This window comes from Chinchilla lanigera, unplaced genomic scaffold, assembly GCF_000276665.1.
Source record: "Chinchilla lanigera isolate Chin_1 unplaced genomic scaffold, ChiLan1.0 scaffold00115, whole genome shotgun sequence".
Classification (NCBI taxonomy): Eukaryota; Metazoa; Chordata; class Mammalia; order Rodentia; family Chinchillidae; genus Chinchilla; species Chinchilla lanigera.
The window spans coordinates 1132932-1199530 of NW_004955516.1; the positions used below are offsets into that span (position 1 = coordinate 1132932).

The following is a 66599-nucleotide window of genomic DNA, read 5'->3' on the forward strand; positions in this document are numbered from 1 at the left end:
CCCGACTGGCTCCCCGCCGTCTGCCCGCCGCGCGCTCTTCGGGCGGGCTGGGCGCAGTCTCTAAAAGCCACGGGCTCCGAAGCTCCGCCCCCAGAGCTCCCGCACCCGTGGCGCTCGTGCTCCAGGTGGGTTTCCGCCCCTCCTCCCCGGCGCGCTGCCTCTCCGGGAGCGGCGGCTCCGCTAGGCGTCCCAGGCGAGGTGAGATGCTTCGCAGAAGCTTCTCTTGGCCCCTTTGAATTCTAAAGTTTTGTGAGTGGGACTGCGTACATGAACTCGGCGGACAGGAGTGATTTACATCGTTTGTGTTTGAAATACCTTTGATAATAAATCCAAGGTGGCTCTTAGTAAAACTTTGATCCAGTTGCAAGCACAAATGGTTTAGGATATTTGCGTGGCTTTTTTGCCGTCAACTTGGGTAGCCTACAGCTCCCAGTTATTCGATCAAATACTGATAGAGGTGTTGCTGTGCAGCGATTTTAGTGACATAATTAAAACTCCTAATCGGTTGCTTTAAAGTAAGGGAGATTATCCAGGATAATCTCAGTGAGACTGACTGAATCAATTGGAAAACTTTTAAACCAGAGTTGAGGTGTGGGAGAATGCGCGCGCGCGCGCGCGCGCGCGCGCGCGCGTGTGTGTGTGTGTGTGTGTGTGTGTGTGTGTAGACAGACTGGATTACGATAGTTTTGGCCTATGCTTCTTGGTGCTAGCCTCCTGACTTTTCTCTTCCTGTAGATTTTGTAATAGTTTTGAATGAATGAATGAATTTACTGTTTTTTCTGGTCCCTTGGTTGAGTTCTGACTGATATAGAGGCTTCCCAACAATCCTTTTTCTCTTTGGGTATGGAAATGTGCCATATACAGTTATGATGAACTCATATAGTCATTTTCATTTACATTTCTGTGATAAACAGAAAAAAACAGGCTTTTTGTCTATTGGCTATTTTCCATATTAAAGATGTAGTTCTATTTCATAATAAACACATGTGAGTTCTAAAATATTCCCACTCCTTCAGACTTATGTTACTGTATTATGTTTAATTTACTCTGAAATAATTACAGATTCACAGAGAGTTGTAAAAATTATTATGGAAGAGTCCATGTATGGGAACCCAGTTTCTCTCAGTGGTAGTAACTTACATAACTACAGTACAGTATCAAAACCAAGATATGAACAGAGATACTATCCATATAGCTTATTCAGATTTCACCAATTTTATGTGCTCTTATTTCTGAATCTATAGCTATCATTCTGTACCGTTTTATCACATATGTAGATTCATGTGACCACCATAGTCAATTGTTCCTTCATCACAAAGATTCCTCCTGCTACCTTTAGAGTCACAGTCACCTCCTTCCTGTACTCTAATCCCCGGCAAGTGCTAGCATGTTCATCATCTCTATAATTTTGTCATTTCAAGAATATCACACCGGAGGCTGAGACAGGAGGATCGCTGCAAATTTGAGGCCAGCCTAAACTATAGAATAAGATCCTGTCTCAAAAAACCCAAAACAAAACAAAAAAAAATCACATAAATGGAATCATACATTTGAATATGCTATTTCCACTCAGCGTAATTTCCTTGAGATTCACCCAAATTGTATGCCTTAATAGTTCATTCCTTTTTATTGCTGAGTGGCGTTCTGTGGTATGGATGTACCACAGTATTCACCCACTGAAGGATATTTTGCTTATTTCCACTTTTTCCTCATTAAGAATAAACTACTGTGAAAATTCGTGTAGAGGTTTTTGTGTAAACATATGTTTTCATTCCCCTGTGAAAAATGCCCAAGAGTACAGTTGCTATGTCAGATGTTAAGTGCATGTTTTAATGTTATCTATGTTGGATGATAAAGTATATTTAGTGTTATAAGAAACTTTCAACCTTTCCCAGACTGGGCTGTACCATTTTCTATTCTCACCAGCAAAGTATGAAAGATCAGTTTCTTCATATATTTGTCAGCTTTTGGTATTGGCACTATATTTTTTCTTTTAGCCAGTCTGATGGATATATGGTTATAACTCATTTTAAATTGCTTTTTCTTAACGGCTAAATGATGTCAAACATCTTTGCCATCTGTATATCCTCCTTGGTGAAATAACTGTTGGTGTCTTTTGTCAATTTCCCAATTGGATTGTTTCTCACTTTTTTTCTTTGTTTGTTTTGAGATAAGGTCTCTGTAATCCAGGGTAGTTCAGGGTAGTCTCAAAGTTGAGACTTCTGCCTCAGCCTATATAGTAGTGGGAATACAGGTATCTGCCACTACACTGGGCTTCTTGCTGTTAAATTTTGAGGATTCTCTATATGTTCTTATTACAAATCCTGTGAGATATGAGATCTGAAAATATTTCTCCATCTACAGCTGGTCTTTTTATTTCCTTAACAAGATACTTTGCAGACTCAAAATTTTAACTTTGAGTACATCTAATTTATTAAATTCTGCACTTATGTACTGTGGTTTGGTGTCATAGCTAACAAATATTCACCTAGCCCTGTGTGCTGAAAACTCCCCCCTCCCCCTCTTTCATTTATTCAGTACTAAAAACTAGGGATTGAAACCAGGGCCTTTACACTGAGCTACATCCTCAGCCCATTTTTGAGACAAGGTCTTACTAAGCTGCTAAATTCCCCATGCTGGGCTTAAATTTGAGATTCTCCTGCTTCGGCCCCTCAGAGCACTGGAATTACAGCCCTGAGCCAACAGGTTCAGCTTGGAAACATTCTCTTTTTTCCTTTTTAATGTGTTATAGCTTTATATTTTACATTTAAGTCCATGATTTAGTTTGAATTAATTTTTTGTATAACATATGAACCTAAGATGGAGGTTCATATTCTTGCCTATAAACATTTGATGGCTTAAATAAAATGATTTTCCTCCACTGAATTGCTTTTGTACCTTTGTTAAAATCATTTGATCCTATTCATATTGGACTAATTTATGTGGGGATATTTCTGGGCTCTCTAATCTGTTTTATTAATCTATGTGTCTATACCTCTGTGAATACCAGTCTTGATTGCTATAGCTATATAATAAGCCTGAACTTAGGGCACAGTGATTTCTCCAGCTTTATTCTTCTCTTTCAGAAATGTTTTAGCCATTTAAGGTAATTTGCCCTTCCATATAAATTTTGGAATGAGCTTATTTTGTATCTACAAAAAACCTTGCCAGGATCATAAGAGAAAGAGAAATTGTATTAAATCTGTAGATCAATCTGGGGGAGAACTGACATCTTCACTATACTGTCTTCTAGTACATGAACATGATATGTCCTTCTCTGCATTTATTTAAAACTTCTTTGACTTCTCAATCAGCATTTTGGAATTTTCAGCATACAGATCCTGTACATGTTTTGTTAAAAGTATACTTTAGTATTTCATTTTCCTCAGCATGATTGTAATGGTAGTAGGTTTTAAATTTTCACTTCTATATTTATTGTTTGTATATAGAAATGCAGTTAATTTTTGTGTTACTCTTGTATCTTGTGACTTGCTGAACTCAATTAGTTTTAGGAGTCCTTTGGTAGGTTCTGTAGAATTTTCTAAACAGAAAATCATGTTGTCTGTGAATGGGGACCATTCTATTTCATCCTTTCCAATCTTATTTCTTGTATTTCTTTTTCTTACCTTATTGTTCTGAAATATCCAAATTATATTGAGTGAGAGTAGTAAAAGTGGATGTCCTTTCTTTCTCAGGAAAAAATATTCCATGTTTCATCACTAAGTATGATGTTAGCCGCGAGTTTTTTGTAGATGCTCTTAATTGAGTTGAGAAGGCATCTGTGTATTGATATTATGATGAGAGCTTTTTTTAATCATGAATGAATGCTGAGTTTTGTCAAATGCTTTTTCTGCATCACGTGATATGATTATATGATTTTCCTTTTTTTAGCCTGTGGATATGATAGATTACATGGATTGAATATTGAGAGTTTTGGTGTGTGTAGGGGGATACTGGGGATTGCACCCAGGGTCTTCACACTGAGTTACATAATGGGCTCTTTTTCCTACTTTTTGAGGCAGGGTCTTTTTCTGCTTTGAGACAGGGTCTCGATAAGTCCCTAAGTTGCATAGGCAAGCTCTAACTTGTGATCCTCTTGCCTCAGCTTCCCAGAGTGCTGAAATTATAGCCTGGCTGAATTTTGACTTTTCAACCAACCTTGCATACTAGAATAAAACGTACTCCACCCATGGTAAAAATTATTTTTCTACCTGGTTTGATTCCATATTACTAATATTTTCTTGCAGATTTTTGTGTTAAAGTTTATGAGAGACAAATTACGTAATTCGGTAGTTTTTTGCTGTATTCTTTGTCTGCCTGTGGTATTAGGATAATACCGGCCTCATAAAGTGACTTGGGAAGTTATGCAAAAGAAAAAAAAGCTAAGATAGCAGGCTCTTTGGAGTCTGGGAACTTGGGTTTTAGGAGAGTTCTCACCATTCCCAGAACTGATAAGAGTGGCTCAGTGTACTTAATCTGTACAAATGTGGTTTATCCTGGGACTAGAGCTCTGGTCTCTTGATCTCCAAGCTGTGCGGGAAATAGTTTAATGTAGCAGGCTTGACTATAAGGCTTTGACAGGCTTGCTTGAAAGGCGGATCCTTGAATGCATCTGGAACTTGGACTTGAGGAGAGTTCCCTCCATTTCCAGGACTGATAAGACTGTTCACTGTACCTAACTGTTTGAACAAACAATATGGTTTATGCTGAACACCTACTTTCTTTCCTTCTGGGAGTCTGGAATTTTGATAAGTATTAGGCAGAAGGTGCCTACGTGAGCAATTCCCAATGAATGCCTCGGGAAACGAGTTTCTAAGGAGCTTCCCTGATAGACAACATTTCACTACATTGTTGCTACTTGTTTCTGAAGGAATTAGTACAATTTGTTTCTTACGGAGTCCTGACAGAGGACTTTTGAAAGCTTGTACCTGGTTTTCTGTGGACTTCACCCCATGTTTGTTCTTCCTTTGCTGATTTTGCTGTGTATGTAGTAAATCATAGCCACAAGTATGACTATATGGTGTATTCTATGAATCCTTGGCCACTGTAAAATTATTTTTTATAACTTGTTGAATTCCATAATGCTAATATTTTCTTGCAGATTTTTGTGATTCATCAAGCCTGGGAATGGCTTAGGGGACCCTTGGCATAAGACTGTTCCTCTTTGGTACTTTAGAGTAGGTTATGTAAAATTCAATTTAATTCTTTAAATATTTGGTAGAATTCTCCAGTGAAACCATTTGGACCTGGAGCTTTCTTTCTCCAAGACCTTTTATATTTTGAATCCACTTGCTTATTTTTTTTAAGCTTTCAGATTTTATTTTATTTTTTCTTTGTTTTTATTGCTTAACTGATTTTAATAATATGACATAAAGCCCCTAGACTTGACATAATCATTATGCAAAATACATAGATGAATACTGGCTTCTTTTAAAAATATAAAATAAGCAAAGACGTGAAAATAGGCAAGTTTCCATTAAATAAATGAAAATTTTTAAAAAAGAAACTTTTCGAAAGATAAGAAAGAGAGAGTGAACAATAAACCTTTCATGTGACAGACTTTTTAAAAAGGGCTTAGGGAAGAAAAAAAAAAAAGAAACTTTTCCTTTCCATTGTCATTTGAAGAAGGGAAATTATCATTTTAAACAATATTCAAGTTCATTAAACAAATTAAAAAATGAGTCATAAAATGTTTAACTTTCATCAGCTTCAAGGTTTATGTTGCTGCCAAATTTTGCATATAATTGAACTTTCAAATCTGCTAACACCCACTGAATTGTTTCTACTCTGGATTCTAAGGCGTCAGTTTCTTCTTGCAAATTTTTCTTTGCTTCTAACATTTCTTGTGTTTCTTCTTGAGAATGGCTAATGAAAACAATATCAATTTGTTTGTTTGTTTGTTTGTCTGTCTTTTTGAGACAGGGTCTTGCTATGCAGTTCAGGCCGGCCCTGAGCTCACTTTGCAGCCCAGGCTAGTCTCCAACTCACAATGATCCTCCTGCCTCAGCCTTCCACGTGCTGCTGGGACCACAGGCATGGGTCACTATGCCCAGCTGTTTTGCTTTGCTTTGGTTTTCGTTACTGAATTTGCAGAGTTCCTTATTTGATAAAGTATTATTAAGGAGTCATCATCTGTGAGCATGAGGTCATCACAAGCATCTTCTAAATTCTGGAGTTGTTTCTTTTTTACTTCTATTTCTTTCTTTCAGCCCTCATAATCTGCGCAAATTTGTTTATCTTTTGTTGATCTTTGAAAGTGACATTGATGTCTTCGGCAGCTGCCTTCTTCATGGTGGCCACCATCTTGGGACTTCAGATTTTAAACAAAATGCACCCCAGCCTGCGTGCTTCTCACAAGTGTGGTGGCGCACGCCTGTAATCCCAGCACTCGGGAGGCTGAGGCGGGAGGACTGTTGTGAGTTTGAGACCAGCCCGAACCACAAAGCAAGCCCAAGACCAGCCTGAACTGAATAGTGAGACCCCATATACTTCCCCTAGGGATGAACAGCAGTGATTCATATTCTTTTTTTTGTCTTTTTGAGACAAGGTCTCACTATTCAGTTCAGGCTGGCCTCAAGCTTGCTCTGCAGCCCAGGCCAGTCTCGAACTCGCAAGGATCCTCCTGAATCCACTTTCTTTAACAGTTTTTGGATTATTTGATGGTAAATAGCACATCGGTTGAATTTTGGTAGTTTGTGTTTTACAAGGAATCAATCCATTTCACTTAAGTTATATGCATAGAGTTCTTTATAGAATCCCCTTATTTTCCCTTCAATAGTTGAAGGATCTGTGATAAAATTTCCTGTCTCATTTATGCTTTTAGGAACTTGTGTCTTTTCTCTTCAATCTTAGTCAATCTTGCTATAGGTCTATCACTTGTATTGATCTTTTCAGAGAAACCGCTTCCTGCTTCACTGATTTTATCTGTTGTTTTTTTCTATTTTCAGTTTCAGTGATTTCTTTCTTTCCTTTTTTTTTTTTTTTCTTTTCTGGTACCAGGAATTGCACTCAGGACCTTGCACTTGCCAGGCAGGTGCTGTACCGCTGAACTATATCCCAGTTCCAGTTTCAATGATTTCTGCTCTTTTATTATTTTCTTCCTTCTGCTTGCTTTGAATTTATTTTGCTTTTCTTTTTTTAATTAGGAGCTTACCTGACTGATCTTTTCTCTTTTACTAATGTAAGCACTTAGTGTTATAAATTCTTCTGTCAGCATAGCAACATTCCACAAATTTAATGTTGTATTTTCATTTTCATTCAGTTCACTGTTTTTAAAAAATTTGCCCTTAACACATCTGGAGAGGCGGGACGATGGCTACCTTGTCCTCCCGGGGGCAGAGCCAGGCTTCCCACTGAATGGAATGAGCCTCTCCTTGTTCATCTGAAAGCATTCCTCAAGGATGTGGGGTGGGGGTGGGGGGACAAACAAAACGAAAGTGGCAGAGGCAGAGCAGCTGCAGAGCCCAATAGACACAGCCTGGCTTGCTTCCTCCAAGAAGCCTTGCTTGGGACCACCCTTAACCCTGGGCTCCCAGTGCAACATCTATTTCTGTCAGAGAGCCCAAAGGACCGCTCTGCCGGCTAGGGTCAGAGTTTTTTGACCAGCCAGCAGTCCCTCTGGGATAGGTCCTTGTCCTGGCAACTTGGTGATGGCACAGAGCTCCATAGCTGCATTGTGGAGACTGAGGCATACTTGGGACTGGAGGATAAAGCAGCCCATTCAAGAGGTGGATGGCAGGCCTCCCCGCTCCCCGCAATTACAGCATGTTCATGAAGCCTGGGATTCTGTATGTGTACCTCATCTATGGCATGTACTTCTTCATGAATGTCTCTAGCCAAAGGGGTGGGGCTTGTGTCCTGCTTCAGCCTCCGGGGGGCCTGGAGAGCATGTGGCAGTTTCATAGCACCCTGTGGAAGGGCACCATCAGCTGTGCTTCAGGACCAGGAGCTCTGCAGTAGCCCTTCTAAGCTGTGCCAGGCCCTGGCCATTGACAAGAGCTTTGACCCTGGGACCTGACCTAGGATGAGCCTGTGTGACTGTGACATGGCTCCCTGGAGCTCAGTGCACCAGCTGTAGCGGCAGCATCCTGCTGTGCAGGAAAGTGGGCCCAGAAGCCCCTGCGTTTGTACCTCTGGGGCAACCCCTGGGTGTGTGTGGTAGATAAAGTTGCTGAGCAGGACACACAGGCCTGAGCAAAGAGCCTGCTTAGACAGGCTTTTTAATTGTTTAAAAGCCAAATAAATACTTTTTTTCTAGGAAAAAAATTTCCCTCAAGAATTTTTTTTTGACCTATGTATTAATGAAAAATGTGTTGTCTGGTTTCCAAATGTTTAGAGATTTTCTGTGTTAACTTTATTATTTATTTCTTATTTGATTCTGTTATGGTCAGAGAACATTCTCTGTGTGATTTCAATTCTTTTGCATTCACTGATGTTTGTCTTATGACCCTGAATATGAGCTATATTGGTGAATGTTTCATGGATATTTGAAAAGAATGTGAGTTATGCTATTGTTGGGTAGACTGTCCTATAAATTAGTTCCTGTTGCTTTATAGTGTTTTTGATTCCATAATCTTGCTGATTTTCTGTATAGTAGTTCTGTTGCTTACAGGAAGGTATTGAAGTCTTTAGTTATAATAGTGCATTTGTCTTTCTTTTTCACTTCTGTCAGATTTTACTTCATGTCTTTCAAATCTATATTTATTGCTGCATTCACATTTTGGATTTCTATGTATTCTTGGTGAATTAGCCCATTTATCATTATATAATATCTCTCTTTGTCCTTGAAAAGTTCAAAGTCTATTTTTTCTGATATTAATTCATAGGTACTCCTGATATTAACAATGGTTGTGTACTATATCTTTTTCTATACTTTTACTCTTTACCTACCTGTGTTGTTATATTTGAAGGGAGTTTCTTACAGATAGCATGTAGTGAGTTTTAAAAAATCTATTTTTTGTTGAGGGTGATGAAGCATACCTGTAATCCCAGCACTCAAATGCTGAGCTACGAGGATCACTGCAAGTTGCAAGTCTGAGGTCATCCTGGAATACATAGTGAATTGAAGCCAGCCTGAACTATATAGTGAGACCCTGTCTCAAAAACAAGCACACAAACAAAACAATTTTGTGACTCTCTGCCTTTTAATTCATTTATTTAGACCATTTAACCTGGACATAATTATTGCTACTGTAAGGCTTAAGTCTAACATTTAATACTATATTTCTCATTCCTCTGTTTTCCTTTTCCTTCCTTACTGTGGATTATTTGAATTGTTTTGACTTATTTGAACTGTTTTGACTTATTTAGTGTTTTTGGGTCTATAACTTTGCAAAAACTGTAACTTTGCATAGCTTTATTAGTATTTGTTTTAGGTATTGAAATATGTGTGTGATTTATAACAGTCTGCTCTTATCAACATTTTACCACTTCTAAGTGTAGGGATCTTATTTTCATATATGTCCTTTTACCCCTCCCTAGTACCCCCCTTGAAATATACTTTCCTTACCTATTTTTTCTACATACATTGACTCCATCATCAAATGGTATATTATGATTGCTTCAACAATCCAACATGATTGAAAAAAATGCATGAAGAAAAAAGCCTATAATATTTATGCTGATTTTTACATATGTCATTGTTTTCCTTTTCTAAAGTTCCAAGCTTCCTCTGGTATCATTTCCTTGTTTGCAGACCTTCCTTTAGCCATTCATTAATGGTACATCTGCCAGTAAAACTTTTATAAATTTTCTTGTCATCTCAGAATGTCTTTAGTTTCCCTTCATTCTTGAAGGATTTTTACAGTGGGCATGGAATTCAGAGCTGACAGTTCTTTTCTTTTATCATTTGAAAAATGTATCACTTGCTTCCGGCCTTAATGGCTTCAGATGAGAAATCTGCTATCATTTAAACCAGTGTTCCTCTATAGGTAATGTATATTTTTCTCTCTAGCTGCTTTCAAGACTTTTTCTTTATCTTTAGTTTTCAAAAGTTGGTTATGATGTGTCTTGGTGTGGATATTTTTGGGTTTTCCTGTCCTATTTTTTCCAAAGACAGTTTAGTTTTTAGGACCTGTGTGGCACTATTTCGATCTGCTTTGTTTATGTGTTCCTCAGAGACCACCTCAAAAACCTGAGTGGGATGCCACACCACAGTTCAGTTCTCAGACTTGCAGGCATGGTCTAGTAAGTTTCACGTTTGGATTAGACAGGTGTCTTTCCAGGACTTCCCACGCAGATTTGAAGAATCCCTTTCTCCAATTCCCTGCCCTCTGAGATGCTTCCCTCCCTCTAATTGAGAGGGTGAGGGGCACCAGCTGCTGCTAGCCATCCGGGCTTTTCACTCAGTCTTCACCGGCATAGCAGAGAGGAGTGGAAGCACCTGTCTGCATCCTCGTTTGATACCAGTGGTGGCCTGGTAGGTGCTAGCACCACTAGCCTTGGTGGGAGTCAAGACATCTGAGGTTCACTTGGTCCAGTCGGTGCTAGTGGGGAATAGAAAGTGTTTCCTCAAGTTTTCTGGTGCCACGGAGTAGGAGCAAGCTTAAAGTCTTAACTGGCTACCTGCTGCTGCGTGGGAGACAGCAGTCTGAGGCTGCCAGCTGGTGGAGAGCACTTTTTCCAGCTGGTTGGCGCGATCCATACTACTCTGGCTGTAGGCGGATGCTGCCAGCAGGGGAGGAAAGTGCTTCCCCAGGCCTCCTGGGGTAGACAAGACTCTAGCTCAATGGCAGCTGGTGCTCCTCAAGAACTTGTTCCCCCAGCTACCTTGGACCACGGAGTAGGGGTCAAAGTCTCTAATCCCTGTTTAGTCGCTGCTGACACCACGGTGTACAGTTGGGTAGGGCTGGTGTTGTCTAAAAGGTTTCTCTTTTGTGGGGCTGGGTTTCTCTCCTTTCCCAGACCTTTGGGCACAAAGAACAGGTTTTTCTTTGATTTTCGTTTGTTGTCTGCTTTGACAGAAGATTCTGAGGTAGGTTGCAGGCCTCTCCAGAATCCAATCTCGAACTTGTAGAAGATAAAAAGAAAAACCAGAGAGCTCACCTAGTGTCATTCTTCAAGTGCTGAGGTCTCTGTTGATTCCGCTTACCTCTTTCCACCTTCCAGAGTCCTCTTATGATGACTCTTGTATTATTTTTAGGAATTTTAGTTGTTCTTAGCAGGGAAGGACAAGGAAAAATGAGTCTATGCCATCTTCCCTTAAACTTGAATTTACCTCGTATTTTAAAATAATGAAACAATGGAGAAAGAGATTTTTCTGTATTAATTAGGAAACAGTTGACTTTGGCCATCATGATTTCAATTTGCACTTTAAAGACAACTATTTTTCTTTTTCATTTATAAAGTGGGACTGGTAATGCTTGGCCTTTAGTGGAGAGAGAGTTAGAGAATGCATAAGGGACTGTTTATCTGTCTCTTTTGAGGCATTGGTTGGTGAAACTGGAATCAAGATCTGTAAACTGTATGTGCTATCATAAGCACACTATGGTGGTGTAACTTGCTGAAAACCGGCTCTGGAAACCAATAATAAGAGACCAAAGAAATATAGAGACATTTAAATGATCACTCTTTGCAAGACTTCCTTTCCTTTTTCTCCTTTCTCCTCTTTCTTTCTTGACCATCACATCACAAATTTCACAAGATAAAAATGAATAACAGGTCCCATTTTCCTTAGGCAAGTAAAATACCTACTTTCCACATGAGTTCATCTTATATGTGCACTGTAATATGTATGTAAATTCATGGACAAATGGTCTAGAAGGATACAGACCAAAGCAATAATGGTAGTTACTGATGGAGAGTAGGTATTAAAGAGGTTTTAGATTTATCTCCAATTTTTTCTCAGGGGAAAATAAAACTCTACATTATTTATATAGTTAACAATAATAAAACAAAAACAACTTATGCATGTGCTAAGCCATATGACTCTGATACTGAAAAAAATTTAATATATGCTCTCTTTTCCTCAGTCAAAAATTATTTCACACACATGAGAGCTGGTAACACCTAACATTTATTCAGAACTTCACCACCATGTCTCATAAGAACATTTTCAGATAAAATTAGAGAATTGTTCATTCTTAAAATAAAAAAGCAGTTGTAAACACACATCAATTTTATCTACACTTACCATTCAAAAGATAACATTTAAAATGTGATGATAACATACCAAAGTGGGTTTATGCCAAGTGTGGTGGTTCATGTCTGTAATCCCAGCATTCCAAGAGGCTGAGGTGGGAGGATAATAAATTCTAGCCCAGCCTGAGCACCTTAGGGAGACTCTCAAAATAAAATGTAAAGAAGAGCTATGGATGTAGCTCAGTGCAAAGCCTTGGTCTCAATCCCTAGTACTGCAAAAAAAGTTTTTATATGCACATAAGTATATACAAAGGAACTTGCAAGGAGAGCATATAGTAAATGTGAGAACTTTCTCACTAGAACCTTCATTTGATTCTTTGCTTCCTATTGATAACCAAAATAATGCTACCAGATAGGGACAATCTACAAAAAATTGGAGAGAACTTTTAACTCATATGATTTCACCTGTGAACACAAAAAGAAAAAAATCAGTATTTATAGAGTATCTACTGTATTCCAAGAATTTAACATATTTCCTCATCTGATCTTCCCCAAGCTCTTAAGATAGTAATCATTATTCACACTTTCCAGGTCAGCAAATGAGGCTTAAAAAGAAAATAACTTGCCCACATCATTAGTGACTAGTAGGTACATTTCAAAATGAAAATGCTTTCTATTCTTTTGTAGGTGTGAGTATTTTAAAAGCTCCCACCATTTGTATCCCAAGGGAAAGTGGAAAGAGCAAGTAACATAGCCTGATACTCTTTAAACATCTGTGCCATGAGAAAAATAATTTACAAATGAAATATATACTTATCCTTTAAATCCTTCCTTTTTTAGGTGTTAATTTCAATTGGAGAACTAATTTTCTCACTGATTAACTGAAAATAGTTTAGTGGAATCAAACAATAGCATACACGCAATGAATGCCAGGTAGTTAATGACCTTTATAGAAAAATACATGTTAAAACTGATGCTATATATCAGTAACACTGACTTTCTTGCTTCTTGGAGCCTGTCTCAAGTCAGGTTGAGATTTATTAATTTATTTTCACAAAGAACAAAATACTCACTAATAGAAATGAAAAACAAAATTAACATCAAACATCACTATAATGGTCAGTTTTATATGTCAACACATAAATTACACACTAATCTAGGTGGTACTGTGAAGGTGTTGTGTAGATATGCTTCAAGTCTATAATCAGTAAAGATTTGAATTAAGAAAAATTATCCTTAATGGGTGGGTCTGATTCAATCAGTTGAAGGCTTTAATAGCAAACCTGAGCTTCCCCCCAAAAGAAAGTTTGCCTGTGGACAGCAACATCAGCCTGTAACCAAGAGCTCCTACCTACCCTCTCTGACTGCCTACCCTAAGAATTTCATATTTTAGACTGCTTGGCTAGCCTCCGTAATCATGTAAGCATGTATGTGTAAAAATGATTCCATTTATCTGCTGGACTCCTGACTGATATAATCATCCTCTTTGCTTTTATATATAAATCTATATATTTCATTTTCCTTGAACTTTGTATTCTTTCCTTACATTGGATTCTTCTCAATCAGAAATCTCAAAGGAAAAGTGATTACAGAGAATTCTCACCTTCAGAGACAAATCGCTAGTGTCCATATTAGAATTAAACTGCATTGTCTGTGGCTTAGAGGATAGTTGTTCCTCCGGGAATCATCATCTAAATGAGATCTCAGACGTCTCTGTATTCAGCTTTCTGATGATAGAAGCACCACAGCCTTATGGGATAAAAGCACATGGAAATTGCTTCAGGCCTCCTTCTATAATAGGCACTATCCAGATTCATCCATAGATCTTGCATGCCTGGTGTGATAAAGGAAGAAGTTTTTTTTTTTTTTTTTTTTTTAAATCACAACAGCAATAATTTTGTTTCTTAAATTATCTGGAAATTTCTTGGGAATATTTTACTTTTCTTGGAGACATTATCTAAATAATTCCATCTTACTCTTTATCCCCCTAAAGAAATTTCTGGGTTACTTTTGGAAATGTTCTTAACTCTTTTCCCTCCCATTTATTTTTAAAAGTTTTTTTCATATATTTGTTTAAACATGATCTTCTTTCAGAAATGATTTAGTGTGGCTGACAATGAGAGAAAATCAAACCAACTGTTTAAGAGACTGACAACTATTTTTTGGTGTAAAGAAAGGCATTTCCCTAGGGCAGTGGTGGTGAACCTATTACACACGTGTGTGGTAGGAAGTTCTAAAAGATTTGACATCACTGCCCCAGGGAATCCTATCCTATTGACAACAGACAAAGCAATGCATCTAACCACAAGCATCTAGAGGAGATTTAAGAAATACTTCCACGTAGCAACTGATTCTAATTATATATTTTATCCTTTCCTCTAATTTGGAAAGAATTTACCTGTAGTTGCACAAAAATGAAGTCTTCATATTCCTTACTTCATGCTTGACTCAAAAACCTACTTTGATGGCTGAGGGCATATCTCAGTGGAAAAGTACTTGGCTGGCATGCTTGAGGCGTAGAGGTCTATGTCTCGAATAGCAACAGACAACTTTATCTAGGGGAGGTAGCCAGATGCAGGGTGACAGAGACCAAGGATCCTCTTGAAGTGTTGACCTGGTGTGGGCATCAGAGGACAAACAGGATAAGGAGGGTACATGCACATGAGATGAGAATGGAAGTGCTCCCTAGCCTGGGGCACTGGGATTTGATGCAAGTGAAAAGTCCCTCTGATCTGTCTATAGTGTACATTAACACAGTACCAGAGATTGAACTCACAGCCTTAGTACTGAGCTATATCTCCAGCCCTTTTGAAAATGTTTATTTTGAAATGGTCTTGTTTAATCACCAGATTGCCCCAGCTAGGCTTTGGTTTGATCCTCCTGTTTCTGGTTCCCAGAATGCTGAGATAACAGGGACAATCTGTTTAATGTAAAAACCACTATAGGAACTGGGTAAATGCACATGCATATAATCCCAGAATTCTGGGAGACAGAGGCAGAAGGAAGGTGTATTTGTCCAGCCTGGCAATTTGACAACGTTGTAAGACCCTGTTTCAACATAAAAAATAAAAAGGGCTGGGTTGTAGCTTAGTGTATAGGCCATGGATTCAATTCTTAGTACCACAAAAGAAAAAAAAAAAAAACTGAATAGGTTGTAAGTTTCATTTAGCAAATACTTACAACTGCTAATCCAGCATCTATTCTTTCCATGTATTCTGTGAGAAACTCAATTTTTTTTGGAGAAGTAATGTGCCTAGTAAAAATACTGTACTCACCTCCACACTCTCTTGAAGCTAGAATGGCCATGTGAACTCTGGCAAATGAGACCTAAGTAGAAGTCTACTAATCAGGGCTTCTGGAAATAATTGTTTCCTTGATGAAAAGGGTCAGATTTAGCTGGCCTTTTGCCACTTACCTGCTCCATTCTTTCTGAGAGCTAGCTTACCAACTTAAAGAAAATACTGCATGTTTAGAATGCAGAGCAGGAAGATAGAACAATCTTAGGTCGTTAAAGACACTGCAGCTGCTGGGTTGCCTACCTCAAGACTTTGAATTGCATAGCAACCAGCATGTCATTTCTAAGGATACTTCTGACATCCTACAAACAGTTCTCTACATCCTCCTACCCCTCCCACAGCGTTCAGTTCCTGCTAGGTACTGAATGAGGTACTAATTTAGTGGCATTAGTGTTGCTAGAGTCCCCTCAAATAAATTCATATTTGCATTCATTCAGTTTTTGCCTCAATAAGTATTTGGCTGCTTGGGGCTAAGATGGGTCAGGCACAGAAGTTTTGGTATTTGTCCATAGAAAATAAGACACAAGAAAAAATACTTGAGAGTTTATAGGATCAGGGAGAACACTGGAGTTAGTATTTTTACTATATTTCATTGAATGCTCAAAATAACTGCAAAATAGGCATGACTCACTTCACATGTGAGGAACTTAAAGACATTACCTAGCTGGCCGGACATCTTCACAGGTGGTATGTAGCGGAATGTAAGTCCAACTCAGGTCTGATGTTTCTGAAATCCATACTTGTTCTTTGCAACTCTGACATGACTCATTCGAATAATTAGGGGTCAGTGGCTTCTAGAGGATATAGAACTTGGGTCACTCCTGAAAGATGGGCAGAATTTGAAGCTTTGGGTGGGGAGTGGAAAAAGGGATTCCAGACATGGATGGGAACATGAGGAAAGGCCAATTTTCATTATTGACCATGCTCCATTCAATGGTCAGGAGACCAAATGGTTAAAACAGAGAACTGAATTTTTTAAACAAGTATCTGTTCTACTTACTTAGCTCAGAGTACTGTGATAGTTACTGTGGGGGTATATTTTTTGCGGGGGCAGGGTGCGAGTACATGGCAGCACCTTAATTCTTTGGGTTTTTCTTTTGCTTGTTTGATGCTGGGGATTGAAGCCACAGCCTTGCGCGTGCTCTGCATGCACTCTGCCACTGAGCTACACCCTAATCTGTTGTTCAGGTTTTGTTCTTTAAAAAAGTGTTCCCCTTCCTCAAAATGAAGGAGGTCATCATTTGGATTACTCAAAAAGCTGACACTCTAGCTAGAGAAATACTTAAGAGTTTCAAAATAGAAGATGTCATAAGATGATACAAGACTACTGACAAAAAATGACCCAAAAGACTGTGCTCTTAACTACTGTGCTCTTTTACTCTGCAGTGTGTGGGATACATGGGAGCAGTGACATAGCTAGAGTTTGTGTCACTCGGGGTGGTCTTTCAGTTTGCTGCCTCCCAACATTATCTGAGTGGAGTAAAGTGTTACAATATAATTTTCCTTTTAGCCAATAATGCCACCCTCAAAATGTGCCACCTGGGGTAGCCCCCCCCCCCAGCTATGCCACTGCGTGGGAGGAGGCAAGAGGAAAAGATCTCAAGTAGAGAGCACAATTAGGAAGCTGACATAGTCACCATGTGGTCAGTGGTACACAGGGTGATGAGGATGGTTATGAAAAGGAGGGAACGGTTCTACATAAGAGCTGCTTGGCAGAGTGAAAAAAGAACAGTCTCAGATGATCCCCAAATGTCAGTGGTATAACTGAGATAATTGTATGTCATTGGTGGAAATAGAGATGCCAGGACCGGGAGACCATCTGGGAAGGAGGAATGTAGTATGTTTTGTTTAGCACATGGTGAGACCAGGAGAACAATTATTTAATTACTCAAGTGAATATATTTGGTTTGAAAGTTAAGACTGAAGAATGGCCCTTAGATGAATGGTTGGTTTTGCTTAGTAGTGATGGTGGAAGCCCTGAGAGAGGTTTGTGTACCTCAGGGAAATGACACAGGAGCAGCAGCTGCCCTTTGTGCCTTCTTTGACCTCTCCTCTGACATCATACTTTAGTTCCTACTTGTTCCTACTTGGGTGTACTTTTGATGATATACGCAGACTGTATCGGACTCAGAATAATAACATGCCAGACTTGGCTAAAATATTTGAAAAAATTTAAAAGGACATGGATGCCAAGAAGACACTCCATAGCTCATAAGCTACACTGTAGAACTACCTCTGGATATACTGATTCTGCTGCTCTTCAGGGCCTCCATAGCTATCTGAACCCTAGGCTGTGGATTTAATCTCCAGCCTAAATGATTTCTTCCTTTGCTAGACTCTGCGTTGCCTTAGAAGAAAAGTATGGGCACGAGTTCAAAACTATCCCCACTTTTCCAACATCCTCACCTCTTCCCATCTTTCCTCCAACTGCTTGTATGGTCCTAAAGTGGAATTATGGCACCAAATGAGTAAACATGACTTTATGCAATAGCCTCCTTACTCTCTGGGATTTCTGATACGCTTTGTCAAAAGAAAAATGGATGTGTTTTGTGTGGTTGGTCAGATAAAATAATGCTAATTTTCCAGTTTGGCAAGTATGATGAGTGCTTACTAAACATTTGGTTTTAAATTATGTTGTTTTAAAATAATTAAAATTATTATGTAGAAGGAAAAAAAGAACAAAATAATAGAAGTAGAGGACTCAATACTGAATCTTATACCATGATGACAACTGAGGTGGAGAAAAGTAAAGGAAAACGAGTAGAGAAAATAAGAATTGAGGGACTGGGTGAGGTGGCACATGTGTGTAATCCCAGAACTCTGGGAGGTTGAGGCAGGAAGATTGTAAATTCAAGCCCTGATAGGGCAACTTATTGACTTAGTGAGACCCTCTCTCCAAAAAGAAGTAAAAAAAGGGCTGGAGATATAGTTCAGTGCAAAGGCTCTGGGTTCACCTGGGTTCAATTCTTAGTAATACACACACACACACACACACACACACACACACACACACACGAAATGAAGAGGTAGTGACTAAGTGTGAAGGAAATGGGAAAGATAGAGACTAGCACAGAGCCTGACCAAAGAAGCAGGGCTCAGTGAATTCATAGATTTGATTCAGTGTCACAGAAACCTATTTGCAGAGACATTTTAAAGAACAAGAGCATGATTGCTACTGAAAAATGCTCCAGGGAGCAAAGTGTGCTTCAAAAGAAAATCTACATGATTGAAAAATGTGATTGAGAAAAAACCTAGGGACACTGACAGAATTTAGAAGCACCCTTGTAAAGAATAAGTGGCACTGACACTGATAGCATTCTCATGAGGTAAAAAGGGGTGATTCACATAAGTAGCAATAAAAATGGGGCAGCCAGGCTGGATGCAGTGGCTCAGATCTGCAATACCAGGCACTCTGGAGGCTGAGGCAGGAGGATCACAAGTTTAAGGTCAGCCTGGGCAATTTAGTGAGATCCTTTCTCAAAAAAAAAAAAGGGTCCAGAATGTAGCTCAGTGGTAACACACAAGACCCTAGGTTCAATCCTCAGTACCACATAAAAAGAAGAAAAAGTTATATCAGCTGACTTGATATCTAGCTGTTCACTTCTCATCACTTAATTAAGCTGGAGTTCTTTTATAAGTCCCTCGATCACTGAGGAAACATGTTCCTCTCTGGGCTGCAGGTCCAACCTGTAGTATGAAGCCAAAAGTCATCTTTTTCCAGTCATTTTTGAGCATTAGTTTTTTTTTTTTTCCTTTCCCTAAATTCCATTGGAAGAAAAAAAAATCACCCAACTAATCTTTGGAAAAGTATTTCAAGATTTTTTTCCTATTCCCTGTTATTCTTTTTTCTATCAGCTTGGTTTTTTTATTTCCAACTTTTATTTAAAAATGGATATTTGCACAGTTCAAAAGCCAAAACTATAAAAGGTTTACATTTAGAAGTCTGATTTTTCACTTCTTTCTTTCTTCCATTTTTAAAACTTTACTTCTAACTCCATCACCCTAATTACTTCTTGCCTCTGACAGGTAACTTGTATTAGTTTCCTATTTGTCCTTTCAGTGGCTTCTCGTGTAAAATTAAGTATCACACACGCACACACACAACTTCTTATCTCCCATTTCTTACACATGAAGGGGCATAATGAATTACACTTTCACATCTTGGTGGTTTTGTAACCTAACAGTAAGATTTTTCCTCAATATGAAAAGATAGATCTTTATATTTTCTTGTATTTAACTTACTTGAATGTTGTTTTTCTGCCCATCTTTATCTTTCACCTTTACTCCTTTGTACAGTCAACATGTTTATGCTAACTGCCGGGAGGGTCATCTATATTGTGGAAAATACCCCCAAGTCATTTTAATGCATTCCTCTCTGTGATTATGAGCTCAGACACTGGTTTAGATACCAGCTCACATTTTTACCTGCTCTGGTTATACTGGTCTTCTAAAAAAGGCAACTCAAGGTTTATCTTCCCCTTTTCTCTGACACCTCCCCTCTTAGAAAGAATGTTAAACAGGATTGAGAAGACTCTATGGCACGAGGTCGAACCACAGTCACAGAGGGGGAACTTTCAGAGAAGTAAAGCTAAGTGATTGTCTCTATCTTCTGTCTGGAAGCACTCTTTTGCTGCCTTCCCTTTGCGTCAGCTATGCCTAGGATTAGAGGCTTCTGGGGAATCAAGACACTTTCTTCCCATTCTTTTCCCTGCAGGCAGTCATAGGCAAGGCTTTCCCACATCAGTGGAGAAAGAGCAAAGCCTACAATGTGGGTTTGGAGGCCTCACACCTATCTAGCACAGAACAGTTGCTGTCATCAGCTTCATTCCTCCCAGTTCTATACTGGAGTTTAAGGCAAAAGCCTCAGCCAGTGATAAAGGGTCACTTTGCTTTGTTTTATACTCTGGCATGGATTTCTCTGCGACCCCTTAGAAAAAGATAATGGCATAGGATTCAGGTTCTACTGTGTCCTGGTCAAATACATTCTAAGCCATATTGATCTTATCCCTTAATAGATCCCCACTTCCCAACTTCAAGTGAGTGACTCTGAACAAAGGAGGTACTTGACCCAAGTCAATTTCTTTGCCTGGCAAAATGGGATCCATAATACAGTCTTCATTCATTTGATGTGAAGTTTAAGTGACAATGCTTGCAAGATACTTAACACACTGCCTGGCTCTTATAGGGGGTGCTCAATGAATAGTTGCTATTACTGTTATTATTGGTACTGCTGAGCAGCACAGTGTTGTGATTAAGAGCAGGGGTTTTAGAGCTACGCTCCTCTCTCTGGCTTTGGGTCTGTATTCTGCGCTGAGCATCTGCTTGGCCGTAGGAAAGTTAGCTAACTTCTCAAAGCTTCAATTTCCTCAATCATCAAAATGAGAATAGTAGTAGTACTTCTCTCCTAGGGTTGCCCAGAGATTTTCATATATAGAATGCGTGACACAGAGCTGGACATAGAAGTAGCTGCTGTATCTTAATAGAATCGAAAAACCCAAATCCAACTTCACTTAAACGATTTCTGGCCCTTCAGGTAAAGTGGGAGGTACCTCTTCACATATGTGGGGTGGCTAGAATGCAACATTTACCCATAAAAATGTACTCACAGTATGTCCACTTAAAATGTGTTGAGAGTAGAACTCGTGTTTTTCTCACAATTTAAAAATTTGCACTCATAGAGTTGTATAAGGGCACTGTGACATTCTGAGCATCTACTATGTGCCCTTGGCTTATATTTTTCCTTAAACTTAGTGCTAAAATAAAAACAAAAATCAGAACAGCACTGATACATAGTCCTGTCAGATTCAATATGAACAGCACCATGTGGACTCAAATGCCGCTCTGCCTAACTACACTGTTGCCATAAACTTCAATCATTTATTTGCTCTACAAATACATGTTCACACCACAGGACTTACGATATACCTGGCCAAAGATGTGTAAAGAAGGTCAGCATTTTTTTTGTCTCAAGAATTTAAATCCAGGCTCAAGTTAGAAATGTCTGACTCTTCAAATCTAAGCACCACATTTATGCACAAGGGTTTTTTTCTGATATCTTTAAAGCAGCAATGAGAGGGGGTGGTCATATGCTACTCAAATTCTGGTCTCCTGCTACCATTGACTAAATTTAAAGAAACACTTTCTGAATGAGAAATTATAATTAAATCTTGTATGAAGACATGAATGTATTTATACTGAGGGAACAAAGGAAAAACTGCTAAGTTAAAGTAAAATATGAATTTTGGATTTTGCTTTTCTTTCTAATTTTACATTTGTTCCAGGAAAGAAAAGCCATTGGTATCACTGTATTCTTCCCAAAAGTTGGAGCCACATTGAATACTTTCCTAGATGATCTGGCATGTTTTTATTTTTTTATTTATTTATTTTTTCGGTTTTGGTTTTTCTCCGGTACCGGGAACCGAACTCATGACCTTGCGCTTGCCAGGCAGGCACTTTGCCGCTGAGCTAAATTCCCAGCCTCGGGCATGTTTTATTGACAATGCCTAAGCTTATCCCTTTAACATTTGAAGTGGGGAGATGTCAAAAGGGAAAGAGGGTGACAGATTTAAGGGAGGACCAAGTGATTCTCCCACAAGCCCAAAGCAAGTAGTTCTATGGTTATTTTTTGTTCTGATGGCACTGGTGATGAACCCAGGGCTTTCACACTAAGCTACATTCCCAGCCATTTTTTATTTTTTTGGTACTGGGAATTGAACTCAGGACCTTGCGCTTGCCAGGCAGGCGCTTATGCCACTGAGCTAACTCCCCGGCCCTATTTTTTTATTTTGAGGCAAGGTCTCACTAAGTTCCCTAAGCTAGGCTCAAACTTTTAATACTCCTCGCCTGAACCTTTCAGAGTGCTAGGATTACAGATGTGTTCCACCCCACCCAGCTGTCATTTAATTTTAACTCAGCCCCAGTGGTGATTAGTAAATCACCACTTTGGCTTTCTGTAATGTTTCTTAGTTGAATAAAACAAGCTTGAATAGATGAACATATTAGATGAAAATTTAACTCAGAAACTTCTGTGCTCACTGAGGCTCCTAGGAAGCATTAAGAACAAACCAAAAAAGTAGTTTAATATTACAGAATATTTTTATTTCAGAAGCAATCAAGGAGAGTACACAAAGGGAGGAATTGCACATCAGACTAAAGTCTGATCTAGCAGAATGAAGCACTGGCTTGTGAATCATTCAATCAAAAACAGTTATTAAAACATAAATCACATTACTAGACTCTGAGGAACTCCAAGAATATACATATTTCTAACTGTTGATTCTAGAGTTCGATTCTAACAGTGCAGCACAAGTTCCCAGACTTTAGTGTGCATGTTAACCCCTGGTTATTCCCTGAATATGCATTAGTAGATGCTTGTTCACCAGATCTGGAGTGGAGCTTGAGATTCTAACCAGTTTCTAGGTAAAACTGATGCTGCTGGTCCACAGATCACAGTTTGAGTGGCAAGAAAGGCATGGATAAAGAATTGGAATAAAGTGTTACAAGTACTTGGAAATCTATATGGAGTACTGTGTGAGCCCCAAGCAGGGCCTTTCTACCTATGCGTATTAGAAAAAGCTTCACATAGAGACAGATGAGCTGAGTCTTGTTTTTGTAATCTCAGGGAAAAGTGAAGAGGCCTGTTCTGTAGTTCAGTATAACTGGACAGGCCATCTAAACTTTCTAACTTTCAATTTCTTTCTCATTTTCAAAATTAGAGATTAAGCCAGGTGTGATGGCACACCTGTAATCCCAGCACTTGGGAGGCTGAGGCAGGAGAATCACCATGAGTTCAAGGCCAGCATGAACTACATAGTGAGACCCTATCTCAAGAAACAAAAAAACCAGCATAGGGCTCTGTATCACCTATGCTGACTGTTTCTCGATGAGAACCGGCCCTCACCAGGAAAGCACTGAATCACCAGGAAGGGAAGGAAATTAGGAATTCAAACTAATTAGGCTGTGTTAGACCCTTCATAGCCCTGAAACTAGATGACTCTAATGAGATAAATTATAAAATCACTTAATATAAGATCTGGTTACAAGTTAGGGTGAAATAGTATAAAATGTTCTATTAATGAGACTAACAAACTGACCTACATTTGTTAAATGAAAGTACATCAATCACTAAGCAAACAGCACTTAAGCCTTAACAACCTCTTAAGCCTGTTTTTTTCCTATTCAGCTGTCTATGAATACACAGCCAGGTGTGTGACTTTACGGATGAACTACTTTAAAAGAACATCATACTCACTTTGCACAGCACAATACTTAACATTTATAAAGTATTTTTCATTTTTAAGGCACTTTACAAATATTGGTTAATTACTTGTCACACAATTTGCAAGTTAATGCTCATTAGTCCAATTACAAGTGGACCAGATGAAATTGAAGCAGTGGAGACAGGCCCCAGGGGGAGGATGGAAGCTTAAGCAAGAATTCTGGGGGCTCTCTGTCACCTATGCTGTTTCTAGATGAGAACCGGCCTTCACCAGGAAAGCACTGAATCACCAGGAAGGGAAAAAAGAAATCACCATTTCTGAGCATCTTGCTGAAGCTTGCCACTAAACACCAAAATGTCACATAAGGAATGACACAAAGTATTATAAAGGCTTATTTCCATACCACCCCTCAAACATTCAATCTACCCAAAGAGAAAAACAAGTTAACAGTGACTCCATTTTTATGAAAAAAGGTTTTCATTTTCTCTTACTTAGGTTTTGGTCCCTGAAGCAAATACCTGAGATAAACCATCTTTTAAAGAGGAAAGGTTTATTTTGGCTCTGGGTTTCATTTCCTGGTCAAATGGCCTGTTGCTTTTAAGCCTGTGATGAGGAAGTACATCATGGGGGGCAGGTGCATGGCAGAGCAAACTGCTCACCTCATAGTGGTCAGGGGAGGGTGGAAGGGACCAGGATTCCCATATCCCCTTCAAGGGCACATCTCCAGTGATCTAACTTTCTTCTCCTACCTCTTCACTTGCTGAAAGTTCCATTGCCTCCCCCACAGCACCACAGGCTGGCAACCTGTCTTTTAACACACAAGCTTTGGGGGGATGGGATATTCCAGATCACACTACGGCATATCTGTATAATTTACACGAAGGTTGGCTTTTTGAGTGTTAAAACTTTTAAACTATTTTATAGAATGGGTTTTGAAGAACTAATCATATCATAATTATAATACATTCTCTTTCTATAGATAACAATTAAATATATCCCTTATAAATGAGTAAAACAAATTTTAGACACCAAGAATTACCCAGTAAGAATTTTATTATTGTCTTGCAATTTCTGTTTTTCCCGGTGCTCCAAATGTTGTATGTGTAGAACCTTTATAAGTAGAAATAAGAATAATGTTATTTAAAAACTGACCAATCTGTAATTTTAATACTTTTGATTTATGGGTTAGGAGAGGGAGAAGTTGAACACAAAGGGCTAGGAAATTTGGTAGTAACTTAAAAATAAGGTCCATTTATATAAACCTTAATGTAAGTATAATACAATTCATTTTTTAAAAATATGGAAGTGAAGATACCCCATCTTAGTAACTATTGAGTCATAATAAAATACGATTCCTTTTTAGCAAAGGAAGCATTTTGGAAATTGCTTAGATTAAAACAGGTTTCCTACTTCCTTTGCATTTTTTTCACAGTACCTTATGTATACACAGACACACAGACATACACATACCCCAATTTCTCTTTAACATATGACAAAGAATAGAAAATTTTATTTTGCTTTTTACATTAAAAAACTTGGCACATGTATGTTACAGAAGTGCTCTTCAAAAATGAGTGTTACAAAAACCAGCAACATAAAAAAAAAATGAGTATTATACCAGGCACGGTGGCACATGCCTGTAATCCCAGCACTTGGGAGGCTGAGGCGGGAGGATTGCCATGAGTTCAAGGCCAGCCTGGACTACATAGTGAGTTCAAAGCCTGCCTGAGCTACATAGCAAGACCCTGTCTCAAAAAACAACAACAAAAAAGAGTGATAAGCCATTTTCATTTTAACATTTATTACAAATCATATTTTATAAACACTAGGTAAATTGCATATAAAAGGTACACATAAATATACAGAAACAAAACAAAACCAGCAGTACTTATTAATGCAAAAGAAACTCATATGATGTTTAAACAAGTATAACTTAATAAAATTACTAAGTTTTTATTGCTAATAATTTTTTAAGAATTTAAAATCTATTTCAGAAATGAAATATAGTACATTTTGATTACTATAAAAGTTTAGAATTATAAAACCAACTATCATTATTTTAAAAACTCTTATCAAACATTCAGAAGCCAAATGACTATCCTTGAAGACAAATTAGGCTGGGGATGTAGCTCAATGATAGAGTGCTTGCCTAGCATGCATGAGGCCCTGCATTCAACCCCCAGCACCACCAGAAAGAAAGAAACAGAGAAAGAAACAAAGAAAGAAAGAGAGAAAGATTAAACATGGGTAAAATCTCTTATCTAAGTGAAGAGTAAAACCTTTTAGGCTTTGGTTAACAGATACTAAACTTAGTGGAAAATCTTAAATCAACATCTCCCTTATTATTATATTCCTGAGTTTGCTAAAATACCATAGATAACTCACTCTATATCTTTGCATAGCACTGTATTTTATTTTTCAAAAACAAAAAGTATTGTGATTATTTTCAATGTGAATAATGATGTTTAATAATATAATCATGATAGGAAGCTATTTATTTAATGTAGCTTAACTAAACGTTAAAGCCCTCTAACCACTATTTGCAAAGATTATTTAAAAACTATGATCAAAATTACATTAAACCTGTCACCAATTTTGATTTGCACCTTATGAAATCAGATTGACTTTTTCGAATAGAATGTTTTTATAAAAGAAATGAAATGGTGCAGTGCTAGTGGTTAGCACAGAGCCAGGCACAGTGTGGGTGTTCCATATCACTAATTTACAGTGAAAAGTTTTCTGATGCGTTATTTCTACATATTAACATACAATTCAATATAGTAGTCAACCTGAAAATATCCAAAAACATGTTAGACATAAAAATGTATTTTGAGTAACAATCATAAAAAAATTTTTTACATGTGGCTGGTTTTGGTCTGAGTCTTATAAAAACAGAATTAAATTTTAAAATAGGCCTTTTAAAAATATGCCTATGGGGCTACGTGTGTAGCTCAGGGGTAAAGCACTTGCCTAGCATGTGTGAGGCCCTGGGTTTGAGTCCCTGTACTGGAAAAATAAATAAATAAATAAATAAACAGGCTTACGAAAGCTGTTTTCCTATTAGCTGAATGTTTTGTGGATGGCAGGTTCAGCACCTTCCCACATGATCAACCTATCAACACCCTTTGAACTGATTATAACATACTCCTTAAAAGAGTTTCACTTAAAGACTGAATCTGTGCATCTGAGGATTGGGTCTAAGAATGTAGACTTTTGAACAAATAGCTCTACCCTACCTCCTGGAAAATTACTATGATCAGGTGGATTTAAGAAATAATGCTTTGAAAGCAACCAAAATAATTTTATCGTACTTCCATTACTTGATATATGTATCAAGCTTTTTAATAATCTGTATAGCTTATCATCATGCCTATTTCTTACCTAAAAGTAACAAAGTTTTGTTCTAAATCTCTTGATAGCCCAGGAGCTAGCTGATCAAACAGTAATCACCTTTATAAAACCTGCTGGTAGTGGCTTCTATAGTTTTCCTATTGCATATATCTTTTCTTACCAGAAGCAGAAGAGATGTCTAATAATTGTATTTCAAAAAACCAATGCGTAATTTACTCAAATGGTCACACTACTTATGAAGTAGTCTTACAATGCTATACCAACATCAGTTCTTAGAGTTATTTGCAAAGCTAGTTATCAAATGCCTATTTCTTCACTTTGTTTTTTTTTTTTGTTGTTGTTGTGGTTGGTTTTTTTTTTTTTTTTAGTTTTGCTGCCCAGGCTGGCTGCAAACTCCTGGGCTCAAGTGATCCTCCTGCCTGAACCACTTGAGTAGCTAGGGCTACAATCACACACCACTTATTTCTTTAAAAATTCAATTTAAAAAGTAGTATGTCAAGTAATGTACAAAATCTCATTAGCTATTTAATGCAACTAAGAGGCAACTATTTAACTGGCTATGTATACATGAAAAAAATGTGCATAGGTTCATTCTAACTGATCAAATAGTAACAAATCCATCTAAATTAAAAAAATAAAATAAGCAATGAAACGTATTCTCACACAAATATCATGGAGCACTGAGGAAAGTTGGAAAGTTTAAATTATTAGAAATTTGAAAGAACATTTAATTAGGATTAAAATCATGAACTGGTAGTCACTTCTATTTTCTAATAAGAGTTATTATAAGCAAAGAAAGAAAACTGTAAGCTTATTGAAGTGGGCTAAATAGTTGCTAAGTAGATTAAAACTATTTAATTGAACTATTTTAAAAATAACACAACAGTTTTAGCATTAGTAAAAATCACTGCTAATACACAAAAGCATATTATCAAACTTTACACACAAAAGTTGGGAAGGACTTAATACCAAATCCTTCTTTCCACATTTGCAGTTCATATTCCCATCTGTATATCAACAAAGTTGTAGAAGTTGTCTACATCTTCAGATGCGGTCTCCTTGTTTTCTGATACAAACATCTATTTTAAATGTAAAAGAAATAAAACATAAGTACTGTGACCCCATAATGCCAAAAGCCATGTCTCCACAGAATAGTCACAAGCTTATTTAAAAGAAATTCAAATACATCATCTATAATATTTAATTTATAGGTTTTACATAGAATCTGTGCAATATGGTTTCAATAGCTCGAATGTAAATGAAGCTCTTTTAAAATCCCTTGGATATAATTAATGTCTTTGCTTTTATAAGAGTTCAGTTGTATTTTATGACACCCGCAATTTTACTGTTTAATGTGCAACATTCAACATATGAAAACTACTGAGTGAGATTTATTTTAAAAACTCTTAGTTTCTTCTATTTTCTAATAAAAATCTCAGTAGGCTGAGAAGCAAAATATGATATGCTTTTCAAAGCTGGTAAAGATATATTACTAATTTTATTTCATGTTATTTATTTTTTCAGTGCTTGGGATTAAACCCAGGGTTTAGCTCATGGCAGGCAAATGCTCTAGCACTGAGCTATATTCCCTTTCATTGAAACAAGGTCTCACTATGTTGTCCAGGCTGGCATTGCACTCCTAGGTTCAAGTGATCCTCCTGCCTCAGCCTCCCAAATAACTGAGACTATAGGTGTGTACCAACACTCTCGGCATATATTACTAATTTTATATGAACTACTTTCTGAACATCACTAAAAGAAACTCTTTAATAGAACTTCAAGAGTAGATTCTACAGATGTCAGCCAGGCAAATAGAGGAGACATGGATTTTATTCTAGCTTTATCATAAATTAGCTGCATGGTGCTTGGAATTTAATAAACTTTCCTGGAGTCAATTTCCACACTTGTAAAATGAGAAAGTTAAATTAGATAACATCTTAACAATTTAACTCTAAAAAGTCTGAATAGTATAACCATTTCACTTCTCAGTTCCTTTTTCTATTAAATCTGATATTTGTCTTCTTCCTTAGTATTATTTTGATGATAAAATAAGAGAGAAGATAAAGTACTTTAAATTTTGCAAATTCAAGACAAAAGGACAAAACAAAAATTTCCTTTGTTATTAAAAATAGTCAATTGTATATTTATCCATTTAATCCTCTTTTATGTTTAGTTTTTAAATTATATTAAGCTATTTAAATCTGAAATTCATAGTAACTTCAATAAGAAATTTAGAGAATTTTTTTATTATTTTAAGCAATTGAAGTTTTAAGTTAGCAAAGAAAATCCAAAGCTTAGTACCCAATTATTTACGATATGTTCTAAAAAAATCAATGTGCTGGGTTAAAAGAGAGCTAAAAGTACTATTTAGTTGGAAGGAAAAGGAAATGAAATGAAATGTCAGACTGGGATATAGTCAATAAAATCTTATACCTTGGTCCCATTGAATGTCTTATTTATAGTAAGCTGACATTCTTCCACAACACCATCTCCATTGAACTCCAAGGCGATCACAGGACCTAGAAGTAAACCCAAAAAGTGTTTTCTTAGTATGAATACAAATATATGCTAAAATTAATCTTTGTATTCTCCCCTGAAGAATCTCCAGCATCTTCTTTGGGGGCGAGAAAAAGGGAAGAGGGAAGTAGACAGATGGGACACATTACCTCAGCTGCTTCTTCCTACACTAATCATGAAGCAAATTAACATAGAGTCTCGTCCCATGAGAAGTAGCTTCAGAGTTATTATAGAACTAGTGACACATTTTCAAATAGTGTTGTAAATAGTCTGGCTTTTCTAGGTTTTATTCTTCTATAAAAACCCGACAATCTCCACTCATTTATCAGCAAAAAGAATAGTTGACAAAATAGCAAATAAGATCAAAAGCAATCCAAGTCAACATAAGTAGTCTTGCCAGGCAGCCAGATCTGCTTCCAACTCTCCTACTCACCAGCCAAGTTCTGGGCCACCCACAATGGAGCTAAGCCAAATAGGAATTGAGGCCAAACACCAAAGTAATGCCCACCTGAAAGTATTTTCCTTGAGTGCGTTTTCAAGCTACATTCTAGAAACAATGATGAAGTTTTTAATTTTTTTTAATCCTACAAACAGAAAGATTTGTGCCTCCTTTCCTATAAATTAATTTGAATATTTAAAAAACCCCCATAACTTAAATTTTGGGGTCAAGATTCATGATTAAATGTTTGGTAAACTTGGATTGAAATGCAGCACTGGTGCTACTAGTGTCAAATTATTGGTGAGCATGGTCCTTAATTAGAAAAGCAAAATATGCCCTTTAATTCAGTTAGCATGTATTCAGCTATCACTATATTCCTAATGGACTTGCTTTTTATTTCAAATAGTAATGGGGTAGTCCTGACCTTCAAGGAACTACAAATTTCTTGGAAAAAAAGACATAAGTTCATTAAACATAGTTACAGAAGTGGCTTTTTTTCTGTACGGGGATTTGAACTCAGGACTTTGTGCTTGCCAGGCAAGTGCTTGTGGTACTGAGCTACATCTCCAGCCCCCAAATTCATTAAACAGATACAAAAACAACATCGAATGATGAAGTATAGTACTAAGGTGAATGAACATGAAAAAGTTGAATGTAGTCATATGCCACAGGAATACACAAGAATGAGAAAGAAAAGAATACTACATTGGGCACCAAAATAACTGAAGGTTTGTGATTTAATACAGACAACAGACTCAGAAATGGCAGAATAAGTAGCAGACAACTGCTGTATACAGTTAGCCACAGAGAACAAATTAAAACATGAATTTTTCAGCAGCACAGGGTATAGATTATGATAGGTACAGGATAAAGAAGGTAACTGGGAATGTTTTCTTGCTCTTGGCAAGCTCTATGGAGGCAGGTAATAATCAGAGGTATTAAACGAAGCAAGAGATGTACACATTGCAAGGGGAAAAATTCTAAAGGGAGGCATACAGGAAAACGCTGTTACAGAGCCTACACCTGAGGCAGAAGGGAAGCACCTGACTCATTTATCACCCCCCACCCGTCAGGCTGGAGCGGGTGTGGCTTAGCTAGCGGCTGCCTGCCCCTCCTCCTGGCTACCCTTTGCTCCCTCTTTCTCTTTGCAGAACTTGCTTCAGGCTCTTCCCTGATTATCTACCATTTTCCACTCCAACACTGCTGCAGTCCGGAAGCATGGGGCCCCTTCTCCACTCCTGCCCCTTCAGATGATATTGTTGCATTTTTGAGAAGGAGAGGGCACCCTGGAGTGGCTCAGATCAGGAAGGGAAGGATCTGGGCCCCTTATTTGCATACTCAACATTCACAGCAAGCCTTCCAGAAGATTCCCTGGTTTCAGTCTTTATCCTCACTGAGTCAGGCCTGAAATATGTTACAATAGTAGCTCTTTCCCAGGCCTATCTCCGTTTTAGTCTAGGTTTCCTTCAGTTTTAGTCTAGGACTCACTCTTATATACTGGTTCCTCTGTGCTGCAGCCCAGGCTCTGTTACAATAAAGACTTCCTTTGGTGTTCCTGTAAACCTGCTTGTGATTTATTTCTCAGGTAGTACATAAACCTACTTGGGATTTTTATCTTCCAAAGAAAGATGAATAAACACCAAAGAGCTCCAGAGACAGCAGCCAACAAAGACCAGCAGCAGAGAAATAGCATTTGGTAGACTTGACCTCCAGTGTCCAGCACAAGCAGGCATCAGAGAGTGACCTATGGTGTCCAGCATAAGCTGGCATCGGACTGTGACAGCTGGCAGTGGCAGTGACCAGCAGCTGGCTGCCTAGGGTTGGCACCCAGCATTACCTGGTAACATCAGGACTGCTAGCAGAGCTGCACTTTCCTGATTCTTGAATCAAGCAAAAGAATCCTAGGCTGATTGGCAACACTCCCACACTTGGATCTACAGTCCAAACTGGGTTTACAAGTAACTTGGTCTGTAGGCTGTCACATGATCACAATAGTTCCTCTCTCTCTCTTTCTCTCTCTTCCTCCTTTCCTCCCTCCTTTGATATACATGTTTTGGATTACAAGCAGAAGAAATTATTCTCACAAACTAAGGTTTTACTGTATTTAGAAAGTTTGACTCTAATGTAAAAAGATAAACATCGAGAGAGGAAAACCTAAGAAAAATGTTTACCTGTTAGAGGAAGGAGGGGTGCAGATGGAAGGGATAGGGATGGATGGAAGTGAAGCTTCTCTGAACGTATGTTTTTCATATAATTTTGACATTGGATATCATGTCAATGCCTCATAAAACCAAACTTAAGTATGGAAGAAAAGCAAAAGCAGTTCCTAAAAATTAAAGACCAACTAAATCAAATGAGTCTAACTGTATATTAAGTTGTTTTTTTTTTTGTACTGGGAATCAAACTCAGGACCTTGTGCTTGCCAGGCAGGCACTTGTGCCACTGAGCTATATCCCCGGCCCTGTATATTAAGTTTATGATGTAACAACACGTAGAAAAGAATAATTCCAACCAACCTTATGAGGCAATATTTTGACTGTGCACCCTCAGTGGAGTATGGTCTAAGTATGGACCAAAAGATGGAAGGAAATCTTAAAATTATAGTAATCTCATTTGTAGTATTAAAATTTGCTATTATTCTGAAACTATTACATAAGTTAAATCAATATTATAAGGAACCAAAATTTTCAGAGTAAAAGTATTATAAATGAACACATTTTAAATAAAAAGTCATATATTGGCAGTGAGTTTGTGCTATCATTTGGATTTTAAATGTCCCCCAAAGGCCCATGTGTTAAAGGCTTGGTCCCTAGCCCACAGCAGGTAGTATTAACATCAAAAGGTAACTCCTAGGGAGAGGTCTTAGGTCACTGGAGACTGCTCTCAAAGGGGACTGTGGGGACCTCAATCTCTTCTCTCTCCTTTTTGTTCTGGCCATGGGGTGAATGGTCTTCCTCTGCCATGTGCTCTCACCATTGTGTACTGTACTGCCAAGGCAATGGGTCCAATCAGTCATAGACTGAAATCTCTAAACTGTGAGCCAAAAAAAGCTTTCCTTTTTATTAAATTAGTCATCTCAGGTATTTTGTTACAGTAATAGAAAGCTGATTAACACAGTTAGTGATTGTTAAAACTGGAGGAGAGATACAGGGGTTATATAGATATTTCTCATTTAACAACCTAGTTCCATTCCTGTGACTAGGCAGTCAAATGAATTGGTTGCTAAATGAAAAGCTATATATGGTATGTACATTATAATACTCAGAGCAAAGAAATGGTCAAAGGAATCCCCAGCTTGAGAACTTTGCTTTTATTTGTATAACTCTTAAATGCAGTAATATAATGTATAACAGAACATAAAACTACCGTGCTGTATAATACAATCAGCAAAAATTACAGTACTATTTAAATAAGGTATACTGTACTATAATGGCTTGTGTCTAAATGTGCCCCCAAAGCCTCATGCAGTCAAAGAGCTTTTTCAGAGCTGGCTGGATCTACAGTGTGTGACTGATTCATGGTGCAATGCTAGGATTAAGGGTGCTAGGATTAAAGGTGGGTGATTACTAAATCAGTCCACTGATTGCTTTGGCACCATATTAATCCTGGTATCCCGGATATAATATAAGGGCAAGAGAGGGGCTTATCTTCTGTCTTGCTTGGTTTGCTATCTTCTGGCCAGCATGAACTGTTTCTCCTCCACAATGCCTGTCTGCTGTGCCACCTTGCCTTGGAACCAGCCAATTATGAACTGATACCTCTACAAACTGTGAGCTAAATAAAACTTTCCCCCTTTAATTTTGGAAGTCAGCTATTTTATCTCAGCAGTGAGAGAAAAGTAACTAAGACATATTCCAAAAAAGACAATGAGGGTCTATAAACAAGATGTACCAAAAAATAAAAAAAAGAGGTTGCAAGTCCGAGCCACAGGTTATGATTCCAAAGAGTCTTTAAACAGGTAGGTCATTAAACAAGGAATATCTGTATTAATCTGTATTTTTATGTTTAAAATTTTCCATTGAAATATTTGATTGGCAAGGTTAGAAAGGTCTTGGCAGAGAAGACCTCTTGTATATTTTGTAATATAACTTAGCTAACTTTATACAAGAAAACTGTTGCCTTATTTTTTCAATTTCAAATATCAATGTTAACTCATGATCTTTTTCTAAAAAAAAAAAAAACAACTTGGTTTCTGGTTATAGCCACTGAAAAAGCCAAAAAGAAATAACAACTCAACCACTAAAAGAAACAGCACCTAACATGTATTTCTAAATATAGTTCTGTACTTTATTTTATTTTTTTTTAATTTTTTTTTTAGTTCTGTACTTTAAAAGTACTAAATCATGTTTAAAAAATAGATAATTATATGTCTGAGGAAAGAATGAAGATCAACCTGGAATCTCCTGTTGTGCCAAGAGGCAACAAAGATAACAAAGGCCAGAGTGATTTTATCAAACGGACACAGAAGTCAGCCTGAAGGGGCTCCTAATGACCAAAGATAAGACATAGTTTTAAAAGCAGATGGAATAATTCCTATAGTTAATTAAAATATTCTGAATACCTAAAAACTCATGATTTCATAATAATATTTAGAAAAAAAGAAACAAAACTAACTGGACATCACTGCAAGTTGCTAGGGTAGCAATTAATTACTCTGAAAATTGATGCTATTTTTCTCTTTATTTATTCTGCTTTTCTCATGTGAAGCATATGTCCAGTTAACCAAACACCTGTAGTACACAAGGTGAAGTTCTGTTAACATCCATTAATAAATGCAGAGGTAGTGATATAATTAGAAAACGATCATTTTGCAACTCTATTAAAAGATCTGGTTCGGGCAAAAATCAAATGATTTTAGCATTATACCAGGAACACTACATTGAAAAGGTCATTATCACTTGAATTCGCTGATCAACTTAGCATGCCTGAAAGTACAAAAATCAATTATGCACCTTCTTATTTAAAGAAATAGGAATTAATGCCACACATAAAGTATTCTAGCCAAAAATAACTAAACCTGAATGTAAACAAGGCTTGATCTAACTTCCAGTCTACAAAAAAAAAAAAAAAATAGAGAAGCAAATTAAACCCATGAATACTTTAGAATAATTGACCAAACTTCTTCCACAAAACAGACATAAAACAAAAAGAGGAGGAAGAACACCTGTTTTTGATTAATAGATATGACACAAAACAACCAGTTACAATGAGTAGGCCTATTTATATCTGGATCAAATTAACTAAAGAATTGTTTTAGACAATTAAGGAAATTTGCTGATGAACTGGGTATCAGATGATCTTAAGGAATTATTGCTAACTCTGTTAGATGTGATAATGCATTATGCTTATTGAAGGAAACATCTGCTTTAAGTTTGTTTTGTTTAAGATATACACTGAAATACTTAGGGATAAAATGACATGACAAATCAAAACTTGAATAGAATATTTTAGCAAAAGAGAGTATAGATTTTTTAAAAGTTTAGGAAAAAGTTGATGAAACTTGGGGATGGGACATATGAGGTCAAGGAATTCCACTTTTGAGTAGAGATGCTACATTTGGAAATTCACAAAAGAGCATTTAAAAAGTATTTCAAACCAAATAAATACTGAACTAAAAAAAGTTGACATTAAATGTAGCGGTTCTAATTCTGCAGCACAGAAAGTGTGAATTAATAAATGTAAAATATACATTTATTCAGAATCACTACAAAGAAATACTGTATATTTTCTTTAAAGTTAGGTTATTACTGAAAATTCTTGTTTTCTATAAAGAATATAATGTGGAATTTAGAAATGCAGTCTTGGGACAACTATGTAGGCATGGGTTATAGTTTGGATCTAGAAAGTCCTCCAAGAACCATGTACTGAGTGCTTGATCTTCAATGCAGAAATATTTAGAGATGGGACCTAAAGAGGTGATTGGATCATGAAGTCACTAATCTCATCAATGGATTAATGCACTGATAGCTGAATGGGCCATTAAGAGGTAGGGTTTAGCTGGAGAAAATAGGTCACTGGTGGATGTGCTTTGAAGAGTCTCTCTCTTGCACTCTATCTCCCTTTCCCACCTCTCCCCAACCCTGCCATGATGATCTGACGCACCACAGGTTCAAAGTAATGGAGTCATCATGCCATGGACTGAAACCTCTGAAAATATGAACCAAAATAAACCTTTCTATTTTGTCAGAGAACTGAAAGGTGGCTAATACAACAGGTAGCTTGGTTGATATTCTTTAATGAAATTATAATGAACTTCCAATAAGTGACCTAATAATTTTCCAACAAAGTACTACCAATGAAAAATGTGTATAAGTGTGTCAGTTTTTTGCTTGCTTGTTTTGTTTTTCTTCCAGTACCAGGAATAGAACTCACAATCTTGCACTTGCCAGGGAAGTGCTGTGCCGCTGAGCTAAATCCTCAGCCCCAGTGTATCACTTTTGATTAACATTTGTGGATAATCCTGTGGTAGATTGGCAACTGGTGGTCATAACCACCAGTTGGTGGTTATAACCTCCAGCTGTACTGAGTAAGCGTGGTGCTGGGTGTGGGAGGCCCACCTGAGGACTGTTGCCAACAACAGAAGAGGCAGACCTGGAGAAGAAGTTAGGCTGTTGGGAGCAGAGAAAGGCTGTTGGGAGCTGGTAGAAACTGTAAGGAGCTGTTGGTTCTCTTGGAGGAGTTTGTCATGCTGGCTTTCCTGATGAACTTGGCTGTTTTCATCCTTCGAGGAGCTTAGGACCTTGTTGACACTGATAATAGCTTCAGTTCACTTTGGGGGAGCTCTGGTCCTCACTCTGAGCATTGCTTCCTGGCTCGGGCGGGGGTTTTGGGGGAAGATGGTGCACTGCCAGTCTCCTAGAGAAGCTTGCTGTGTTGGCTTTCCTGATGGGAACTGGGCATCTTGATCATCAGAGGACCTTGGGACCTCACTGTTGCTGAGGATGGCTGCAGTACTTTTCAGGGGAACTCTGGTTCTTACTTTGCACGTCACTTCTTGGCTCCAGTGTACATCCCTCAGCCTGCTAGCACAGATCCTTCATCACACTGGCACGGACTTCCTAGATTCCACCACTGACCTTTGGGCCTTCCCAGCACAGATCTGTGAAACAGGCCTGCCTGAGATATGTCATGGACTCTGGGCCTCCAGCTGGATTCGTGGGAAGCAATTTTATGAGCTCTAGGTCTTCAGCTGGACTCAGGCAGGACATTTCTGTGGGATCCAGGCCCTTGGCTAGATTCCTTGGTCTTAGTGTGTAGACAGACTTCCTGCACTCTTTTGTATGTCATTCTTTGGGTGACTATTATAAATAATCTTATAAAATATGTGTCCTGTACTATATTGTTCTTCCTTGCAAAATATCCCCCAAACCATGACAAATCCTAAAATTTAAAGAACTACATTGTTGATGATGTACTTTTTGAATATTCCTGTTTGCCTCTCTAATGATGATGACTTTAATTACCATGATTATTTCAAACTGAATCATGAGTTCACAGGGATCATTGGTCCTGTTTTCACTGTTTGAACATGAATTTCTTACTCAAATACTTTGCAGTAGCTTTAAGTATAAACATTTGAGCTGTCATTAAAATCTGTGAGACTAAAGTAGACAAAAAGACTTCTGGATGTATTATACCATGAACCCTTCTGAATTATCTAATTTGACCTCAGAATAAACCACAATAATGTCTCAATTAGATTACAGCAACATCCGTATAATTGATCTTTCTGCTTGCCCTTAAAGCATTCAGAATTATAGTAGTTACTTTTGTTGTGCTTGGGATCGAACTCCAGGCCTCCTGCAACTGCTCTACCACTGAGGCGCAACCCCAGCACCAGAAGGGAATTTAAAAAGGACTATGAGGGGTGGGGGTATAGCTCAGTGGTAGAGTACTTGGCTATCATGCGCAAGGCCCTGAGCTGGATTCCCAGCAAAAAGTGTGGGAACTATGACATTCCTTTGCTCTAAAACCTCCAGTAAAATATGACCTATATTTTTACTTTTTATTACTCTAAAAATAACTGACAGTTCAAAGCAATAATGCTAACAATGTAGTAAGTGATTTATTTTTTATTTTTTTGGCTTTTTTCCGGTACCAGGAATCGAACTCACGACCTTGCGCTTGCCAGGCAGGTGCTGTGCCGCTGAGCTAAATCCCCAGCCCCCAATGTAGTAAGTGTTTATAGCACATGTAATAGTAAAATGTATGACAATAATGACACAAAGATTAGAAGGAAAAATTGAGAATATTATGTTACCATGGCTTTATAACATGAGTGAAGTACTATATTATTATTAGGTTGACTCAAATTATTTGAACATGTAAGTTGTAAAACTAAGTTTTAGAAAAAGAGATATAATTGTAAGTCAATAGGAGATTTAAGCTGGGAGTGGTGACACATGTCTGTAATCCCAGTGCTCTGAGAGACTGAGGCAGGAGGATTGCAGGTTCTAACCCAGCCTGGGCAACTTAGTAGTAACTTAGCAAGATCCTGTCTCAAAATTAAAAAATAAAAATGAAACGGGGGTCTAAGGGTGTAGTTCAGTGCAAAGATCTTGGGTTCAGTCACGTATACTGCAACAAAACAAAACAACAGAAACAATTGCAACGTCTAATGAATGAATGGAAAAACAAATCCTGTGATATATCTACACAAGGAACACTATTTGGCAAGGAATAAGATACAGTATTGAGTCACTCAGCAAGATGGATGAATCACAGATGCACTTTAATAACTGAAAGAAGCCACACTCAAAGGGCTACATGTTATATGATTCTATTTATGTAATATTGTGGAAAAGGCAAAATTACTGGGACAGAAAACCAATCAGTTGCCAGGAGCAGAGGGGCCACACAAAGGAAATTTATAGGAAGGTACAAGTGCTTTCTGTGGTAATGGGGTGGTGGACTCGACCCATTTGTTAAAATCCATGCAGACAAAACGTTACTATATGCAAGGTTTTAAAAATTAACGAAGACGTCAAGAAACGCCAGGATGAGTGCAGCTTGAGACAAATGAATCTAACTGTATTACAAATATATGCCACAATTTCAGTGAATGGAGTGAGAGGGAAAGAAGTTAATTTCAGTAACTTTTTTGTGTTTTGAATGACTACTGTAAGGTTAAAGACAAAAAACCTCTAGAGTACCAACTGCGCTGTAGTTGGTAAGTACATTTCTCACAGAGGTATAAGTTATCAGTTCTAAAATTACATTGCATGAGTGCTAGGGTTGAACAAATGCACGTGGATAAATTATAGAGAATGGGATCCAGCCTTCTCACTTTTAGAGTAAGAAGTTACAAAAAAGCAGGGAAAAGAGGTTAGAAGCTATTATATTCAGACAAATATTTCCTACCTCTGACTTTTGAAAGAGCCTAGAACCAAGGGTACCCCAGGAATAATGGACATACCTAGCACCCAGATATTTACTTCTGACTATTCTAGAATAAAAAGAACCAGGGCTCCTTGGAGAAATGATTAATATTAGTTCTAGGGCAAGCAAAATACAGGTCGAACTTGGAACATCTTATAGAGCCATAACGTAAGGGAATTGTTCAAAAATCAAAAGGATGGGGACATGTCAATGGGACAAAGAAGCCAACCCTAAGGAGTTCCCAAATGGCTAAAACTGAAACAAATAGTATTGCATTATAACCCAAATAATAAAATATACACCCATGAGTCAATACTGATAGAAATAAAAGATTCAATAAATAAATGGGGAAGAAGGGGCAAAACCCTTAGAAGAATTCCAAATAATATATGTGGACATTCCTTTCTTTAGGAGATGGAGCTTAATTCTCCCATCATTGTGTGGGGGCTAGTCTTAGTACCTCACTTCCAGAAAACAGTACAGAAAAAACAAAAATTTTACAAAGGAAAACCATGGCAAATAGTACCCTATTTTGATATCATGTGCCCCATGATGAGACGCGAACAGAATGGCACTTTACCTTCTTTCCCAAGCTGTTACCTCTAGTCTAACCAGAGAAAACAGCAGACCAAGCCAAACTGAGGGACACTTTTCAAAATAACTGACCAGAACTGTTCAAAAGTTTCCAGTTACAAAAAAACAAGGAAAGACAGGAATTATCACAGATGAGAAGATTGAGGAGACAGCAACAAAAAGCAATGTGAGATCTCAGATTACATTCTTAGATTACAATCAAAACAGGACACAAGTGGCTAAACTGGTAAAATTTTAATGAAGTCTATACTTGGAGTTAATGGCCTTTTTACTAATGTAAATTTCTTAGTTTTGAAAATGTATCATAGTTATATTAACATAGGAGAAGCTAGCCAAAGGGTATACACAAACTCTCTGTACTATCTTTGCAATTTTTCTATAAAACTAAAATTATTCCAATAGGAAAGTTCATTTAAAAGACCAAAAAAATGTCCAGAAGCTTCCCATCTCATTCAGACTAGAATGCTGTCTTTACCGTATCCTACAAGACCTTACATCACTGGACTCTACCTCTGCTACTTCTCAGAATACATCTACTATTTTGTTGAATAAATTAATAAATGACCCTTTAAACCAAAGTAAGCCATCTAACTAATCTTTAGAATCATCTGGGAAACTATTTTTTTGTGTGTTTTTGAGACAGGGTCTCGCTATGCAGGTCAGGCTGGCCTTGAGCTCACTTTGTAGCCCAGGCTGGTCTCGAACTCACAACGATCCTCCTGCCTTAGCCTCTCGAGTGCTGGCATTACAGGCATGTGCCACCATGCTCGGCCTGGGAAACTATTAAAATGCAGATTTTTATGGACATATCTCATATTTTTTTGAATCATTCTTTTTGAACTGAGGGGTGGGGACTGTATATTAATTATACACACATACATGTATATAGATTTTTTTTAGAGTCTCATTATGTTGGCTAGGCTAGTCTCAAGCTTGTGGTCCTTCCACCTCAGCCTCCTGGGTAGCTGGGATTAGAGGCATGTGCCACCACATCTGGCTGGAAATTTTTATTTTTATTTTTATTCTTATTTTTTATTTTAAAGAGAAAAGAACAAAAACAAAATAACAAAAACAAAGACAAAAATAAAACAACACAAAAACTATAAAAACGATACACAATTTCAAAATAAGATGATAGGAAATCAGCAATGGTTGTTATATTACGTATTGTTATCTTCAAAGTAGTTGCTCAGAAATTTTTATTTTTAAAAGCACCCTAACCGGGGATATAGCTCAGTAGCACCGTGCCTGCCTGGCACGCGCAAGGTCCTGAGTTTGATTCCCAGTACCAAAAAATAAAAAGTAAAAAAATAAAAGCACCCTAGATGGTTCTGAGAATTAGTTAGATTTGGAAATTTCTCAAAATGGAAAATATTAAATTCTTTTAAATCAGTCAAATAGCTTTTATGAACTAAAAAATAATTGTGACTACTTTAATTGAAGAGAAGAATGTAGACACTTTGAGGTGGCAGTAAACTGAGATGTAAGTGAATTTTCAAGAATAAGGCCACCTTTGAACAGTGTTTCTCAACTAGGAGCAATTTTGCCCCCTAGGGGACATTTCACAATGTCTAAAAGCAATTTCAGTTGCAATAACTAGAACAACTGGCATCTAGGAGATAGAGGCCAGGAATGCTGCTAAGTATCTGATAAGGCACAAGATAATAACCCATAATCCATAATTATGTAGGCTAAAACATCTGTAGTGTCAGGCTTGAGAAACTTTGCCTTAGGATGGTCGATAGCCACCTTAATTGCTGCTTGGCAGCCTGCTTACTCTTCCGCATGAACCAATACATAATTGGGCGGTTTTTAAATTTTCTTCAAGCTTTTACTTGGAAAAAGTTCACACACTATGGGAGAATTGAAAGAACAGCATGAATCTCCCTTTGCCCTTAACCTGAACCTTCCAAGTCAAAATCTGGCCACATTTGCTTCATTGCGTGCCACATACCATGTGCATACCCTTGTTTTTTGTTCTGTTAACATGACACCCAGCATGCTTCTCCTAGACAACTACAATACCATTATCATACCTCAGGAAATAAGAATACTCCATAGCATTTCCATACTTCCTCAGTTTGCGCCACTATAAATGCCATTTATAGCTTTATAGCCCAGCTCACCCCTAATCCAAAATCTAACCAAAGTTCACTCATTGCAGTCAGCTGTTAGGTCTATTCAGATTCTTTTAATCCAGAAGAGTTCGCCATCTTTTCTGTTTTCCAACAGCCCCTGAAGACATCTAGCTAGTTGTCTTATTGAATGTCTTCTACTTTGGATTTAGCTCATTGTCTCCTCATGGTATCATTTAGCACATTTCCTTTCCTTCTTATAAACTAGAATTTAAGTTTTGGCTTGATAAGATTTAAGTGAAATACTTTTGGCAAGAATACTTCACACGCGGTGTGGTGTATTTCTCATTGCAGCTCATCAGAAGAAACACAATGTCAGGCTACTCATCGCTGACACTAAGTTGATCACTGTGTTAATCGAGTTACCACAAAATCTCTGCTGTAAAGGTATGTTTCCTCTCTGAATTGGAATGTATAAATATCCTACTTCTTAGCAGCTTTTCTCCCAATAGTTTTAGCATCAACTGATAATTTTTCTGTAAAGTAATTATTACATTGAGGTTGGAAAATAGTGATTTCCAGTCTGTCATTCCTTACACATTTATTAGTTCACAATAGTCTGTAAACAGCAGAGGAGTGTTCCTTTATTTCCTCTTCTCCTTTCTTTATCACCATGGAGGCATGGATTTCTGTTGTTGTTAAATTATTACCTTCATTTTCTCCCTTTTTTCCTTATCTTCCTCTCCCCTCCTCTTCTCCTCTGACTCAACATCTTTGCCCTCCTCTCCTCCTCCCACTCCCTATCTTTCTGTCTCTCTGTCTGTCTGTGTCTATGTCTCTGTCTCTCTGTGTCTCTGTCTCATTCTCTCTGTCTCATTCTCTCTCTCTCTGTCTCTCTCTCTCTCTCTGTCTCTCTCTCTCTCTCTCTCTCTCTCTCTCTCTCTCTCTCTCTCTCTCGATATTAAGCCCAGAGCCTTGCACGTGCTGGGCAAGTGTTCCACCCTTGAGCTACACCCTCCAGTTTCCAACGTTCTTTGTAATGGTCAAATTGTGCCCAAATTTGTCCGGTGGAAACTCCTTCCAGTTGGCTCTTGTGACTTTCTGACATGACTTCATCAGTCTTTGGGTACTTCCTATGGGTATCTCTGTTTTGTTTTGCTTTTATCTTTTTTGAGACAGAGTCTCACTATGCAGTTAAGGCTGGCCTTGAACTCATTTTGTAGCCCAAGCTGGCCTCAAACTCACAACAATCCTCCTGCCTCATCTCTGGTTTTAAAGACCTATTTCTATGAAGTTTATTTCCTGAAATTCCTATAAGCTCTGTTTTAGATCTAGGTTTTACACTAATAGAACAAAATGCAGATACTATTATTTGGGTTGGAGCAATACTATGGTACTACTTCAATAACATCAAATAAGAAATCATTAATTTAGACCTACTCATATGTTCACATCATTCCTAACCTTCACACTTTAAGTTATTCATTACACGTATTACATGATTCTATTTCTGAAAGCTGCTGAAAGTTTAAAGGTTTGGGTTTTTTTAAAATTAAAATTTACCTTGAGCAAACAACACCCCCACTCTGAGCAGATAAACAGTACTCCGCCCTCTAGAGTCAGTACAGCGTCAAACATGGATAAGGAGAGGGCAACCCTTCAGGAGGGTACAACAAACTCCAGTTCCTCTCCTGCAGACATGTATCCAGTATCTGAAATGTACTGGTGGTGTTCATTGGGGGAATTCTAATTCTACATGAGAAGTTAATCAATCATATTAAATACATAAAATACTGTATCGTTTTATTTATATTTCTTATTTCTTTCTCAGTATGATCAAAGCACATCATGTGCTTTGCAACTTCAGGCAGGTAGTATAAAATGTTAAGCATAATAATAATGACTAAAAATAACAAGCACATAACATGTGACCATTAAGTACTAAGAACAGACTACAAGGAAAGCACTAATGCCTAATTTCTGGTCAGTTATGCAGGGCTTCCTATATGATGTGAAATTTTGATATTTCTGAACAGTAACAGGAAAAGCATATAACAAATGAGAAGACAAAGTAAGAGAAATCTTAAAGTAAGGACAAATCAAATCGTAATGTTAAGAAAATAACCACAGAAATATACCAATTATCCAGAAGTTACCTTTACTTAGAAGGGGAAGGTAGTCAGGTGCTTTGTTCTGAAAAACCCTTGTTGCATCCTCAGCTTTCATGGACACTTCTTTTGTCTGAATTAGGAAAAAGCCTTTACCAACCATCTGTGGAAAATAAAATTTCATTTAGATTTTAAAATAAACATTTGAGATAAAAACAATGTAACCCTATTCAAGCATTTTTCTGCACAAAATTCAACACAGCATGCTGATTTTTGTTTTAGTTATTAACTCTAAATCGGGGCATTTGCAGTAAAACATTCTCAAATATACAGGTTCCTTGGCTCACGAACTCAGTTCTCTCCATGATTCTGGTCCCAAACCAAACTGGACGAGAGCCGAATTAAATTTCCCCATGAGGTTAACATTGAACCCCAGCATTAAATTTGATTTGGTTCTCATCTAACTCCATTTATAACCAGAATCACGGAAAGAATCAAGTCCATGGATGAGGTACAACTTTCCAAGATTCCTTCTTACAGATAGGTGGTTTTGGTTAAGTATTAATAGTGGAGGGACAAAATGACAGATCAGTGAACGTCAGTGACTCAGCTTCTCCAAGGCCAAAGTGTCTGGAGTCTGGAGGACAGTGGCTTGGAGAAGAGCAGAAGTGACAAGAGACCCTGGGAATGACAGAGGAGATAAAAGTAGGACTGTGTGATACAAAGGAGGTGGCCCATGCAGTACAGGAGAAACAGAGGCACCAGTGAGGAGCACAGTTCATAGTAGGTAAATTCATCAACAAGGGACTGGATAAAGAAAATATGGAATCTGCACATAATGGAATACTACTCGGCTATGCAGAATGACACATTTGAGATATTTGTTGGAAAAAATAATGTTGAGTAAAATGAATCAGACACACAAGCTTAAATACCACATAGTATCTTTCATTTGAGTGAGGCAAAGTACAAAGAAAATGATAAAGGATGGATAGAAAGGAACAAAGGGGATGGATCTCTTGCAATAGGGAAGTGGCCCAAGGGAACAGGGCTGGGGTGAGGAGGAGGGGAAGAGGAAATGAGAGGAATAAAGGTGTGCCATGTACAGGATCCTAATAATCCCAATTACTGTAAGCATGATAAGCCATAACATGAGCTAAGACAAATAATATTAACAAGTGCGAAAAAGGGGATAAGGGAACTGGGGGAGGAGAAGGAGGGAGATGGAAGGGGAAGTGGATTAAAATAGAAGAAACACGCTGTAGTACGGACAAGTAACCACTCCCCAAGATAACTGTAAAATGTATGAATTGCAAACGTACTAATAAAAATAAAAAATTATTTAAAAATTAGTACTGTAATGCCTACTGTTAAGATTGAGTCAAATACTAAATGTTAATTATCCTCAATTTAAAACAATTAAAGTAGGTGTGGTGGCATGCATCTATAAATCCCAACACTCTGGGAGGCTGAAGCAGGAGGACTGTAAATTCCAGCACAGCCTGGGGAATTTAGCAACCCAGTGAGACCTAAAATAAAATGTAAAGAAAGGGCTGAGGATATAGCTCAGTGCAAAGGGACCAGGTTCAATCCCCAGTGTTGGAGAAGAAGAAATACAACGTAACTACCAGATGGAAGCTTTAGTTTGGTGATACTGAAAATGTCCAATGAGAGGAGAGTGGTTAAATAAATTATGTATTTACATGATGAAATACTATAGTTAATTACATTTATCATAGCTCATTAGCTATAACAAAAATATTAAATGGAAGGAATCTTATGTAATAATTTTTAATTTTAAAAGCCATGGTACAAATTTGTATGGTATAGCACAATATTAGATTGAATTTATGGAGTACTTACTATATACCAGGCAGTTTTATGTACTTTACATGAATAATACATTTATCCCTCTCTTGATGTAGGCATTCATGTTATGGATGAGATAACAAAGGGAGGAAGTGGTTAGGACACTTGCCCAAGGTTATAAAATTATTAGGTAACAGCTATGATTCGAACCTAGTTCATCTGATTACAGACTAAATAATTCTAAATATTATTCCTAAAAAGATTGCTTAAGGTATAATACAATTATGAATGATTTAAAAAATTATCTTTACTATTCTTTATTTCTATAGTTCACTGTAAGTATATATTAATTTTAAAAATAATTATGACAGTAAGTTTTTTAAAATGGAAAGTTATTGCAACCACATTAAGTAAAACTTACTAGGAGAGAGAGAGAGAGAGACAGACAGACACACAGACACTGCCAAAAAATATACATCAGGAAAAGAAAGTTGTATAAATATTTTAATACTAAGCTTACTGAGACATCATAAGATTTATACAAGTTACCTTTGGCCTCTACAATTATAAGAAGTGCACAAACTGGTGGTCATTAGCTGTCAGACAATTATTAGTACAGAAAACTGCTGAAGTGTATATACATTTGTTGGCAGGCTTTGATATATATATATTTTTTTTTTCTTACTTTTGAAAAATAAAAAGTAGAAACAAAGAAATATCTCAACCAAGGTGCTATCAAAGATGTCACTGTCCATTGTCATATAAGTGTACATGATTAGTTTACTCCCCAGTTTTAGTTGTCCTTCATTATGGAAATAATGCATGTTCTTTTTAAAATCCAGAGCTACAAAGAAGAAAACTGTGGTCATAATCAACTTCCCAAGAATAGCCACAATTGGTAATATTTTAGTGTATATAACATTTCAGACTTACCTAATTTTTTTAAAAATCAGTTACATAATATTTTACAATTTTTTCCTTGTGAATATTTTCCAATTATTCTACTATAAAATCAGCTTTAGTAGCTGATGGTATTTCATCCTATGGTTACATTATTCTATATCATGTAATCACATTGGCTCAAACTCCTAATTTTTTTAGAACTTTCACTCAATGCCATCTCCTTAAAAAGAAACATACACTTAAAAATTGCAGGAAATTACATGGTTGTAACTGCCAGATGATAAAGTTACTTAAAAGACCAGAAACAATCTTATTTCCATTTCTGATTTTCTATACTACTTCTCACCTATCATTTTATAGTCAAATGCATAAACTGACAAAATTTGGATTAACTTTAAATACCATTATCTAAACAATGAGCTATGAAATTATATTTTAATATATTACTGAAAATATTTGAAAAGACTTCTTTCCATAGAAATTCTTCTATTTCTAAAGATTTAAAAATAGTGGTAACTAGTCAGCTTAAATAATTAAAATAATTCAAACTACTTTAACTCTAATTTATCCTGTATATATCTGTAATGTTTATAAGAGCAAGCAAGAAGTCTGACCTTCACGTGAGAAAACCAAGACTCAAAATTTTTCTTGACTCCATATGGAATGTGCTTTCTGCAGCTTTCCAAGCTTCTCATGCTTTCAAATTTTATATTTGAGAAAACATTATATGTTTGTAAGAACAATGTGAAACAAAATTCTGTGGTAATCCTGGGATTTAACAAAGCTAGAGTATACAATCACTTTTCTAGTCTAAATTGGCCTAGGACCCTTGTGTTAATGATATGAGACTCAAGTTTTTCTTTTCCAACTCAGAATTAACTAGTTTCTACAAATATTTCCCTGGGAAGTAATCTCTCTTACCATAATACGTACCTTATGTCTTTTGTCTTTCAGAATGTTTGGATATTCTTTTCACATATACTTGGCATTTTCTTTTTCTTTCTTATTTTTTCTCTTTTTTCCATTGTTTCTGTGCTTTCAGAATTAGACAGCTGTAGCCAAAGAGTCCTAGGTTGGAGGGCTCTTTAGTCCACATGATTTCGGTCACATTCCTGCTCTACCTGGCATGCACCAACTTTCCTTCACCACTGAAGTGGTGTAACAGCGTCATATTTAAGGGTTAAGGCTGTAGCCTACAGAACCAGACTACCTATGTATGAGTCACAGCTCTGCTGTTTACAGGCTGAGTGACCTTTCGCAAATTACCCTCTCTGTGATTCATTTTCCTTATCTGTCAGAAGGGGGAATGACAGCATCTATTTTATAGAGTTGTTTTGAGTATTTAGTTAATTCATTTAAATCCCTTCCAATTTCTTGCATAAACACTATGTAAGCACTAGCCATTAGTGTTGTGAGATTTTTGCTATTATATATCAGAAAATCATCTAAAGAATATCACTCTTCCTGGTTATATTCTTTTTGAGAGTACACAACACTGCCATTGCACAATCAGATACTGCAGGTTTTAAAGCTAAGAACATTTAGTGACTCATGAAGAAATACTATTTGTTTTGATGGCTTTTTTCTTTAAAATGTTAAATATTGTTTATGACCATTCCTGATTACCTGCCAAAGAGTTTAACCTGAAAATTTAATTTTTAAAGACTAAATATAGATTCTTTAAAAAAATCACCATGAATGTATTTACCTACCCAATGCTGGATTAACACAGTGAATGTTGAATTAGCACAATGAATGTATTTACCTCTCCAACGTTGGATTAACATGTGATTAGGTAGAAAGGCCAGAGCATATTTTTCTATACTTTATCAGATTCATAATCTGCTTTTATCAGATTTCCATAATCACAAAAGAAAATATTTAAATTATACTTTGGCTTCTGTTGTCTTGAAAACTGTACCTCAGATATACTTTGTACATTTCACACATGGGTTTTCTACATCATAGAATATATAACTATAGAGAGGTAGTCATGTTTTAGTTTTTTTCCCAAAATTATTCATTTTGATATGTTCCAACATTTTAAATAATCCCTTCAAGAAGAGACTTGAATTTTCCATTCATTTCTCCATTTCTGGAAGTTTGGTTTTTAAGTTCAAACAAATTCCTCCTGAAGAAATGATTAATGGATAATCAATACATCCTACTGCTGCCTCCCTAATAGAGCACCTAGTAACAAAGCAACTGCTGCTTCTGGAGCCCCTCTGACCCCAATTATTTTTCATGTGAAGCTGATACCCAAAGAACTCTCCTCTTGAGCTCACCAAGAGCTGCTGCTCATAAGCCTATTATAACCTTTGCCATCCTGGGAATGGCATCCTGACTCCCATCGCAAATTTCCATAACCACCCCTCTATGGCAACAGGGCAGCAGAAAACCAAAAACACAGTACCACCCATCTTTTAGTCACAAGAGGTCCAAACATGTATTCCTCAATGTCTTTTCTATCCCCAACCAATTAAAACTCCTCAGACATTTCCCCAGTAAATAATTATAAAAAGTAATGCTTTACTATACAGTACAACTTTTGTGAGCATCTGTGGAAATCATTTCTTATAAAGAATGGGAATTCTTTGAGGGCATAGAATTTTGTCTATATATTTCCATCTCCAGCACATACTATAGTTCATTATTTTGATTGATTGATTGATTGACTGCCATACTGATGATTGAACGTAGGGCCTTCACTCTGACCTAAATACCCAGCCTTTTTATTTTTCTTTTTAAATTCTGAGACAGGGTCTCATTAAATTACTAAGCTGCTCAGGCTGGGCTTGAACTTGTGATCATCCTACCTCAGCCTCCCAGAGTGCTAGGTTTACATGGGTGTGACACCACACCTGGTAGTAGTCTGAAGTCTGTTATTTGTAAGTTGTCATCAATTACAAGTTCTATTTAAGATAAGCAAAAATGTGAAAAGCAAATGTGTACTGTATAATACATTAAATACAGTAACAGTAACTTGTATATAAGCAGTGCTTAATAAGTTCTTACTGAATTGAAATCTATCTATCTATCTATCTGTCTATCTATCTATATTTTTTGCTTCTTTGAGATAGGATCTTTCAGTGTAGTTCTGGGTGGCCTTGAACCAGCCTGGCCTTGAACTCATGGCAATCTTCCTGCCTCAGCTTCCTGAGTGCTCAGATTATAGGCATGTACCACCATGCCTGGTCTAGAATTTTATATATATATATAAGTGCCTACTGAGTGTCAGGTCCAGTTCTTAGAGCTAAATAAGTTCCTAATCTTTGCAGCACAGTAAGAAAATAAACAGAACAATTTTTTTTCTCCCAATAGATAAAAGTCATGAAGTCATGAAATTTTACCATTTCCTTCCTTAGGTATTCTAAGCAGTAGCTCAAATAATCTATAAATAGTACACCTTTAATCTGACACATTAATCTTTTAACTGAGCTATGAAAATAGAGTCACTGGGGTTGGGGATGTAGCTGAATGGTAGACTGTGTATTTAGCATCCATGAAGCCCTGGGTTGGATCTATCTATCTAGTCGCTAAAAGGCCATTGTGATTTCCTTCTTGAACTGTTTGTACATGTATAAATTTCATGAAAACTATTTACATACCAGAGACAGGCTCCCATAGATATAGTACATAAAATTTGATTATTAACAAAGCAAAATGTAATCATTTTAATCATTACCAAGCTAGCTTAAAGTGATTTATTCAGTACTGCACAATAAATATTGTATCTATTCAGTTTTACATAATGTGCTGGAGGGAGCACTGGTGCGTAGCATGAGGGAATAAAAGAGGTCCTTGGTTTCCAGTCTCAATTTTCTCACCTATAAGCATCTTGATCTTAAAAAAGTATAACGTTCTGGATCTTTAGTCAACTAAACATTTGAACATCTAATATGAGCTAGACATTGTTTTAGGCAGTAAAATGAATATGATCAGCTCTCTCCCTAAAGAAAGTAAACCCTTACCTGAATAAATCATTTAAGTCATGTAATCAGAGTGCTGAAAATATTCTGGCAGTATAGAGGAGGGACACCTGGAGGGGATAGGAGACTTCCTACACAAAGTCAGGATGTAAAAGTTGAAGTTTACCCAAGTAAAAGAGATGGGAATAAAGGAATATCCCTCCTTTCCATGTCAGACAAAAGTAACAGTGAACAGGAAGCAGGAGGAAAACAAAGTGGTCTGGGATTACCAGTGCTATTGCAATGGTAGTAGATATTGCAAAGATAAAGAGGTAGGCAGGGATCAAATTATAAAGCTAGGAAGTTACCTATGGGTAATAGGGAGCCACAGAAGGATTTAACATGTTCTGGCCAGCTTGAACCACCAAGTGGTACATGAATGATGGTTGTTGATTAAAATTTAAAAATTAAAATCAACAAATACATAGGATCTGAACCACACAATAACTAAGCTTGAGCTCCACATCCAACAAGTAACCTACATTTTTCTTACGCAAGTATTAAAGACTATTTAAAAAATCACGTACTAGCCCATAAAGAGAGCCTCAAAAAATTTTAAGAAATTGGTAACTTAACAGACCATGATTTGGCACCAATGTGTAATTAATTAAGAGTTAATAATAAAAATTACTTCTAAAAAATCCTCACCTACCTGAAAGTTTCAGAAGCACTGCTAATAACCCATGGATTAAAAAAGAAATCATGCCAGGTGTGGTTGCACACACCTGTAATCCCAGTACTCGGGAGGCTGAGGCAGGAGGATCGTTGGGAGACCAGCCTGGCCTACAAAGTGAGCTCAAGGCCAGCCTGAACTACATAGTGAGATCCTGTCTCAAAAAGACAAAAAAAAAAAAAAAAGAACTCATAAGCAAATCTAAAGATGCTTGCAATTAAATCTCCAGATATCACATAGGAGAAGAGATAAAATCATAGCAGAGATTAATGATTTGGAAATCAAATATATGATAGAAAATATCAGCAAAACCCAAAGTAGGTTTTAATAGGCAAAACTCTGGCAAGAATAATTTAAGAAGTTCAAAAACACAAACAATAATGAATTAAAAGAGGGATACATATGTAGAGGTTGAAAAGAGAATCCAACCATATGTCCACAATTTTGAAAAGATTTGATCCACAAAATGAACAAATATCTTCAAAAATACCTTACCACAACTAACTCAAAAAGAAATTAGAAGCTTAGAAAGCTATCACAAGTTGGGTATCTCTTACCTGAAATGGTTGGGACCAAAAGGGTTTCAATTTTCCAATTTTGGAATATTTGCACAGGCTTTATTGGTTGAGCAACCTTAATCTGAAAATCTCCAACTTCTTGAGCATCATGTCAGTGCTCAAAAAATTTCAATTTCGGAGTATTTTGGATTTTCAGATTAGGGGTGTTCACTATGTACTATTAAAGAAATAGAAGCAGTGCTAAAGTGCTCCAAAAACACAACACTAGGCCCTGTTGGTTTTACAAGCTGATTCCAATGTTATTCATCCCAGTCTTACGGAAACCCTTAAAGACAACAGAAAAAGAAAGCATAATCCTACCTCATGTTACTAACATGCTCAACAATGACCCTAATAAGGAAACTACACAGATATTTAACAAAAGCAGAAAACTTCTGGCCCATTTCATGCGTGCCCATTCACAAAGAAGTCAGCAAATTAATTCTATAAAAAGAGAAAATGTCACAGTAAGTTGGGTATATCCCAGGTTGTGTGAAAATGATTCAGTATTAGAAATATTTAAATAGAAATTATAAATCATTGTGTGACACCAACTTAGTCCTAGCTTCTATTGTTCCTTCCCTATTGACTATTATTCTTAGGCAAAACTGAAATACTTGCTGTGAAGTATACATGGCCTCTGATTCCCTGTACCCAGAATGCCCTCTCTCAGTTCTGTGTGCCCACCTGTGAAACATTTTCTGGGAAGCGTTCCAGGTTTCCTCACCAGCTGCATGCTGTCCTACATTCTGAGTACCTGCATTACATTAAATATCAGTCTGTGTTCTCTACTCTAACAGAAGGTTTAGGCTAGGATACTGTAACTAGTCTACTAAAAACCAAAACACTTCTGTACCCTTCTTTTTCTCCAAAGCACTTAGCTTCCTTCTAATATACTATATATAAGTATATTATATGTGTACTATGATTCCTTCCTTCTAAAATATATTATATATTACTTATTGTCTAGCTCCCCTCTGCACTCAAGACAAAAACTACATGAGGGAAGGGATGATCTATTTAGTTCACCCATGTCTCCAGCAAGTAGAACAGTGCCTGCTATTACAGAGACACTCCACACATACTTGTTGAATCCATTTTAATTACTTAATCTTGGCTACTTCAAAGTGTAACCTGGGGTAGATGGTCTATATCTGTGGTGACAAAACTTTTAGAGCTTTCATTGATAACAAACAGCCTGCTGTGGCATGTGTTCGCCACCACGGGTCTATAGGTTAAGATGTGAATAGTGACTAAGTTTGATAATCATTTACTCTCTTAAGGAGAACTTGAGGCTTCTCAAGCCACACCCCTTTTTCCACTCCATCACCAAAGAAGTGAACTCTGATATTGATCAAGAATAAAATTGAAGAAGAAAAAAAAAAAGAGCCGGGCATGGTGGCAAACATCTGTAACCCCAGCACTGAGGAGGCTGAGGTAGGAGGATCGTTGTGAGTTCAAGACCAGCCTGGGCTACAAAGTGAGCTCACGGCCAGACTGAACTGCTTAGCAAGACCCTGTCTCAAAAAGAGAGAGAAAAAAAGAATGAAATCAGGGCTGGGAGTGTAGCTTAGTGATAGAGCACTTGCCTAACATGCATGAGGCCCCAAGTTCCATCCCCAGCATTGCAAGGAAAAAAAAAAAAGAGCAAAATGATATTGTGAGGGGTCACTAAGTTGTCCATCTTCTGAGTAGGAAAATAAAATAAAAGAACTGTGAACTATACACAAAGCCTGATGGAAGCATTCCTTTTAGTGCCTTCCTGGGTCTTTTTTTTTTTTTTTTTTGGTTTTTCTCCGGTACCGGGAACCGAACTCACGACCTTGCGCTTGCCAGGCAGGCGCTTTTGCCGCTGAGCTAAATCCCCAGCCCCCCTGGGTCTTTTTATATTTTCTTCTCTCTCATGCCTGTAGTCAAAGGAGTCTGAGGTTGCCTTCCATTTCGAAAAGCCAGTAGAAGGGGATGGGGATGTAGTCATGGAGCAGGCTCAATGGGGTCTTGATCTAATACAGGCCTCAAAGTAAAAAAAAGGAACATAAAAGAGTGGTTTAAGTCACTTCTGCTTTAGACCTTAGAGAAGATAAAAACCTGATCTGGTCATTTTCTGCTGGTCTTCTTGGCACCGATCCACTTCCCACAATGGGGTTGGTAAGATAAAAAATGCCACAAATAGGTATAGGGAAAAGTTAAGGAGTTGACCTACCTCTACCAAGGTCTCAAGCTCAGTGGGAAAGAGGAATCCTCATGACTTAGTCGTGGTTTATTTTATTGCACTAGAAACTGTTTTACATGTTTATGTAAAATTTTATGTGTGTTTTCTGGGGAATTAGTTTGGGGTTCAAGATTTGGGCCAAATGATCTCTGCCTAGAACACAGATAAGTTTGCACACCTACAAGCATACTTACATGAGAATTAAGCAGGTAAAAATATTTGGATAAAAATAAAACAACACTTGCTACTTATAAGTATTTACCTAGTATTTTCTGCATGACAAATGATATGTTATGAGATGTATAAAGTATTAACTGGTAAATTTCATGTATATAAATTGCTACTTGGAGTTAAGACTTATTGCAAAGATAGAAAATATATTCTTTTAAATCACTGAGCTATTTTCTTATGGAATGGCTAAGACTGTGTTATGGACTGAATGTTTATGTCTCTTCAAAATTCCTTTGTTGAAGCTCAAACCTCCAAGGTGATGGTATTTGGAGGTGGAGGGACTTTTGTAAATAATCAGGTTTACATGGAGTCATGAGAGGTCCTGCTATTTAACCCACTCACTCTGTGATATTTTATCCTGGCAGCCCATCTTAGTCTGCTCCAACTGCAAAAAGTTTCTTCCCTTTGTCTTTAGCAGGCCTGTCCTCTGTGTGTGGGGAGGGGAAGGAGGAGGAGAGGGAATGAGAATGAGCATAAATTTTCATTCTCACACAGGGAGTGTTCTACCTCTCTGGTGAATCTTCTTAAAAGGATATTAACCTTATGGATCAGAGCTCCACTCTTATGGCCTAACTTAACCTTAATTACTTTCTTACAGGTTGACCTCCAAGTACAAATATAGCCACACTAAGGGGTTAAGCCTTCAACATGTGAATTTGACATTCAGCTCACAACAGCTGTCAGTGCTGAGGAGTTCAATGTAATTTACTATTCTTGTAAGTATTTTCTCTGGACATTCCAGCTTTCTTAGCTCCTGGGGAGAAATTAATCCTATAGCTATACAGTTCTGTAGTATAAAGTCATTTGGATTGTCAATCCAATCTTCAGAGGAGAAATTTAGGATACAATATATGTTGCTGTGTTTTCTCAACAATTCCTGAAAACTCCAAAAGAAAAGGTAATAATAATATGAAGCTTAGACTCATGGTAATTTTCTAAAAGTTATAGTTCTCAGAGTGCCTAAAATCATAAGCATGGATAAGTGGGTGTGGTGGTGCATACCTGTAATCCCAGCACTCTGAGAGGCTACGGAAGAAGGATTGCAAATTCAAGTCTATCTTGGATAAATTAGTGATTTAGCAAGACCTTGTCTTAAACAAAACATAAAAAATAGGTTGCGAGGGGTAGTTTAGTGCAAAGGCCTGGGTTCAATCGCACATCACTCCCCCTACACATCCAAACCCAGAAGAGGTCATGTTTTATATTACTCTTTCACAAGAGCCATTTAAGAAATGAATCTATAGCTAGGTGTGATGATGCATGCCTGTAATCCTAGCATTTGGGAGGCTGAGACAGGAGGATCACTCTGAGCTCGAGGCCAGCCTGGGCTACAAAGTGAGTTCAAAGCCAGCCTGGACTGCATAGTGAAACCCTGTCTCAAAAACATGAAAAAAACAAAAAAGAATGAATTTACGCAGGGCGCACTGGTGTACACCTGTAATCCCAGAAACTTAAGAGGCTGAGGCAGTATCACAAGTTTGAGGCTAGCCTGGGCAACTTAGTGAGACACAACATCAAAATAAAAAAGGGCCCAACTACTGCCAAAAAAGTGAGTTTAGGCTGTGTTTCTTACTGTAATCCTTAAAAGGTAATGGATATACTTTCAAAAAATCAAAAATTTCAGATGTTGGAACTAATTTGATTCAGTTTAATGTCCTACAGCTACTAGGTTAAGCATTTTCCCCCAAAGAAAACACAAGTGAATACCTTATTCATTTACTGAGCAACAATGTAACATTTTCATTAAAATGTATGTCCACAGTTAAATTTCCACGATAATCTGAGATAAAAATAACAGATTTTTTTCATTTTAATGGACACCTAGCCCTCCAAAAAATTTTTAAAAAAGAAATTGGTTAGACAAAATTATGCAGCTTTTGCCAGTCTCTCTTGGGGCCCTTGGCCTTGGGGACCCAGCCCTCATGCTGTGAGGAAGCCCAGGCCACATGGAGAGCACCTGGTCCTCAGCCCCATCTGAGTTCTCAGCTGAAAGCCAGCATCAACCTGCTACCAGCTACGTGGCGAAGCCATCCTCAATGTAGATATTTCAGCCCCTTGTCAAGCTGCCACAGCGGATGCCACATTGAGCACACCAACCCTGCTTGTCCTTATACCAGTTGCAGAGTTGTGAACAAAATAAATACTTGCCATTTTTTCAAGCTATTAAGTTTCGGGGTAGTTTGGTACATAGCAATGGATAACTAGAAGACTTTGTATACTTAAAAGAATGTTAAAACAACCTCTCACCTATTCAGTGCAGATTTTTCAGCAGGTCCCCACCTAATCTCTAAATGTTCTAACATATGGATCGATTTTTCACAAAGCCACCCTTTCCACTGATGAATAATTCTGGGAATTATGTTAAGTTCTATCCCTGGCAATGACCATTATTTTCTAGCCTCTCTTATTCAGGACAGGCCTGTACCTTACTACATAGTGGCAAAATTTTTAGCACTATCCCACTTTACAGGCAAGGAACCCAAAATGTACAATTTGGTAGCTTTACCCAAAGTTACACAACAGATATTTGAACTTCTGGCATAAAGTTTTTGTTTAGTATCATTTCTGTGAAATGTGACACAAATGTAACCAATACAAGGTGTAATAGAAGGGGCCGGGCATATAGTTCAGTGGCACAGCGCCTGCCTGACAAGCACAAGGTCCTGAGTTTGATTCCCAGTACAAAAAAAAAAAAGTGTAATAGATACACTAGAGTTTAACAAATCACAACTTTCATACTTATACCATAATTGGTTAGAGGATTAATCCTTATTTCTATTATTTAAGAGGTGGTATACTGGCATGGATAACTGGAAAATGAAAATCTCTTTTTTTGTACTTCTGTCTCATTTTTAACTTAAATGTTCCATTGTAATTCCAAAATTCCAGTAAGCTCTTGGAAGGCTGGGATAAGTATTATAATTTTAGGTCCTCCTTGATGTTTAAACATAATATATACATTATATATGTATGATATATAATAATTATATATTTTACATATAAAAACAAATGTATAAAATATATATAAAATAATAATAAATATATATATAATAATTTGCCTACCTATGGAAAGCAGCATACAGATCAATGAATATAAAAGCATTTCTTTCCAAATGATTTAAACACACAGATCTTACAATCCAAAAATATTTGTCATTTCAGTGCAGTAATTGTATAGTAAGCTTTTTTCTTTTTCAAAGTCAGCAGCAATAAAAAATGAACTTCTTCCTCTATTGACTACAGTACGTCAGTTGCCATGACGACACTTAGTCCCCAAACATTCTTTCTAATTGAGACAATTTCTCTTTGCTTCAGTCCCCTAAGACTGACCCAGTTACCTAACTCAAAACCCAAAACCCAAGAGGTGCCCTTTAATGAAGACACTATGATTACACAACCTAAGGAAAATTTAAACACCACTTTTCCAAGTTGCAAGGAAACTTCAGGCAACTCATTCTGTTTTTAATACCTAGTTTTACAAGTTGAATGGTAATTATTTGAACTAACTTTAAAACCATACATAAGATACTCGATGACCACATTATGGAACCCTAAATTTTTAATATAATTTCTGATAATACACATGCAGCATATGTTATGTTCTCTAGGCTGTATTTGCATTATATTTCTTTTAAGGTACAATTAAAATATTCTAGGAGAAAGTAAGACCACGCTCAGTAAATCTATCATCGGGCGAAAATAGAACATTTGTGCACTACATCAGCTTGACTTCTTAGGAGGTAAGGAACTAGGAAAAATCATATAAAAACTTAACAAGCTATTGTAAATGTGGCACCATAGAGAGAATTCCTGGTAATTCCAAGACAAAAAAAAATTCCAAAAAGAAAAAGTAGTGTTGTGAAATGTCGTATCACCATTGTCTCAAAGTTTAAGTTAATAATTATTTTTCTCAATAGTCCAAAAGATTTTAAAATTTGGTTGTTTTAAAAATATAATGCTCATTAAGTTATAAGTTTTTATTAGTTGGTCAATATTTTAACTTTTCTTGGGGCTTGGGATAGGGCCCTTGATGCTCAACTTTGCAAAACAAAAGATTAAACTTTTATTATACATGCACAAAAGCTTGAGCTTATTTTACACTACATATACTAACATCTCTTACATTTGTACAACTATAGTATGTAGTAGTGTTCTCAAAAAATGTTTCCCACTTACAGCTGAAAGTTTTCTACATGTTCATTTTGGGAGGAGCTTAGATGTTAATGTCCACTATTTAATTTTTTAATGATTTTATTTAGCCAGAGAGCAAAGGAAGAAAAAAACCCACATACCCAAATCTAAAAGAAAGATTAACATAAAAGACCTCAACTAATCTGAACATTATGTTAATAGAGGTTAACTGTAAGACAGTTTATGATGAATTCTGTTAGATATAACCAAGACTACTATAACTTTTTGTTTGTTTGAGAGGTTCTCCCTATGTAGTTGAGGCTGGCCTTGAACTCACTATGTAGCCCAGGCTGGCCTCAAACTTGCAGTGATCCTCCTGCCTCAGTCTCCTGAGTGCCAGGACAACAGGTGTGCGCAACCATTTTAGCTTATGATTTCAAAACAAAAAATTGAAACAAAAAATCACAACTTTCTTTGTGGCAGACAGTTTAAGCTTGAAGAGGACTGTTAGAAATCCTAAGGCCAAACAAAAAGAATCTTTCAAAAACCACCCATCAACTCATTTTAAAATACAGATGTAATCTATAAGCATAATACTTTCCTCTTCTATATTATGAAATACTGGTATCAAGTATGGATACTAGAGAAAAAATATACCACATGACCCAAGGAAGGTCTGAGAATCAGAGACAGAAATATGAGGCTTAGAATTGTGCAAAAAAGCTTTCAATTTCTTAAACCTGACACTTGGAGACTCTACATGAATAAATTCTGCTGGAGACTGGAAATCATGAAGGAAGTTCTGTGATATCAAACCACTGATAACTTACTTTTAAGTATTTTGCTGTTAAACATATGTTGTCCTAAGCAAGAGTTAAGTGTTCATGACGCTCATTAAAAAAAAAAAGAAAACAACACTGTCATTTTGTTTGGAAGAGGAAAATAATTGATAAAACTAACAAAATATTTGAGTAAGTACAAATGAAGAACTATGTAAAAAGAGGAACCATTATGAAATGTATGACTAAGTGTGTTGTGTGCAAGACTAAGGGACTTCTCAAAGTTGTTTTTGGTTTCTGGCTGCATATAAAAGTAAAAATAAGGGCGTTTTCATTCATATAGAGTAACAGTAAAATATTGCCTGGTTTATGCCGATTACTTTCACCTTACATTCTGAAACTGATTCAAGCTTCATTTTTCCAAAAGAGGGAGAGCAAAGCTGAAGAGTAAGTGAGAAAATTCACCAGTGGACTATATCATGAGGCTCCAAAGAGATTTGCCCGGGAGGGTAGACAAAAGAGAAAGGGCCACCGAATGTAAGCCGCCAAAGAGATGACAATCAGTCCCATGTGTAATTCGACTACTGGACCAAACCCCTCAGGCGGCTGCCTGCACAGTGAGGTGATCTGAGATTCAGTGCATTTTTGGCTTCTTCTCTTCCTTGAGTCCATCCTGGGGCAGGAAGTCAGTACAAGTCAAGGTGTGGAGCCCGTCAATTTAGACTGCGAACTCTAAGTTCCCTTTCAGCATTTCACAGCCTCTTTCCAGGACGTCCCCCACCCCCAAAAGTCGTGCACCGGTCTCTACTCCCATTAGAGAGACAGAAAGAGTGACAGACAGTTGTTGGGGCGGCCCCCTGGCCATAAGGAAACTGTGCCAGGGCCCGGGGCCAGAGAGAGACCACCAGCTGCAAGACTTTGGTTACCTTTTCACGCTGGTCCCAGCTATACTTCTTGGGCCGCTCTTCCTCGTTCTCCCGCCGCGACTCCTTCTCAGTCTTCCGCTCCTTAGAGAAAAAGCAGCCCATGATGCTGGCCTGCGGGTCTTGCCGGGCGGCACACTCGCTCAGGTACCTCCTGGAGTGTAGTGTGACTCCTGGACGCCCAGGCCCCGCAGCACTCCGGGACACCACTCCCGCGGATCACCCTCGCGGAGCAGTCCAGCCACCCGGTAGCCTCTGTTAGGCAGCCAGGCCCAGCACCCCGTTTTCTTTTCCCCTAGTCGCCCTGACTACCCACCGCAGCCAATGATTGCTCAGCGCTCATTGAGCCAATGAAAGCCTCGCAAGCAGCTCTGTGCAGCCTATGGACAGCGTCCCACGTAGTCACACCAATCCGCTTCTGGCTCCAGCGACAGCAGCCGGGCTGATGAGTTTGGCGTCCACACAGCAGACCCGGTCCCCAACTCGGCCCTGTCCTGCCCTCCCAGCACCGTCCCTCCTGGAACTCGGTGGGGCTTCGTAGCTTGTGAGTTGTTGGACTTCGTGTCAGGGTCTTTTTACCCTTGTTTCTGTTTCCCCAACGCTAGCAGCGGGAGGGATGCTAGTGGAATGTTGGGCTTGCTTTATGATGCAAACTGTGACATAACAGAGATTCCTGCTGACGAAGGAAGGCCCTGAAGTTTGGATTCCTTTACTCCTCCACTCCTCACCCTTTCCACCAGCTTTCTTAAAACTCATGTACCGCTCTAAAACTGCACAAGTCTTAGTAAAATAATTGTGTATCATCTCCCTATATGACCGGAGAATTTGAGACCAAAAGACATGTATCTTCCAGTCCCCTAGCCTGGCCCAAGTCCATCCTGGGCACTCAATAAAGTTTCAAGATTAGGATTCCGTGGTTTACTCCTGTAGTCTCAGATCCTCAGGAGACAGATGCAGGAGGATCTCTTGAGTTCAGGTGTTGGAGGTCAACCTGGGTGACATAGTGAGACATCATAGAAATAAAATGTTTGTGAAATGAATGGATAGTAGACTTTTAAAAATATATACACCAAATGTGAACATTACTTGGGTCAAATTTTACTACAAGACACATATATTGCTTATTTAATAAAAAAGGTAAATGGGGTTCTCAGATACAGTATTTTGACATCTCTGCTGGACACCAAATGCATATTTACCTGTTCAGGTTCAAATCTGGTTCTTTTGACTTTCCCACACTTAGTCACATCTACGGTGTATCCTAAATGAGCATCTGACTTGAGCATTAGGACGTTCCCCTTTTTGCTTCCTGTCCTTTATTACACAATCAGGATGAAAAATATGGTGCTAAGTATTAGAAATTACTGCACATTTGTGTTTCAGGTCTTAGGCAATAATAGGCCTTTGCCCAGTGCCCTTTTTCCATCTTCAGAGTCAGATGATAATTCTGTGTGAGGATGTTTTTGGGTTAGATCCTCAGTATATATTTTATATTCATAGAATGTTAAAAGTGTGGTCATTACATAGTGTAGTGGAGGAAGTGGAGATACAGAGACATGAAGGGACTAATCTGTGGTCACAATGAGAGTGATTGAACAGGGAGCCTAGAGCCTATGTTGTCCACAAGTTTAAATCTGCTCCTTTTTCATTCACTGAAAGTATGGAACTAAATAAGCATCTGCTTTGCCCTTCTGATGCCTATGGTGACCAAACAACTAACACATGAACAGACAATGCAACAAAATGAATTTTAGAGGAACACTTTCTAAAACTCTCATTGTTTTTGGAATATTCATTAATGAGATTCAAACCTAAAACAAACCTGTATCCATCAGTGATCTTTTCAGAAACCCTAAAATAAAAGTGAAAATCCTTTCTGTTAATTCCAATCCCACCATCACTCTTACACAAATTTTAATTAAGTTAAATTACAAAAAGCAGGTATTAGAAAGCCAATGGACAGAGCTAATGGTCTCTCATGCTCTTTTCCCCCTCTATCTTACTCTTTTATTCTTTTCTCCCTCTGTTTTCTCTTCCCCCATGAATTCTCATCACCATTTTATACAGACCATCTCTTCACTTACTAATGAGCCTCTACATGACTGGTAACAGCTGTTCCATCTTGATTCTTCCTGGCTTTTCTGTCCAAGTGCATGCTATAGTCTTTAAATCTTAGTTCAGACTCTCAAGGGAGATACTGTGATAAGTTGCTGGGCAGTCAGTAATGGATTGTCTATAGCTCAGTATGCATCCCTGGTCTAATTGCTGTACCAGCAGGGATGAAGTCTATAATACAAACCTGATTGGGAGCAGGTCCTGAAAATGAATGTGCTAGTAGCTCTAATTCTGCAAGTCCAGGCAGAGATGAATTACTCCTTCTACTTATACTTTGTGGCTTCTTTTTTTCTTTCTATTTTGTTTTATTTTTGAGGCCAGTCCAAGCAGGCCTCAAACTGACAGACCTTATGCCTCAGGCTCTTGAGTATAAGAATTATCAAATGTACCATCACGTTCAACACACTGTCTTCTTTTCTGTAGAATACTGCCCTTTGCCTTCATCTTAATGTATATATTCATCTATGTTAAAATGTTGGGTTGTGGGTTTATGCCTGGCCACAAGCTGGAGAGATAGTTCTGGGTCCCTTATTTGTTGACCACAGAAGTGCCATAGTAACTTCTGCAAAGATAGTTTTGAAGTGGTATACCTCTACAGCATGAATAAGTCAATTACCCCAGGAAAGTTAACTGGAAAATTCCCCATGCTTGAGTTGACTTGACACATCCTTGCTCACTCTGGATTCACCTAAGGAAACATCAAGTGAAGGAGGAAGGAAGGGGAGTAGTGTTTCAGTTATCTATGGCTGCACAACAAATCACTTGCTATGGCTTGTGTCTGGATGTCCCCCCAAAGCCTCATACAGTTATGGGGCGGTCTTCTAGAGTTTATGATTGATCCATGGTCCAATGTTGGGATTATGGGTGTGAGTGCTACAGCTGCCCTGTGGCAGGTAGTTTGCATATAATGTAAAGGAGGGAAAGAGACTTGCTGCTGCTCCTCCCTTTCGCTCTTTTTCCTTTGCTGTCTCCTGCCATGAACTGTTCTCCTCTGCCAGGTGCCACCCTGCCTTGGAGCCAGCTGATTATGGACTGAAACTTCCACAAACTATGAGCTAAATAGACCCTTTCTCCCTTTAATTCTGAGTGTCAGGTATTTTGCCTCAGCAACGAGAGAAAAGTAACCAAGACACCACTTAATATGTAATGGCTTAAAACAGCATTTATTTTACTCATGAATCTGCATTTTAGGCAAGGGGCAGCAGGAACAACTCAACGGTGTTCCATAGTATGTTCAAAGGCTTGTTTGGGATAACTAACTCACATAGTTAGGAGGGCTAACCAAGAGTCATTGCAAATGAAATCTCGGGGCCTCTTCACATGCTCTTCACAGCAACATGGCTTTGGGGTAATTGATCTACATATGGCAGCAATGGCAAAACTTTTAGAGGCCAAGTGCCCAAACTGCAACTCAAAACCCTCGTATTTATTGTGAAGTGCCAACACTGCAATTAAACCTGAATAGCCAATGCTTAGCTGCTGGGACAAATTGGCTCCCATACCAAAAGAGAGGGCTCTGCATGCCTACTGTGACATGTGCCATAGGTTCACCACCCATGCCACATGGCATACACATGACTCCAAGGGAAAGGGCTCCAAAGCAATAAGTCTCAGAAGCCGCACAGCATCACTTCCACTGAGTTCTTTTGGTCAACTGCAGTCCAGCTTGACTCATAAAGTGAGAAGACCAAACAAGGGAAATGAATACTATATGGTGTAGGTCTTTGAGTTGTCCTCTCTGAAGTTGGCTACCATAGTAAGTATTAATGTATTACCCATGTACCAAAGAAGAGGATTGGAAGGTTTTTAAAAATTCTACAAGCAGATAACTTTTTGATACACAAAGTATTATTATACCTAATATATAGGTCCTATGAGTTGACTGAAAACAACAATAACATAATTGAAAAAGGCCAAGATCATAACTAGGTAGAGAAGGGTTTACAAATAACCAACAAACATTTGAAAAGATGCTCAATCATAGTAGTGAGCAAATACAGATTAAATAACAGTTTTCAGTTTTTATCCACTGACTTACATACAAAAATATTAAATACTGATGATATTCAGTGTTGGTTATTCATTAAATACTGATGATATTCAGTGGGCAGTCATAGAAGTGTGAATTGCTGTGTACCTTGAGAATGTAACATGGAAGCCTGCATTAAGACATGAAATGTTGGGTGTGCTGGTACATGCCTGTAATCTCAGCACTTGGGAGGCTGAGGAAAGAGGATCACTGCAAGTTCAAGGCCAACCTGGGCTATATAGTGAGTTCAAGGCCATCTTGGACTACATAGTAGACCCTGTCTCAAAAAAACCCAAAACAAAACAAAAAAATATATCCACCATCCTTGAGATCAGTCTCACACCACCATAAGTAACTATTTGTCAGCTTCCAAATATAGCCAGATAAAATTTTTGAGACAGTATTTCTTCACACACACACACACACAGAGAGAGAGAGAGAGAGAGAGAGAGAGAGAGAGAGAGAGAGAGAGAGAACAAAAAATAAAGAACATGTAACAGACAGTTCAAATTTGGTGCAAAAGAGGAAGTACAGGATAGATTTCTAGGGGGAAGGGGACAATAAAGGAATCAAGAAAAACTTGGCAGAAGTGAATGGCAGAAGCATAAACTATTGTAATTCTAGTAACTTTTTATATCAAAACAATCCCAATGGTCAGTATATCTAAAACACAATTTCTGGACCATAATAAAATCAGTTTTTGTGGAATTTCAATTTTCTAATTATTCATTTCAGTACTTTTTACAAGTGGCAAGCTGATAAAAAAAAAAAAACCATAGAGTGAATCAGTGTTTTAGAAAATCTGTTTTTATCCTTAGAATTTTACTTAAAAAAGAGTGACTTCCCATTTCACCCTCACTAAATGTATACCTCACTTCCTATGTACACCAAAAAGATCTCCATCTGACATGTAGGTTCCAACTCACATAATTGTTATTCACCAACATCTAGGTAAGGTAGTTTATAAACTTTAAAAATAGTGTGGAAAAAGACTTGGACAAAATAACTGTTGTCACAAGACAAAAGTGTTAATGAAAAGATGCATAATACCCAGCTACTTGGGAGGCTGAGGTGGGGAGGATTTGAAGCCAGCTTGGGCAGTTTAGTGTCTCAAAATTTAAAAAAAAAAGTAAAAAGGACTAGGGATGTAGCTTTGTGGTCCTAGTTTTAATCTCAAGGAAAGGAATGTATGTATAATAATAGTTTCAAAATCTTAGAAAATGGTTGACATGTAGATGAATAACACCTTAGCAGGCCCAACAGGCCCTAGGACTTTTTTGAGTAGACTTATTTTTCCTACCTCCCCTGTTCACAATTTTCTAGTTTCTAAAAAAAGTAAATATGGGGCAACCCACTTTCTGGGCCCCTTTCTGTCCCTCTTAGACAGAAGCTTTCTTTCTCTCAATTAATTGTCCCTACTCTTAGCCTCCATTGTTCCTAGAATTCATTCCTTGATTTTAGAAAACATGAAATCAGCAGTCTGGTCACCTAACAAGTTGGAAGTCTCATTCTGATATATCATTTTGAGGTCTTCCACAGAGATAATTGGACAGAGACATGGGGGGCTCAATGTTGAAGTCTTTTACCCCTTTAGAATGCATTCTTAAGCAGTGGAAGATGTTTGACCCTTATGTGTTGACGAAGAGTTTTATTTTTTCTGCACATGCTCATGGCCTACCAACCCCTAGAGCCAAAATGGAATGCAGAGGGAAATATTAATCATGATGCTATTTTACAACTAGAATCATACTGTAAAATAGAGGGAAAATGTTCAGAATTGCCTTATGTTCAAACTTTCTTTACATTAAGATGTAGTTTTTTTGTTTTGTTTTGTTTTTCTTCCAGTACCAGGAATCGAACTCACGACCTCCTGCTTGCCAGGCAGGCACTCTGCTACTGAGTTAAATCCCCAGCCCCTTATGTCTCTTTCTTTGAGTGAATACATATGTCCATAGGTCCCAATTCAATAGCACAGATTATACTTAAAGACATGTTTATTACCCAGTCAGCCTCAGATATTAAGAAAAAGTTATAAAAGGTAGCTTTTGCTCCAGATAGCTCATTTGATACTTTAGTAAAAATTACCTCCTAGTATTCCATCTGGGATGGCGAGGCCTGATGGAGGAGAGTGAGTCCATACTTTGTTATACAGATTTAATGCAATCCCAATCAAAACACCATTAGCATACCTCACAGAACTAGAGAAAACACTCC

General features: G+C 37.7%; 2 protein-coding genes and 2 pseudogenes across 2 annotated transcripts in view; 1 reads left to right on the forward strand and 3 right to left on the reverse strand.

The window, feature by feature from the left end:
* Positions 1-82, reverse strand: part of Jade3 (jade family PHD finger 3) — a 134160-nt gene extending 134078 nt beyond the window's left edge. The window contains exon 1 of the mRNA XM_005408972.2: positions 2-82. The gene's annotated coding sequence lies outside the window, so the exon portion shown is untranslated. The remainder of the gene's footprint in view (position 1) is intronic.
* A 5611-nt stretch (positions 83-5693) lies between these two features.
* On the reverse strand, positions 5694-6303 carry LOC102025155 (annotated as a pseudogene).
* A 1097-nt stretch (positions 6304-7400) lies between these two features.
* On the forward strand, positions 7401-8256 carry LOC102007689 (annotated as a pseudogene).
* Positions 8257-27216: 18960 nt separating this feature from the next.
* Positions 27217-60609, reverse strand: Rp2 (retinitis pigmentosa 2 (X-linked recessive)). Its single transcript, XM_005409001.2, has 4 exons — positions 60245-60609; positions 44104-44236; positions 29378-29463; positions 27217-28023 (listed from the first exon to the last, which is right to left on the reverse strand). The coding sequence occupies exons 1-4, from the start codon at positions 60344-60346 to the stop codon at positions 27940-27942; spliced, it is 405 nt and encodes a 134-aa protein (XP_005409058.1). The 5' UTR covers positions 60347-60609; the 3' UTR covers positions 27217-27939.
* Between the last annotated feature and the right edge of the window lie 5990 nt (positions 60610-66599).

What these genes read in the sequence shown, in the direction of transcription:
- Rp2 (XM_005409001.2), bottom strand. Translation starts at nt 60,346, where the DNA reads ATGGGCTGCTTTTTCTCTAAGGAGCGGAAGACTGAGAAGGAGTCGCGG. An exon ending in GCTGGGACCAGCGTGAAAAG is followed by an intron (nt 44,237 to 60,244) that starts GTAACCAAAGTC and finishes AAAATCTAAATG; the next exon opens with AAATTTTATTTTCCACAGAT. An exon ending in CCTTCCCCTTCTAAGTAAAG is followed by an intron (nt 29,464 to 44,103) that starts GTAACTTCTGGA and finishes GTTTACTTCTAG; the next exon opens with GTCCTGTGATCGCCTTGGAG.